Source organism: Cajanus cajan, chromosome 6 (genome assembly GCF_000230855.2).
Source record: "Cajanus cajan strain Asha chromosome 6, NIPB_CcT2T_4, whole genome shotgun sequence".
NCBI lineage: Eukaryota > Viridiplantae > Streptophyta > Magnoliopsida > Fabales > Fabaceae > Cajanus > Cajanus cajan.
The window spans coordinates 24159443-24224535 of NC_138522.1; the positions used below are offsets into that span (position 1 = coordinate 24159443).

Sequence of the window (65093 nt, forward strand, 5' to 3'; positions counted from 1 at the left end):
GGTTGTGCTGCTTCTTTCCTGTGCTTTTACTTTCTTTCTAAACTACATCGTAGTTTTGAATACAACCATCAACTCGGCACTTACACAGGCAATCTGTGGTAATTTAAAGGTTAGTGATTATTTTTTTTATCTATTGAAAATATTACAAAGAGGTGACGAGGATCAAACTTAGCTATTTCAACTCCATCTTTTTAACTACTAGATTAACTCTATGCTTATAAATAAAAAATAAAAATAAAAAAAAATAAATAAAACTAGATTTACTCTAGTGTTTTTATTATTATTATTATTATTATTTCTAGAAAAGGAGTTTTTTTCATAACTTGTTGATATGTCTCTTTACCCATTATTATATTTGCCATTCCTTGATTATCAAAACTACCTAAATATTTTGCTGACAGCACTAACCGTTAGCTTAAACCTTTTGTTTTCGTAACATAGTGGGGTCAACTTGTTCTGTACGTGATGTAACCTTATGTGTACCAATTAAGAGCAATTAAGAGCGTGTTTGCTTCCATGTTTTGAACACAATTTTTTACGTTGAATCAGAAATTAATAACTGTAGCTTTCACGTTTTCTAAGATGAATTACGTGATTTTCATGTTTTTAACGTGTTTTCAAGCACACACTTAGCTGTAAAAAATGAATTTTAAATGACTCTCATCCTAACTCTCACTTCTTAATACTGTTATTATTATTACTTAAAATTACAAAATTTTAATTAGTTTTATTATCAAATCAGGAAAGATTTATTAAATCAAATATGAAATTCACAAAATTTATAATCTTCAATAAATTTCTACTAATAAGAGTGTTATATTGTCCAAGCTTATGTTGCATTTGGTAGATGTTTGACAATTAATTTGTTGCTTCTCAAGATTCCATAAATATTAAGTTTCATGATCTTTATGTCTGATCCAGGATGTTTTAACAAGTGGTCTTGGTTGGTTATTATTCGGAGGACTTCCATTTGATTTGGTAAAGACAAATTCCTTTGTAATTTCTTGATTGCTGGTGTCCCATTTCACTGTGTTCATTAAACCTATTTCTTATGCTTTGTTCACAGTTCAATATTCTTGGACAAATACTTGGCTTCATTGGGTCCTGTTTGTATGCCTATTGTAAACTCCAAGGAATATGAGGATGAGTGGATAGATGACCTTTCATTCAAGAGACATCAAGAAACGACAAGCATAATACAGTCTCTCTACAAGTTTTTTTAGTTTTTAATAGTCAAAAGAGAAAGATAAATATCAGATTATATTAAAAAATTACAGCAAAAAATGTGTTTTGTTAGATAAGTATACCTGGGGAATGATAATAGAAATTATAAAGATGTGAAAGTGAGTCCAACACGATGGATTAATTTGATTACTACAATTCTGGGTCAAACACGATTAGAAAAAAAAAAGGAAAAAAAAAAGTCAATTTTTGACTAAATTTTAATCCAGCTCACTTAATTCTTCAATCATGAGTTCAAGCAAAAGTAAGCCGAGTTAGTTAGTTTAATCCACTATAATTATAAAAAAAATTATGTATGATATTTTCTTTAATTGTCATTTAAAATTTTGATTGATATTTTTTTCTTATTTTTCTTTGAATAAATGATAAATTTGATTTCTTGATAAAAAGTTGTACCTTTTATTTTTTATTTATTAAAAAAAGAAACATGCATTAATTTTTTTTAATGTTTTTTAAAAATATCTAGTAAACCAACTCACCTAACTCATCAATTTGTGGTGTGATGAGCTAGGTTGGAAATGTCTTGGCTCACCATAAGGTGAATCAGATTGTGTTGGTCCATTTCAAACATTAAAGTGAACTAGATTAACTCAGTTTGACACTTCTAAAAAATTAGTTCATGAAATGTATTTAATATAAATTAAAAGTTAAGTAACAGTTTAATCACTATGTTCAAGTTTTGGATATATGTAATTATATTTAAAATTTAAGAGAAATATTCCAGTTTATTTCATGAAAGATATCTCTATTCTATTTAAAATATCAAAAAGTGTTGTTTAATGATATTATACATAAGAAAAAAAAAGTCAAATCAATTAAATCTATATTTTTATATTTAAAACTATAATATTCATAATCTGTAACTATAATAAAAATAATAATAATTTTTTTTTTACATATTTTCAAATCACTCTTAATTTTTTAAGAGGATTCCTTCAGTGCCCCTTCAGTGCCTCGCAAAGCTTCCTAGCAGAATGCTACATGCACAAAGCCTTCGAGCACCGTGAAGGTGTAGGAGGAAGGGGCAACGCAAGAAAGGAGCATGCAGCAGTATATATAAAATGATGGCGTCGAGGGAAAAACCAAATTTTGAAGAGGCTTTGATGAGGGAATTGAAGAGAGAAGAATCTGGGTGGGTGTGGGAGCAGAAGAGTTGGCAAGTGTAAGCGATGGAATCGACGGCGCAGGATAGTGTGAGGAGCTTGGTGAGGAGAGTGCAGCTATGGTGGGAGCCTGTGAAGATGAGGTAAGCGTGAGCTTGGCAATTGAATTCGCAATTCGACCCGTGGAGCGATGCGCTGCGACCCGACAAGAAAGATCCAAGAGCTAAAGTTGAAAGAGGCATGATGACATGTTTGGTCAAAAATTCAAATGACATGTTTATTCTTTCTTTTTCCTACTTTTCAAGACCGTTCAAAAATTATCCTTAAAACTACAACTATCTTAAAACACCTTAAATTGTTAACCACACATTTTTATTTTATTTTTATTTTTTTAAAAATACACATAATGTCTTTTTAACACTAATAAAACATAAGGACAATTTCATTAAAAAAAAACTCACATGAATTTCTTTACTATATTTTTAATAATATTTTACACTTTCTTATAATATCATATCATTCTAACTTTGAAAAGTTAAATCAATTTTTTTTCTCTAGTTAAGAAATTTACTAAATAGATAACATTTATATATTTGACTTAGAATTTGTATGTTGACAATCACACACCAAATGTTTGATGTCTAAATAAGATAATACTTGGTTATGACATATGAGAGTTATACATATACACATAGATCATCTAAATAAACTTGTTAAAAAGGAACTAGTAAGAAGACTTCCTAAACTCATGTTCTATAAGGATAATTTATGTGATTATTGTCAAAAGGATAAGTATGTAAAGGCTAGTTTCAAAAGAAAAAATGTTATTTCAATTTTAAGACCTTTACAACTCATTCACATGGACTTGTTTGGTCTTCCTAGAACCATGAGCATAGGTGTAATTACTATGGTTTGGTAATAGTAGATGATTACTCTATATTTACTTGGGTTATTTTTTTAGCTATAAAATGTGATGCTTATAATGCTTTTAAGAAATTTGTCAAGATTGTTCAAAATGAAAAGAATTCTAACATTGTATCCATTAGGAGTGACCATGGTGGTGAATTCTAAAATGATTTATTCCAAAAGTTTTGTGAAAAACATGGCATAGATCACAATTTTTCTACTCCAAGAACCCCTCAACAAGATGGGGTTGTTGAAAGGAAAATATATCTCTAGAAGAGTTAGCAAGAACTATGTTAAAGGAAAATGATTTTCCAAAATACTTTTGGATTGATGCAATAAATATTGCATGTCATGTATTGAATAAGATATTAATTAGGCCTATTTTAAAGAAAACTCCTTATGAACTTTATAAAGGAAGAAAGCCTAATATATCTTACTTCAAGGTGTTTGGATGCAAATGCTTTGTTTTAAACAATGGAAAAGAACAACTTGGGAAATTTGACTCAAAAGCTGATGAAGTTGTCTTTCTAGGTTACTCATTGCATAGTAAAGCATATAGAGTGTTTAACAAAAGAACTCTTGTTGTTGAAGAATCTGTGCATGGTGAAATTGATGAATCTAAGACCAATGTAGATAAGTATGTAAACATTGATGATATTGTAGAGTTGTTAGATAACACTTATATTGATAGTGAACCCATAGATAAGAAAAATAAGAGTAAACCTAGTAAAACCATATAGAAAGCTGGTGAAGATTTTCCTAAGGCGTGGAAAACTACCCAAGATTTATCATTGGACAATATTATTGGAGATATTGGAGAGGGTGTAACAACTAGACATTCCATTAGGAACATTTGCAATACAATGGCTTTTGTATCACAAATAGAACTAAAATCCATAAAAGAAGCTATTATAGATGAACATTGGATGGTTGTTATGTAAGAGGAACTAAATCAATTCAAGAGGAATGATGTTTGGGGTTTAGTCCCTTTTCCAAATAATCACCCTATACTAGGTACTAAGTGGGTTTTAAGAAATAAGCTTGATGAATCGGGAGTCATTATTAGAAACAAGGCTAAGCTAGTAGCTAAGGATTATAATCAAGAAGAAGGAATAAATCATGATGAGACTTATGCCCCTATAGTTAAGCAATAAGATTGTTGTTAGCCTATGCATCTATAATGAATTTCAAGCTATATCAAATGGATGTTAAGAGTGCTTTCTTAAATGGTTTTATACAAGAAGAAGTATATGTTCACCATCCCTCTAGTTTCATTGATTATAAATTCCCTAATCATGTATTCAAACTCAAAAAGGCACTTTATGGATTAAAGTAAACACCTAGGTCTTGGTATGCTAGGTTAAGCAAATTCTTACTTGATAATGGATATGTGAGAGGTAAAATAGATAATACTATTTTGTAAAAAGAATGAACAAATACATTATGTTGGTTCAAATCTATGTTGATGAAATAGTATTTGGAGCTACTAATCCCTCTTTATGTCAAGATTTTGCTAAGGCCATGCAAGGTGAGTTTGAATTGTCAATGATGGGGTGAGTTAACATTCTTTTTAGGACTACAAATTAAGCAACTCAAGAATGGGATCTTCATAAATTTATCAAAATATTGCAATGAATTATTGAAGAAGCTTGGTATGGAAAGTTGTAAAGAGGCTAGCACACCAATCTCAACTTCATGCTATCTTGATTTGGGTGAAAGAGGTCCTGCTATAGAAACTTCAAAGTATAGAGGTATTATTAGGCCTTTCTTATATCTTATAGCTAGTAGACTTGATATAATGTTTAGGGTATGCTTGTGTGCGAGATTTCAAGCAAATCCTAAAGAATTTCATATGATTGTCATCAAAAGAATTTTGAAATACTTGAGAGTAACTATTGATGTAGGATTGTGGTTTCCAAAAGGTGAAGTTAGGCGGAAAACACATAGAAGGGGGGGTTGAATATTTGTGAGTGTGAACAAGGGCATTTCTACCAGCTTTTCACAAGAAGACTTTCTTTTGTCCTATGCACTTTTAGATACCAGACGGTTACGCAGAATTTTCTTGACACAAGGTCACTTTGAAAGATTTCTCGTCTGCTGAAGGAAAATGGTTCATATAATAATAATGATTAAAGTTCTTGCACTTTCCTTTTCAAGATAGTTTCATTTGAGGATAAGCAGCAGATAAAGCTCTTCAGTGTGATATATATGTTAAGCAAAATTTGCGTCTTCATCTGAAAAATAGTTTTAGTGAAGAATAGACATTAGATGAAGGTTTCAACATGATTTGTCAATTAAGAAGATTTTGCGTCTGAAACATAAATAAAACAATGCAATCATTTTTATATTGGTTTGCTCAACTGAGCTACGTCCAGTTTCCTTCAACTAAAGGGTTCCACTAAATATGCAATTAAGTACATAAGTATTGTCGACCACTTCTAGCCCGTTGACTTCACTCATCAATGCTTGTATCTTCTTTTCAGCCTCTTTAGGCTAGCATCGAGTATTATCATCCACTCCTGGACCTGAGTATTCTCGACCACTCCTAGCCCGTTGGCTTCACTCACCAACGCTAGTATTCTTAAATCACTTCTGGTTCTCCAAGTATTCTCGACCACTCCTGGCCCGTCGGCTTCACTCACCAACACTAGTATATTCTTTTCAGCCACTTCTGGCTAGCAATGAGTATTATGGACCACCCAGGTCAGAAGAACTCCTGGTCCAAGTATTCTCGACCACTCCTAGCCCACCAACTTTACTCACTAGCGCTAGTATTCTTTAATCAGCCTCTTTAGGCTCATAGTGAGTATTCTTTAACAAGCCCCTCCAGGCTTTACAAGTATTCTTTTCCTAGTCTCTTCAGGCTTTACAATATCAGCTAGACAAGTTTGGTTTGAGTGTATGGGTTACTCTCATATAGAGGATACATAGGTTTCTACACTCACTAAGGTTTCACTACCTTAGTCTTACAGAGATTCTGAGTGTGTGGTTTACTCTTTACAAAGAGGATACATAAGATTACAACACTCACTAAGGTCTCATTCCTAAGATACACTTGGAGCACCTTAGACTACAAAGATGAATACAATGATACATTGTAGGTTTGACTATGAGGAATCGATCTCTGATTTATCTATTTTTCTTTTGGGCTTGATACTATTTCTGGTGCTTAATGTTTAGACCCCAGGGCAATGTCTATAGTCATTCTTTCGTTGCTCCTTGCCAACCTTTTTCGGGTTGCTTCATGACTAGTTTGATCCTTTCATTTAATGCACTTGATCTTGCATTAAATGTTGCTTCCTGTTTTTGGACATTGCGTGTATTCTTCTCTGTCCTGTTAGCAGTAGTGTTTGACTTTATCTAAGACCTAGGAATTGTTTTGTCTTTTTCTGGTCATGCAACAATATAGTCGTTGTCCTTATCAGAAAAAGTAATGCATTTTTTCTTACACATGCATGTTTTTGCTTTAGCATGCTTCTCTTCTTCTTTGTTTCTTCATTTAGATCACGCGTTTTACGTTGAGAGCTTTTGTGCGATCGTAGACGATGCCTTGGTTTGTCTCTTAAGACTTGATTCTTTAATCGCTTGCATAGCAGTCTTCGTCTTCGTCTATTGGTTCTGTGCATCTCAATCTTGACCTTCGTCTTAGTGTCTAAGTTTAATGCTTTGCCTGGTCAACAATGTGAATAGACAGACATTGTTTCCGTTTGGAGTGTCTTTCAGTTTATGTTGTCCTTCGTCTTTTGCATAGTTGACTTTCTTCTTATCTTTGTCTCATGCTTGGTTCATTTCTTCATGTTGCACTGGAGGTTGTTCTTGACACACACCCATCTGATATTGGACTCATAGTCGTCTGGTGCACATATTATACTTTGTCTCTTCAATTAGCTTGAATTGTCTGGTTCTCATGATGTGTCTTGCCTTAACTGTTCTTTTAACAGAGTTAACCATCTAGCTTCTTCTGATGTTCGAAACATCTTTTCTTGTTCCAGGTTTGGTATAGTTTTGGCTTTTCTTCTGATACTCCAATGTCTCTTTCTGTTATTAGTCCTCGTCTAGTGTTTGTTGAATGTTCTTCTGTCCGTGATCAGACCTCATTTTGATGCTTGACTAACCATCATCTGATTCTCTTGTTTAGTTTACACAGGCTTCGTGTATTTTTGCATTTAATGCATCTAAACTTGCATTAAATGTTTGCTTGGTGAATCTGCTTTTCACGGAGTCTTTTTGTACCGTTTGTTTGCTTCTATATCTGGCATTAATCATGACCTAGATATCTCTGTACTTTCTTGGTGTTGTAGCTACAAAGGCGTTGTCCTTTGCTAACTGGTAGATGTACTTGCTCTGACACATGCAACTTTGATTTGTGGATAAGCGCTAGTCCTATTTTTCTCTTCTCTCTTCTTCTATTTTGATGACTTCATGTGTTATTCTAAGAGTGTGGATGCTAGGTAGTTCTTCTCGTTGTGACTTCAGACGCAATCAGTCTTCTTGGTTTTCGTCTGTGTATTTGAGTCTCCATCTGGTAAGATGTCATCATCCATAGTATTGTATCATCTGAGGCTTCATTATTTTCTTTCTTGTGCTAAGCTTGATACCGTTTGATCTCCTTATCTGACGTCTTGTTAGCTTTTGCCCTTCATCTTGGTTGCTCGTGTCTTGTTGTTTATTTTCGTCTGTGTTTATGGGTGTCTTCTTCTGATCTTCATTTGATCAGCCTTTATCTAGTGCTTAGCTCATATCTCTTGGTTCTAATGTGGACAGTAATACATGCATATTCTGTATTCTTCAACTTGCCTGGACTTATATCTGAAACACTAACACACTTGTTAGAAATAACAACATGTATTATATTTGTCTCATTCAAAACCTTGCTGGGAATTGCTTTCGTCCTCGTCTAACTTAACAAAAGGTGTATCTCTAAGTCTAGTTGGATATTCTGATTTTGATTATGCAAGGTGTATAATAGATAGAAAGAGTATTAGTGGTACTTGTCGTCTTGTAGGGAGTGCTTTAGTTTCATGGCATAGTAAAAAGCAAGCTTATGTTGCTTTAATTACAGTTGAGGATGAATATATTGCTGGTGGAAGTTGTTGTGCTCAACTTCTATTGATGAAACAACAATTAGTAGATTATGGTGTTATGTTAGATAACATCCCGTTTAGATGTGACAATACTAGTGCCATATATCTCACTATGAATCCTATCTTGCATTCTAGAACCAAGCACATAGAAATAAGACATCACTTTCTCAAAGATCATGTTCAAAAAGGGGATTGTGTAGTTGAGTTCATAGAGACAAATAAGCAACTAGCTGATATATTCCTTAAACCATTACCTATAGATAGATTCAATTATCTTAGAAATGAACTAGGAATTTTGAGTGAATCATGATGGGTTCCTTCTCCATGAAATGACGTAGAGATGAAGGAGAGGAAGCCTTGCCCTTGATCTAGGTTCAACAAGGAAGACAAAGGTAGGTACTTGGTGAAGGAAAGGAAATTGATGTGAGAAGGGAGGTGTTTGGGCGGAAGCTATTTAGGAGATGGTGTTTGGTGATTTAGGTTGGCTCACTCCAAGGTAGGTGGAGGCCACTCTAGGTATCACTCTCCAAGGGTGGAGAATGAAGGTAGGCTAGCCGAATTTAGCTAGGGACTAAGGATAGGGACTTGAGGCATAAGAATGCTCACTCAAATTCATATACATCCAAAGTATTTACAAGTGGTGGGGTGTTGGGTATTTATAGGAGGGGAGGCATCTAGGGTTGCATTTGGAGTAGGCAAATGCATTCCAAATGAAATGCAAATGAACCCTAGATGCAACTTGGTGGCCAAGGATGGAATCTTTGGGTTTAGATTGGCTATATCTAGGTGCATGATAAGACCATGCAACCTTTGCCCTCCACTTGGGCCTAAGCCTTTCTAACACCAAAAATAGACCCAATAAGCACCAAAAATGTGTCACCCTCTAATTAACACCCTAGCCCAAAATTAAAAACCCTAATAATCTAGAGCACCCCATAATACAAGGGTAAAATGGGAAATATAAAAGAAAATAAATTCTAAGTCCTAAACACCCCAAAATACAAGGGTAAAATTGGAAATACAAGTAAAATAAATTGTATGACTAAAATACCCCAAAATACAAGGGTAAAATAGGAAATTAAAGACAAGGGCAAAATAGGAATAAAGAAATAAATGCTATAAAACCTAGGAGCTAAGGTCCAAAAATGGCCTTACTATCCCATTCCTCTTGCCTCCTTTAGTATATCACCTCTTGGTCTTCTCGACCTTAGTGTTATTCCATCATTCCCTCCCTCTTGAAAAGGATTTGACCTCAAATCAAGAGGTTCTTTATGGTGGACGTCATGACCAACAAAAACATAAAAGTAAGCATGAGAGGTAATAGTATATGATATAGATGGAAAGTGCATCCTAAGAGGAGTGCCACTAAAAATGCTAAAAAGATTTTCTAAACTAAAAAGACTAGACTCCCTAATGCTAAGGATAGGATCCTCCCCATGATGAAGTCTAGGTGTATAACTAAAAACTAAAAAGGTAAAAAGACTAAAACTATAGCACACTAATGCATTAGTCCTAAAAACTAGAACATCTTGCCTAAAGTACCCTATGTGGTAACCTAGGCATTTCCTAGAGAACAAAGGAAATACAACTAGAAAATTTCCTAAGCAATTTTGGATTATATTATTTGTTGGATAGTTATGAAAAGAATTTGTCACAAGGAACCTTGAAGGTTCATATGTTATATCCAACAAATAATATATTCCATAAATTGGGTGCATTATTGACACAACTAAGGTAGGAAAAGTCCTACACAAAGGAAGGCTATCTACCTTGGGCACCACCAAGGAAGTAGCACAAGAAGTGGAACTAAGTGAAGTCCATTTCTTCTTCACTAAATCTTGAAGTTGAGATTCTTTTTCTTTAAAAAGGGTTTGTTTTTGAATCTCCACTTCATGACTAGTGGCAACATGGGAGAAAGAGTTGAGGTCTTGATGAATAAAGAAAGTTTCTTTTAAATCATTTTCAATGGGAAAGTGACTCTCTTTAAGCATAAGCCCTTTGGAGGAAACATTATCCTCCTTACTCTTCTCTAAGAGTGTTTGTTGTTTTTCATTTTCTAACCACTCTTGAACTTTTTCTATGCTTTTCTTCATTTTTTCTTTCTTTTCTATTTTCTTTTCTTTTTCTTTTCTTCTAAGTTCTTCCTCTTTTTTTGTATTTTTTTTTAGGTACTCCTTGAGTTGCCTAAGTTCATCCCTAACACTATACCTAGTACTACAAGAATTATGACCATGTGCACTAAAATGATCACTCATCTTTGATCAAGAAAAAGGTTTTCACAAATTGTTTTCAAAGGGGTTAGAAAAGTTTTCACAAAGAGTGAGTGATAAAAAATGGTTTTCACAAAAGGTTTTCAAAGTGCAAGATAGGTAGGAAAAGGCCTAAGTGTACAAAGTGAACTTTCAAGGGGAGGTGGACTACAAAGAATCACTTAATAACCAAGCCCTATCAAGTAAAAATCACTAAGCCTTTTCTACTTTTCTTACAAAACAATTTGGCACAACAATAAAGTGTGTGTGTGCACGTTACCCCTAGTAGGCAAATAGCAAGCCTTCTAAACGAATTTGAAGACAAAGATAAAAGCCTAAACAATTATACTACCAAAAGCTCTAAAACATGCAAAAGGAAAGCACTTAAAACATGTTCTAGTCGAGGTCCTAGGTGAAGGTTTTCAAATCACCTTCAACTACACGAACTAAAACCAAGTTGAAGAGGTTTAGAAATGGCCAAATTACAAACCAAAAGAATGAAACCAAGGCCAAAAACAAAGAGGTCGAAAATAGAAAATTTCAAGCAAAAATTATGCAAAACAAGAATTTAAGTCTTCAAACTCCTCCACTTGGGTTCCTTCACAATGAGCAAACTTGTTAGACCTCTCCAAGTGTTTGTTCACTCCTTTTGATGTTGTGTAAATCCCTCCAAAGGCTAGGCTTGGATTCGGTTCACCCCTCCAAAGGTGTGAAAATTGACTAGAGTGGGTTTTGACCTACAATGAAATTAAAACCAACCCAAAGCAAGAGTCCAAGAAATAAAAACTGAAAAGCACAATTAAGAAAGGCTAAACTCAAAGAGAATTTAAGATGACAAAACAAAAGAGGCCAAGAAAGACAAGCAAAAAAAAAAAATTAAGACTCAATCAAAGAAAGGAAGCACACAAAGAATAATCCTAGAAAGGCACTAGAATTAGGTTAGTGTTTAGTCCACTTGATTAAGTTCTTTTTGTGTTTCGGTCTAGCCAAAGGAAAGTCCCAAAATAAGGTCAAATTGTCATAAGTCCAACTCCCAAATGCATAGGTATTTGTCCAAGTCCACAAGTCTAGCAACAAGTCCTTTTTGGTCCAAGAAATTTTTTTTTTTTGTTCTAGTCTTTTTCTTTCTTTTCACGACAATGTTTTCTTTTATATGTCTTGGGTCCGAAATTTTTTTGTTAAATTAAGCCCAAATGTTGCTTAGGTTTTGCACTTGTGGTTGGTCAAAAATTAGGTTAAAAAAATTTAGGAGAAGAGAGGATGACAAGTGGCATTTCTTAGTGGTTCCTTAAGGAATCTTTTTTAGTGGAAAAGGTTTGTACTAGTTGGTACAAGTTGTTGGCACAATTTTTTTTTTCAGCCACCTCTTAGATTCTTTTAGGGTTCCTTTAAGCATACAAAATTAACCAAAACAAGTGGAATGCAAGGGAAAAAGTGAGCAGCAAGTTATATGCATGTGCAAGGAAGCATTTCACACATGGAAACTCAAAATTACAAGGAACATGCTAGGACTATTTAGCATGCATGAATGACCTCTAAAGAACTTCTAAATGTCACGCCCACTATCATGCAATATGGCATATTTTGTTCATGTGTTTCATGCAAAGTGTTTGGCACATACATGGAATTTATGTTGACAAAATATAGGAAACAAAAGAAATGACAAAACTTTAGGTGGATTCAAAAATCAAAAAGCATGTTCTTCATGTTCATATGAGACTCAAGAAAAATGAAAAGCATGGCAACCCTAAAAAAACATGGAAACCTAAAATGGCAAGGAAGGCTCACAAGGACAAGGTGTGAACCCTAAAGCTATTCGGCCACACAAAGAAGGCAAGGAGGAAGAAAATGACCGAAAGCAAAAAATAACAAAGAGAAGACTCAAAGAAGACACAAAAGTACTAGATGTTACCCTTGAAGAACCTTGGCTCTTGATACCACTTGATGGGTTCCTTCTCCATGAAATGACGTAGAGATGAAGGAGAGGAAGCCTTGCCCTTGATCTAGGTTCAACAAGGAAGACAAAGGTAGGTACTTGGTGAAGGAAAGGAAATTGATGTGAGAAGGGAGGTGTTTGGGCGGAAGCTATTTAGGAGATGGTGTTTGGTGATTTAGGTTGGCTCACTCCAAGGTAGGTGGAGGCCACTCTAGGTATCACTCTCCAAGGGTGGAGAATGAAGGTAGGCTAGCCGAATTTAGCTAGGGACTAAGGATAGGGACTTGAGGCATAAGAATGCTCACTCAAATTCATATACATCCAAAGTATTTACAAGTGGTGGGGTGTTGGGTATTTATAGGAGGGGAGGCATCTAGGGTTGCATTTGGAGTAGGCAAATGCATTCCAAATGAAATGCAAATGAACCCTAGATGCAACTTGGTGGCCAAGGATGGAATCTTTGGGTTTAGATTGGCTATATCTAGGTGCATGATAAGACCATGCAACCTTTGCCCTCCACTTGGGCCTAAGCCTTTCTAACACCAAAAATAGACCCAATAAGCACCAAAAATGTGTCACCCTCTAATTAACACCCTAGCCCAAAATTAAAAACCCTAATAATCTAGAGCACCCCATAATACAAGGGTAAAATGGGAAATATAAAAGAAAATAAATTCTAAGTCCTAAACACCCCAAAATACAAGGGTAAAATTGGAAATACAAGTAAAATAAATTGTATGACTAAAATACCCCAAAATACAAGGGTAAAATAGGAAATTAAAGACAAGGGCAAAATAGGAATAAAGAAATAAATGCTATAAAACCTAGGAGCTAAGGTCCAAAAATGGCCTTACTATCCCATTCCTCTTGCCTCCTTTAGTATATCACCTCTTGGTCTTCTCGACCTTAGTGTTATTCCATCAAATCATGTCTAAATTGAATGATGAACATGCTTATTTTAATCTATGATTGATGTATGTTATATGTGTGATTTGAATGAATGATTAAAGCATGTTTGATTGATTGAGTGTAAAACAGTACATGAAATTTTTTTTATGCATTTCTTACTAGAATAATTGATTATTTTAAGTTAGTAATTGATTATTCTTAGTGAGTGTACAAAAATAATTGATTAAAGGGCCAACTACGATTATTTGGGAGAATTTGGCAACTTTGTTTGAGGCTGTCTATGGAATAATCGATTATTTCATGAATAATCAATTATTTCAAGTAATAAGTGGGTTATGTCTTATGGAATAATTGATTATTTTAGAAAATAATTGACTATTCATAGTAGATTTGGTTTTTAGGTAGTTTTTGATGCAGATAATTGATTACTACCAATAATAATCAATTATTTCAAAGACTTTTCTTTTTCTCTAAATATTGAACATTAGAACATCATGCCAAACTCCCAACCACCATAACCCTTCATCAATGGCACCACCTTCTTCGTCCTTGGTTGCCAAAAGAGTTGTAACCCTTCAATAATCATTTCTTCTCTATAAAATCCATATTTCAATCATTCTCTTCAAACCCAAATACCTAAAGTTCTCACTTTTTCAAATTCTCTTCACCTTCTTCATCTTTGCACCAAATCTGAACCCATGGCCTCAACTTCTTCTAAGAGACCAAGGAAACTCAAAGTGAGGGGGAGCAAGAAGTTGGTTCCTTCATATAGACAAGCTATAGTGCAAAGTTGGTTTCCTTAAGAAGATCAATAGAAGAACTTCTTTGAGAGGTACTTCGGGAGGAGAATCATTTCTTTGAAGACTCTGAACCTAGATTGGTTTACTACTCAAGGGTTCACATTTCTTCCTTTTATGGAGCATTAGAGTTTGAAAAAAAAATTGGGTCTTGAAGGTCTGTACTACCCTAACCTCATACGAGTGTTCTTCTCATTGTCATATGTTCAAAATGTGGTCAATATTGTTGTTGTTAAGGGTACCAAGGTTACTCTTAATGCTTCAACTAATTAAGGCCATTGATTTAAAGGAAGCAAGGCAGAGAGCATTGGCTACCAATTTTGAGGAGTTTTTTGAAGTGGAGACTTATCAAGGTTGCTTGAGAAATCCTAAGGCAGCAAGTTACAGTAAGTTTCTAACTAGTGGAATGGAAACTAACTCTAGATTGATTTGTTTCATTATTTCCTGGATGCTTAAGTCAAGGTTGCACAAGCATGCTCAAATGTCTAGGAATGATTTGGTTTTGATATATGTTATTAAAAACCAAATTGAAATAGATTGGGTGGTTGTTTTAAATGACTGTATTATTAAGGTTAAGCGGAAAAAGGATGGACCTTTGCCTTATGCACTACTTCTATCAAAAGTATTTGAAGTTTGTGGAGTGGACTTGTCTAGGGAGAAAAAGATTGTTTTTCACCAATAAAACTAAATAGGAAAAGCTTCACTTCAACCCATGGGTATGCATATTCAAGAACGACAATGGGTCTTCAAGGGTGAAGAACAAGTTCCTAATCATGAGACTGATGAAGATGGAGTTGCTCAACACGACCAAGAGCAACCAGAAGCTATTAATCCTAAACCTAAACTCAAGTCATTTTCGCCTATTGAGCAAATGTTGATCAATAAGATGGATTTTATATTGGAAAGGAACATTATACATGAATCCGTGTTTAATGATATGTTGAACAAATTTGATTATTTTCACTTTGAAGTGGCACAAATCGAGCATCATCTAGGCATAGAGGATGATTCAGACTAATTGCTTAGTTCTTAGGATCCTCTAGTTACTTAGATTAGTTGTTGTCTTAGTAGTTTTAGTTTCATTTTAGTTTTTAATTAGTTTCTATTTTGAACAATATTAAGGTCTATAATATTTTAATTTCTGAAATATTTCATTGTTAAGGCATGCTTGATGTTAGTTTCATAATTCGTTAAGTTTAACTTTCTATATTAATTCATATCCTGGTTGCATATTTCTTATATAAAATTGCTAATATGAAGATGTATGGAAAATTTCGATTTCTGTTATATTGTATGTATGAATGGAAATCTATACATTACTTGTTATTTTTCTATTGCTTTAGATTTTTAGTGGTGTTTTTGATGATATCCAAAAGGGGAGAAAAGGTAGTTTGTTGTTGCCCAGGTTTTGTTTTAAGTTAAAAGTTTAAGAGTTAGAAATTTGAATGCACAATGATGAGTAAAGTTTAATACAATTTGAGTTGATTAAGACATAAGGAAAATATGAAGTATTACAATTTGAGTTGACCAAGACATAAGGAGAATATAAAGTATTGAAGCATTTGTCATCACCAAAAAGGGAAAGTTTGTTGGCCAAGCTCAAGATGAAGACTTTAGTTTTTGTATATGTTTTAATGATTACAAAAGAATGTCTCATCTTTTAAGAGAGTGCAAATTTTATTGATGTGTCTATATGCTTTGTTAGACATGTTTGCTTTGTGCATTATGAGTAACTTAGTCAAATATTTCTTGTTAGATGATATTTGATGGTGAAAATGTTTTTAAACTTGAAAAATCAAGAATTTAAGTTTGTCACTCAAAATAATTAATTATCCACTTGAAATAATGAATTATTTACAGTGTGTTTTCTCATTCTATGAAGCTCATTGTAATAATTGATTATCACTGTGTAATAATCGATCATCACTATGTAATAATTGATTTATTTAGACATAGAACTCTATAATAATTTATTATAGTGTTCTTGACTAGTTTATATTGATTATCCATGAAAATAATTAATTATTTCGGTAAGAGAATTCTATAAATATCAACTTTCAAACTTAAAACTAATGAATATGAAAAAGTTGTAACTTTGTGAAATCTCTTGTGAAAAGGGTCTCTGAAATTCTCTTTCTTCTCTATGAAAGAATACTTTGATCCATTATGGGAAATTTCAAGAAAGGGCTAAAGAATCATCATCATCCATCTAAGAGAGAAAAACTAAGCTACTCTAAATCTAATTCACCTTTTTAATTGATTCTATTCCAAAGTGAGTTCATTCTATAACTCTTTTTATCATTGTTCATGAGTAGGTTTCTCAAGATTGAAGGTTTTGTAGTGGGTGACTACAAGGGACATCTCTTGGGGTTCAAGAAATGAGTTTATCTTTAAGATTCTAGCAGTTTATTGCATGTGCATTTCTAATTGTAATACTCTTAATATAAAGATAGTGAAAAATATTAATTAGCTTGATTGGGGACTAGATGTAGGTCACAATGGTGGTGGTTGAACTAGTATAAATCCTTGTGTCATTTTTCTTTATCCCTATACACTTTGTTTGAGTTCTTGTCAACATTGATTGCATGTGTTAAACTTATTGCATTTGAGTCTTGCACATCATTTAGGATTCAACATACATTTTGTTCTTAGATTTAGAAATCAATCTCAACATTACTTCCTATACTATCTAAGTCAATAGATTTCTTTCGAAAGATTTTAGAAAATTTTTTGAAAATAAAAGATCCTAAAAATAATTTTTTTTAAATATCAAATTCAGCCCCCCTCTTGGTAATTCCATCTTTTCTAATACTTTTCCCAAGGAACAAAGATAAAGATAGACAAAGCAAGCCTTTGAGAGATGCTTAAGGATTTGCAAAGTCATCTTTAAGAAACACCTATAAAAAAATATTATGTTTCATAAAGAAGAGAGAGAACCATCATAAAAAACACATTGTAAAATTATATTCTTTCTTTCTATAAATAAGCTCTGTAAATATTTGGTTATATCATATATTCATAGTAAGACGGAACAACATTGTTATCTTATCTAACTTAACTTAGTGTTATTGCTTTGAGCTTGAAGATGGTTGATTGTAAAAGAATACTTGGTCGATTGAAGCCTGAAGAGGCTTTCTGTCCAAAGAATATTTGGTTGTTTGAAGCTTATGGAGGCTTTGTATTCAAAGAATACTTAGTTTTTTGAAGCTTAGAGAGGCTTTGTGTTCAAAGAATACTTGGATAGCTATTTGAAAAAGACAAGTCAAAAAATACTTAAATTGAAGCAAAAATGGTTTGTGAAATAAAGTTATACTAATTAATTTGATTCAAATTACAAATATATTTGTATTTTATAGTTCTATTATATTATAGTGGTCTAATGAATTCTATGTATATTGTAGAAATAGAAAATACTCTTTCAATCAAACACATATTTAAATTATTCCCAAATTTATTCGTATTTTGAAAAAATCAACAAGGAAATCCAAAATAATAGGAAATTGATTCATATTCTAACTAAATTCTTCGTAAAATTTCTATTATGAATTGACTCTTACCTATATGGAAAATTAAAGACCGTTGTGCCCACATTCCTACTTTTAAATGATATTCAGATTGTAAAAACAATCTGAAATCTAAAAACATTAGAATCGAAAGAATAAGAGTTATTTTTTTATTATTTCAGATTTCTTGGAAACAATACAAATTAAATAGATGAAACTAAAAAAAATGAATGCAATTCTATAAAATTCAAATAGTAGAAATTAAATTTATTTCTACTATCTGTATTACATTGATTGTAGTCCAACCATTTTTTTAGACTAAGGCCCTAAAATGAAAACCTTTTCCATTTTTTTATTAAATCATTGATTATATTGATAAAAATTAAGGAGTCATATTAACATTAAGAAGTAATATTTAAGCAAAATTAGTCACTTTTATTTACCTTTTTTACGTAAATTATAAGTAAAAAAAATTGTAGGAACTAGAATAAATAGTGTAGTAGCAATAAATGCAAGAATATTGACTTCCATAATCTCTATATATATTTTATTTCTCTTTGATTTTCACTAAAAAAAATTATGGATTTAATCCCATAGAATATAGATGATAAATCTTTCATCAATAAATTCAACAATGGTATAAATTTGATTTCGATGATATGATATTAAATCACCTCAATGTCACGAATAACAATAGGTGAAAAAGTCATTAAATGACTTATTAGTAGATTAATAGAACACTTTGGAATGGCATATACATCACAAATCTTGGATCAAGTAAAGACTTTGGGAATCCGTCAAGCTTCAACTACATCCATTTCATTAGGAATTGATAACCTTTTAACAATACCTTCTAAAGGGTGGCTAGTTTAAGATGCTGAACAACAAAGCTTAATTTAGGAAATACATCATCATTATGGGAATGTACATGCAGTAGAAAAATTATGTCAATCCATTGAGATATGGTATGCTACAAGTGAATATTTGCGACAAGAAATAAATCCTAATATTAGGATGATCGACCCCTTTAATCTAGTACATATATTATCTTTTTTGGGAGTTGAGGAAATGCATTTCAAGTACACCAATTAGTAGGCATGTGAGGATTAGTGTCGAACCCACAAGGACAAATGATTGATTTACCTATTCAAAGCAATTTACATGAAGGGTTATCTTTAACATAATAAATAATTTCTTACTATGGAGCCCGTAAAAGGGTTGTAGTTACTGTTGTATGAACATCAGATGCTAGATATCTTACATACTGACTTGTTGAAGTGGTTCAACACATTGTTATACATTGAATAGATTATGATACCTTTAGAGGAATTTCAGTGAATACCCAAAATGAGATGATGCCAGAAAGAACTTGGATACAAACATTAATTGGTCGTGTTTTAGCAGACGATATATGCAAAGGTTCGCGATGCATTGCCATTAGAAATCAAGATATTGGAATTGGACTTATCAATTGATTTAATCTTTTAAACACAACCAGTATCTATTAGAACCCTTTTACCTGTTGGAATAATTCTTGGATCTGCAAATTGTGTTATGGCTAAAGTCCTACTCATGACCACTTGGTGGAATTAGGAGAAGTTGTAGGTATTATTGTGGGTTAATCAATTGGAGAAACTGATACTCAACTAACATTAAGAACTTTTAATACTAACAAAGTATTTACTTGGGGTATTGGAAAACATATGTGAGCACCTTTGATGAGTCATTATTTTCCCTTATTTTCTTACCTTTCTGTACTTATTTTAATATCTGATTTGTGCTTAATTGTTGATATTCTGCATTGTTTTCTATTTGGGCTTTAATTGGACCGATAATTCATATTTTAACTAATTTGAATTTTATGAATCTAATTATTCCAAATTTTATTTTCAGGGCAGTTTAATAATTATTTGGGCTTGGAATTATTTTTTGGACTTCAAGACTAGTGGCAGTGTGAGGGTAAGAGTTAAGGTCTTTATGAATAAAGAGAATATTTTTCGTAGGTCTTCTAGTAATAAAGCAATTCTCCTTAGTCATAACTCCCTTAGAGGATATTTCTTCCTCTTTACTCTTCCCTACTTTCTCACTTTTTCTTTTGATTTTCATTTGTTTTTCTCATGCATTTAGAACACTTACACCTCTGTTTTGTCTCTGTTTTAATGTTTTAAAAATTGCAATAGGTTTCAGCCACACATAAGACTCAAGGAAAACCTAACAGGAATTAGTGTTTATGAATTTTTTTGACAAAACTTTTAACAAGACATAATAGAAACCTAACTCTAGGAAATTTGCTAAAACTAATAGCAAATTAAGAACTCAAACATGTAAAGCAAAAGCACATGTAGTAAGGTTCATATTTAATAAGCAAAAGACACAAGAATTTCGGACACAAACAACACAAAGAAAATTAGGTCAAACAAGCTAGTCTAGGAAGTTTCAACATGTAAAAGGACTACACATGACTTTCTAAGACAAAACAAGAGATTCAAAAACAAAATCTATGCTCAATGAATGTTGTCCAATCATGGACACATGTGAATGAATGGAGATACTCAACAAAACAACGCACAAGCAAAGAGAACCTAAAGCACAACACAATTGATTCACGGATGTCGCCACCGGCCCGAAACGGGCTTTCGGCATTCGCGAAGGATGGTTGGACTCTTTTATTGTTTTGAAAAGTATGGATTGCTAGAATGACTTATTCTCAAACTGAGACCTCGTCAAACGAGCAATTTTATTAAAAGGCTCACCAATCCATGTTAATCCCAAGCGGGACCCTCCATGGATTAGCGGTTTTCATAAAAAGGAAGGGTTCGTGGAGTCGCCACCAATGTTTTACTCAAAACATTGGAAAAAGGGATAAGGCAATTAATTTTATAAATCAACTTCGGCCATTACAACCAGAGTTGGGTAAGGGAGTCGGTTACGCGTGGGGAAGGTGTTAGCACCCCACAGCGCCCCTTTCGGGTTCCCTATGACAGATTATTTCTAAAAATAATAGTGCAAAATTACTAAATTACCCCTATTTATTCTAAGCAATTATAAATTAACTATCTACATGATGACAGTTTAATATGCACACAGAAAGCAGTAAAAGAAGGGATTTTTAGAAAAGAAACCTCTTGAAGCGTGCTTTTTATATATCAAGTAAAACTGGGAAGCTTTTTGGCGTTCCCTCGCTCTACAAGCCCGCTCACTCCTTCCTAAAAATAATTTTTGACTCTGGAAATCCGGAGGATTTCCCTTCGACTAAGTTCGAATCTCCAAGCTAAATGCTCGGAATTCCAGAACTTCGTCGGATCGACTCCCAGAGAGATTTCTAGGGCAGAACACTGCTCAAAAACCCCAGAATACTCAAGGAGGGAGTCAAAACTCAGTGGAAAAGTGTAGAATGACGTCCAATTGACGTCATATTTATAGGGATGAGGCGCAATACGGCCTCTGGGGGTCAATACGGTCCGTATTGAAGTTTTGAACTACAATACGGCCGTATTGAATTCAATACGGCCGTATTGAAGTTCAAAAAACCTCAATACGGCCGTATTGAAGTTCAGTGCAGCCGTATTGAAGTTCAGTGCAGCAGTATTGAATTCAATGCAGCCGTATTGAAGTTCAGTGCAGCCGTATTGAATTCAATGCAGCCGTATTGAAGTTCAGAAACTTCAATACGGCCGTATTGAGTTCAGTGCGGCCGTATTGTAGTTTAAAATGTTCAATACGGCCGTACTGAACTTCTGGGAGGCCGTATTGGGCTTCATTCCCTCCACTTTCTTATTTTTTGCTACTCTAAGACCTCTAAACCTACAGATTGTCGTCCTAGGGTCTTCCAGGGTCTTCCAGGAGTCCTTCCGGCTGACTTTCCTTTGATCTTCGAGAGTCTTCGAGTCTTATTTCCGACCCGGACAATTTTAGGGGTCTACAACGGATTAGGAAACAAGCAAGAACATGAATCAACTTACTTCTTATGTGACATATAGGATCTATCAAATTTTTTTAGAAAATTTAGATCCATTCAGCAAACACATATTTAGACATAGAAGAAGGAAGAGACAACACAGATTCATACAAAAAAAATTAGAACACCAAACCTCAAGAGCACTAGGCTCTAGATACCAAAAATGATGGAAGATACTTGGAGAAGGTTGATGTTCTTCAAGTAATCCATGCAAAGGAACATGAATACTCTTGAGGTAATTCTTCAAATCAACACTTGAAGCTCCATGAAGCAATCTCCAATGGAGGAGAAGCACCTAGGGAGGTTCGGTCACCTCTTAGGGAAGTGAAGAAGCTTGAGGAACCAAGCTTCTAGGAGAAGGAACCTTGAGGGAGAAGCTAGGAACTAGGTTCTCACGAATTTGACTCTTGAAAATGAGAGAGAATTCTGAATGATTTTTCTCATAAATGTCCAAAAGTGAATAAAAGAGAGGGATTTACAAATATATAGGGAGAGGTAGCTTCTAGGAGAAGCTAACCTTAACCATGGTTCACTAGGAACCATGGTAAGGTGTAGCTAACCTTCCATGGTTTATAAAACTTGTAGGAGAAGCTAACTTTGACCATGGTTCACTTAAGAACCATGGTAAGGTCAGCCTAACCTACCAAGGTTTAGAAACTTGGAAGGGAAGCTTCAAACCTTGAAGGAGGAACAAGTAATTTTCGGCCAAAACTAAAGGAGAAGGCTAGGCGGCCAAGGCTCCAAATTGCTCCATGATTTATTTTGAAATTCTTTGATTTGGTTTAGTTAAGTTCATCATATGATGATGAGACCTAGCTAAATCAAATTTATGAAAAATTAGGAGCAAAATGAGTTTAATATGCAAAATTTTGCCTAGGCCCAGTTCTGGCCCAATTACTAGTCACACCCTTAAGCATTGCTAAATGCCACCCCTTTTTCCCTACTGAAAAAAATATAAAATGAACGTATCATCAAAGGAGGTTAAATGCAGTTAAAATCTCCAAGTAACCCACCCTAAAAACAATATACAATCACTAATAAAAGCATGTAAAGTGCCTCACAAATACAAAGGCAAAAATAAGCATATACAAAGAGACTACTATATGTACAAACATATGAAAAGGTCTTTAAGATCATCCCATTCCTCTTGGTTCTTTTAAGATATCACCTCTTGGATTCCTTGGCCTTGGCCATAGTCTATCACCCCATCAGCATCTGCACCTGTGTCAGTGCCAGTACCAGTTCCATCATCTACACCTGAGCAAATTGATGAACCAGTTGGTGCCCAAAATTTTCATGCAGGTGGACCTTCTTCCAGCACCAATTCTGATTTGCAGCAACCTCCTATCCCTCTTCCATTTCCTCCTAAATTGATTCCAAGCAAAAAGATGGAAGAGGTGGATAAGGAGATATTGGAGACCTTCAGAAAAGTAGAGGTGAACATACCTCTACTAGATGCCATCAAGCAAATTCTGAGATATGCAAAATTCTTCAAGGAGCTGTGCACTCATAAGAGGAAAATGAAGGGCAAAGAGCGAATCAGCATGGGCAGAAATGTCTTAGCACTCATAAGTAAATCTGTTCCGCACATTCCTGAAAAATGTAAGGACCCAGGTACATTTTGTATACCTTGCATTATTGATAACAATAAATTTGAAAATGCCATGCTTGATTTGGGAGCTTCTATAAATGTCATGCCTCTTTCCATTTTTAAATCTTTGTCTCTTGGTCCTATGCAACCTACGGGTGTGGTGATACAGTTGGCAAATAGAAGTGTCACCCACCCTACAGGTTTTATTGAGGATGTCTTAGTTCGGGTCAGTGAACTGGTTTTTCCTGCTGATTTCTATGTGCTTGATATGGAGGAGGGATTCTCCCATGGTTCTGCCCCAATCATTTTAGGCAGACCATTTTTAAAAATAGCCCGAACTAAGATTGATGTGTATGCTGGTACATTGTCTATGGAATTTGGGGATATTGTTGTTCATTTCAATATTTTGGATGCCATGAAATTTCCTTCTGAAGATCATTCTGTTTTTCGTGCTGAATTGATTGATAATCTAGTTGATGAGCACATTCGTGATTTTGATTCTTCTCATGCTAAGAAGCATTCATTTTCATTTGATTTGTATAGTTGCCTTTCATGCATTGAGTCTGAGTCTGAATCTGAATATGAGTCTGAATGTGAAACTAATTATGAGGCATCTAAATTTGACACTTTGGGTGTTGTACCTCTTGCTCTTGATTTTATACAGTCATAATGCACTAACCATGTTGCAGGAAGTATAAAAGAATCTGACTTGCAGGTTGAGGTACAGGCTGCGGAACCCCTTCTCCCTTCTTTGGTTCCTTCTGGTGTTCAGCCAGCACCCCACACCAGAGTTGAAGCCTCTTCCAGAGAACCTCAAGTATGCTTACTTGGAGGATGATGAGAAGTTGCCAGTGATCATTTCCACCTCCCTTGATGCTGTTCAAGAGGAGAAATTGTTGCAGGTTCTGAAAAAGCATAAGAAAGCCATAGGTTGGACCCTAGCGGACATTCCTGGTATCAGTCCATCCACATGCATGCACAGGATATTACTGGAGGATGGATCTAAACCAGTGAGACAGCCCCAGAGGCGACTCAACCCTGTCATTTTGGATGTAGTGAAGAAGGAGGTAACCAAGCTTCTTCAAGTTGGGATCATTTATCCTATATCAGATAGTCAGTGGGTGAGCCCAGTCCAGGTGGTTCCCAAGAAGACAGGCCTCACTGTTATTAAGAATGAGAGGGATGAGCTCATACCCACCAGAGTCCAAAATAGTTGGAGGGTCTGTATTGACTACCAGAGGCTCAACCAAGCAACAAGGAATGATCATTTTCCTCTGCCCTTCATTGATCATATGCTTGAGCGTCTGGCAGGTAAATCTCATTATTGTTTTCTTGATGGGTTCTCTGGTTATTTTCAGATTCATATTGCTCCTGAGGATTAGGAAAAGACCACATTCACCTGCCCTTTTGGTACTTTTGCCTATAGAAGGATGCCTTTTGACCTATGCAATGCCCCTGGCACATTCCAGTGGTGCATGCTCAGTATTTTTAGTGATTTTCTTGAAAATTTCATAGAGGTGTTTATGGATGATTTTACTGGTTATGGATCCTCTTTTGATGAATGTTTGGATAGTTTGGATAGAGTTCTAAATAGATGCATTGAGACTAACGACTAACCTTGTTCTTAATTTTGAGAAATGTCATTTCATGGTTGAACAGGGTATAGTTTTAGGGCATATTATTTCTAGTAAGGGCATAGAAGTAGATCCTGCAAAAGTCTCTGTTATTTCACAGTTGCCTTACCCCTGTTGCGTGCGAGAGGTTCGATCTTTTCTTGGCCATCCAGGTTTCTACAGGCACTTTGACAAAGAATTCAGCAAAAAGGCCCTTCCGCTATCCAATCTGCTACAAAAAGATGTTGATTTTGTTTTTGATGAATGGTGTAAACAAGCTTTTGACTACCTCAAGGAAGAACTCACCACCACTCCAATCATTCAGGCACCTGATTGGACAGTCCCATTCGAGCTGATGTGTGATGCATCTAATTATGCATTGGGAGTTGTCCTGGCACAGAGAGTTGACAAGTTGCCAAGAGTGATATATTATGCTTCCAGGACTTTGGACGCTGCCCAAGCAAACTACACTACCACAGAGAAAGAGCTTCTTGTCATTGTTTTTGCTCTTGATAAATTTAGATCTTATTTTCTTGGTTCTCGTGTTATTGTCTATACTAACCATGCAGCTCTGAAGTACTTGTTGAAAAAGGCTGAGTCAAAGCCCAGATTGATCAGGTGGATGCTCTGGCTCCAGGAGTTTGATATGGATATCCGGGACAGGAGTGGAGCTCAAAATTTAGTGGCAGACCATCTTAGTAGAATTGAAAGAGCTAAGGATAGTGCTGACGTCTTGCCCATCCAGGATAACTTTCCTGATGAAAATCTATTGATTATTTCTTCTGTTTCTATTTCTTCTACCACCCCTTGGTTTGCAAACATTGTTAATTTTTTAGTTGCTTCTGTTTTTCCTCCCTTAGCATCACGAGCTCAAATTGATAAAATTAAGAGTGATGCTAAGCATTATATTTGGGATGACCCCTATTTGTGTAAGTTGTGCAGTGACCAGGTGATTAGGAGATGCATACCAGATCATGAGATTGATTCAGTCCTATAGTTTTATCACTCTTCTGCACCAGGTGGCCATCTAGGCATTCAGAGGGCAGCTCGCAAGGTGCTCTATTGTGGTTTCTACTAGCCCACCATCTTCAAAGATGCGTGGCAGATTTGTAGCACTTGTGAGCAGTGTCAGCGAGCAGGAGGATCCCTTACATGGAGACAGCAGATGCCTCAGCAGCCCATGATATTCTGTGAGGTGATTAATGTCTAGGGTATTGATTTCATGGGTCCCTTTCCCGTTTCTTTTGGTTTTTCCTATATTCTTTTAGATGTTGATTATGTTTCAAAATGGGTGGAAGCCAAACCCACCAGAACTAATGATGCTCGGGTTGTTGTGGATTTTGTTAGATCTCACCTATTCTGCAGGTTTAGAGTACCCAGAGCTATTATTAGTGATCAAGGCACCCATTTTTGTAACAGATCTATGCAGGCTTTGCTCAAGAAGTATGGGGTAGTGCACAAAATTTCTACACCCTACCACCTCCAAACCAATGGGCAAGCTGAAATTTCAAACAGGGAGATCAAGAGAATCTTAGAGAAGATTGTCCAGCCCAATAGAAAAGATTGGAGTAACAGGTTGGATGATGCTCTTTGGGCACATAGGACTGCCTACAAAGCACCCATAGGGATGTCTCCTTATCGGGTTGTCTTTGGCAAGGCATGTCATTTACCTGTTGAGATTGAGCATCGGGCCTACTGGGCTGTGAAGACCTGCAACTTCTCCATTGATCAGGCTGGTGAGGAAAGGAGGTTGCAACTAAATGAGCTTGATGAGATCCACTTAGAAGCCTACGAGAATTCAAAATTCTACAAGGAGAAAACCAAGAAGTTCCATGACAGCTTGATAGCTAGGAAGGACTTCGTGGTTGGCCAGAAAGTTCTCTTGTACAATTCTCGACTCGGATTCATGGGTGGTAAGTTACAATCAAAGTGGATTGGACCTTTTGTTGTTACTAATGTTTATCCTTATGGTACAATTGAGATCAAAAGTGAATCCACAGTTAAGAGCTTTAAAGTCAATGGGCACCGGCTGAAGCCATTCCTCAACAATCCATCTTTTTTGAATGCAGTGGTAGAGAAGATGTCTCTGCTTGACCCTGCTTCTCTCCCACCATGATTTAGGGAGTTTTCTTTCCCTCTCTCCTTCTTTACTTTTATTGCACATGTCCAATTCTGTTGATTGTTCTGATTGCTCTGATCTTCTATTTGTGCCACATTGGGACAATGTGTGATTTAAGTGTGGGGGGAACTGTTTTGGTTATATTCTTTTAGGGTTTAATTGTTATTTTGGGTCTAGGTTTTATGTTTAGTTGTTATGTACATTTTTGCATGTTTCTCTTTGATTTTTGGGTTTTGATAGTTTGTAGGCACTTGCTTCACTCGTGGATAGGAGTTTCTTGATATTATATGGTTTGAAATCCCTGTTTTTCTCTGCTTGGAAAGATGATTTTGAGGTTTGAGAGGTTGTTTTAATTGTGACAGATATACCCTGTGTGAGGATTTGAGCCACTCTCTGTTCTTTCTTGTGTGTTATGCCTCTTGATTGCTTGCACAGTTGCCTTGTCTTGACTCTGTTTGATACTTCTTGATTCACATGCATGTTTGGATATGATTAAGGCATTTTGATTCTCATAAGCCTCTAGCCAAATAAGCCTACCTTGAATTAACTCCTTTGATATAACCCCTACTGAGCCTATTTCCCCTTCTTTGTTTGAAGCTCATTACAAGCTTTAAGAGAAAAACCATTATTACCTTAACCTTAGGGAGTTTTGGAGCTTTGGAATTGTTTTGGGAATAAGTTTTTGAATAAGTGTGGGGGTGTGTGTATGTTTCATTGGATGATGTATATTGGCTAGTTGATTCCTTATGTTGTACAGTTTACTTCTCTGCATGTTATCTTATCTCATTTCAAATTTTCGTGTGTACTGTTCACGATGTACTGTTCATAAAAAACTCTTAAAAAAAAAACAAAAAAGAGAAGTTGTTTGAGGCCAGAGAAAGAGGATTAATTATCATAGAGGTCATGAGAGGTTTCTGGGTTTGTTTCTTGTGCGTATTCTTGACTTATTCCCCATTGCTCCTCTGGTTCCTCTGGTTTGTAGTTACTTATCCCATATATTATCCTCTACCCTGTCCTTGGACTCATTACAACCCTAAAAAGACCTTTTGATCCTTATGTGCATGTTTATTCGGTGTTGATTTTAGAGGCTTGTCAAGTCTATCTGTTGCTTGTTTTTCATGAGTGCTTTAAGAGTCTACAGTTGCCTAGACACTTGAGAGATACAGTGATACAGTGCATCTTGTGAGGTTCTGTTGCTTTTGATTCACCTCTTGAGCTGATTGATTTTCTTGCCATGTTTAGAAATGCTTGGATGATTTCCATGAGTATCTGGTTTCTCTGACTCTTTGTGTGTTGGATGTTGTCTACTCCTTTTCTTTTCCCAGGATTCATTGAGGATTGTGTAAATCTGTTTGTTTTCCTGTGTGTATTCTTGTTTCTGTTTCTTCATGTTGTGTCACTCTCTTTGCTGTCTTTGGAATTGTTCCTTGCTCTGCTTTTTGATTTTGCCCAGGAGTGCAAAAGGCTAAGTGTGGGGGAATTTGATGAGTCATTATTTTCCCTTATTTTTTTACCTTTCTGTACTTATTTTAATCTCTGATTTGTGCTTAATTGTTGATATTATGCACTGTTTTCTATTTGGGCTTTAATTGGACCGATAATTCATATTTTAACTAATTTGAATTTTATGAATCTAATTATTCTAAATTTTATTTTCAAGGCAGTTTAATAATTATTTGGGCTTGGAATTATTTTTTGGACTTCAAGTGGAGCTACCACGTCATCTGCCATGTCACCGCTGCACCATTTTCCACCTCAGCATTTAATTTCAATTTGTATTCTATTTTATTGTATTTTTCGGGTCAAACCTGACTTGGGGCCCATTTTTTACTCTTCTAGGTTTTATTTAGGATTTTAGGGCAGCCACTAGGGAGGAGTCTGATGTGACTACGTAGCTAGCTGCCTCTTTTTTTTTTTGTTTTTACGTTTTTCTCTTTAGAGCTACAGTTTACGTTTTGGCTTCTCTTCCTTCCCTTTGTTTTACGTTTTGCTTCCTTTTGAACTTCTGCTCTCCATTTTTCTTCACGTTTTGCTTCTTCTCCAGCCACGTTTTTGTTTTCTTTCTCTTCTCTGGTTGTAGAAACTGAACATTTACATTTGAAGAATACAGATTACTCATTTCTTGTTCTCCTTCCTTGCATTTTCGTTTCTGTTTTGGTTCTATTTTCGTTTTCATTTCTGTTGAATGGAAAGCTAAAACTCTTGGGGTTGGCTCCTTGAGCAGATTGCAATCTCTATTTAAGGTTTTATTCATATTTGTATCTGTGTTCTGCTTGGTTCTTCTGCGTTGAACCTCTGAAACGTTTTTGACACCTGTTCATGCTTAATGAATCAGGTTGCTCACAGGTTGCTTAATCTTGTGGGGAGGTTTGATGTTGTATACGTTTGCTTAATTCGTGTAGAGAAATCCTGAGTTAATCTTCGCTTAGTTGGTTCACTCGGATGGAACAAGGATTAAGTCATGAATAGAGAAATCTTTTGAGAACCAGGGATAAAAGAGTTGCAATCTGAACAGGGAACCAATCCGTTTTTTTTATTTGTTGTGCTACTTGCGTTTTATTGTGTTTTATTGTGCTATAAACAAACAAAACTGAACCAACCCCCCCCCCCCTTCGTGTTTAAGCCTTTGACAAAGAAAGACGGTCCTTGGGAGACGACCTAGGAGTCACTTCCTAGTACTACATTTAATTGCATTTATTTGACCGGATACGGCTTAAAAATTAAATTCAATGAGGATTTTTTTCATTGTACACATACATATCACAAGCATCTTGTTTTTCTATTATATAGACCTGTATGTAACTATTGAAAGTGGTGATATTACACATAATGTTACTATTCCATCAAAAAGTTTTCTAGTAGTTCAAAATAATCAATATGTAAAATTAGAACAAGTGATTGCCAAGATTTGTGCAAGAACATACAGTTTGAATTTAAAAGAAAAAGTTCAAAAACAAGTATGTTCTTGTTCTGATTTAAAAGGAGAAATGCATTGGAGTATCGATGTGTACCATGCATCTGAATTTAGATATAGTAATATCCATATTTTACCAAAAACATGTCATTTATGGATATTATCAAGAAAATCATACAGGTCCGGTTCAATCTCCTTTTCACTCCTAAAAGATCAGGATCAAATGAGCATCCATTTTCTTTCTACTAGAGAAAGAGATATTTATAACCTTTTATTACGTAATGATCAAGTAAGATATAAATTATTTTGTTTCAAGCCTTCTGATAAAAAAGAAAAAAGGATTCTAGATTATTCAATATTTAATCAAATCATATGTATAGATCATTGTAATTTTACACATCCTTCTATTTTATACGATACTACGTATTTATTAGCAAAGAGGCGGATAAATAGAGTCATTATTCCAATTTATTCAAGAACGGGACAAAGAACCAATGTTAGCTTCTGGTATCTTAATTGAAGTACCAATCAATGGTATTTTTTTGTAGAAATAGTATTCTTGTTTATTTCAACGATCCTCAATAACAAACAAAAAGCTCAAGAATTAATAAATATAGGACTATAAGAATTACTAAATATAGGACTATAGGTATAAATTCCATTTTAAATTCCTAAATACCAAATCAAAGTAGATCGCTTTTTTTTATTCCTAGGGAAGTGTATATTTTACCAGAATCTTCTTTCATAATGGTACAGAACAATAGTATCGATGAAGTAGGTACACCAATCACTTTTAATATAAGAAGTCAAGTAAGGGGATTGGTTCGAATGGAGAAGAAAAAAAAGATTGAATTAAAAATAATTTTCAGGGATATCTATTTTCCCGAAGAAATGGATAAAAGATCTATGCACAATGCCATCTTGATACCACCTCGAATGGTAAAAAAAAAATTAAAAGAATAAAAAAATGAAAAATGGGATCTATGTCTGATGAATCACAATTACAAAAAAAAAGTATTTTGTTTTAATTTGATCCGTTATTTTATATGAATTAATGACGGATGGTATCAATTTAGTAAAACTTTTTCCTTAAGATATGTTCCAAGAAAGAGATAATCTAGAACTTAAAGTTATAAATTATATTCTTTCCAGAAATGGAAAATCAATTTGGGAAATTTATGATACAAGTATTCAATTAGTTTGGACTTGTTTAGTCTTAAATTGGGATCAAGACAAAAAAATTTCTTCTTTAGAAAATGTGCATGCTTCTTTTGTTGAAGTAAGTACAATTGGTTTGGTTAGATATTTCTTAAGAATTGACTTAGTGAAATCACATATTTCATATATAAGAAAAAGGAATGATCTACCCGGTTCAAGATTTATCTCAAATAATAAGTCGGATCGGACCAACATCAATCAAATTTTTTCTATTGATTTGAAAGAAAAAAGTTCAACAGTCACTTAGCCAAAATGACGAAACTGATCGTATATTGTTGAATAGAAATGAGAAATGTCGATCTTTTATAATTTTGTCATCATTTAATTATTTTTTCAAATAAGATCATTCAATGATATAAAATATTACAATGGGATAAAAGAAGAAATTAATCAAATTCAAAGCAATCCTATAATTTCAATTCATAATTCATTAGGTCCTTTAAGAATAACCCTTCAAGTTGCAAATTTTAATTTTTACCATTTAATAACTCAATCAAATTTCGATAAATAAAACTTTGCAACTTGAAAAATTCAAGGAAACTTTTCAAGTATTAAAATATTATTTAATAGATGAAAATGATAAAATTTATAAACCTAATCTATGTAATAGCATCATTTTAAATTTATTCTATTTTGAATTGGCATTTTCTTCATCATAATTATTGTGAAAAAATGTTTCTAATAATTATTTTTGGACAATTTATTTGCAAAAATGTATGTATAGTTCAAACGAAAAATGCACTACACATAAAATCAGGTTAAATTCTGATTGTTCAAATGGATTCTGTTGGATAAGATTGGTCAACCCTTATTTGGCGACTCCATGAGCAACTGTTCATCGCCATTATGGAGAAATACTTTTTGAAGGTGATATATTAGTTACATTTATATGTGAAAAATCTAGATAAGTTGATATGACATAAAGTCTTCCAAAATTGGAACAGGTATTAAAAGTTAGTTCGATTGATTCAATATTGATGAACCTAGAGAAGAGAGTTGATACTTGGAACGAGCGTATAATAATAAATCTTGGTTTCCTTGGGAATTCTTGGTTGATGCTGAGCTAATTGTAGCACAAAGTTGTATTTCTTTGGTTAATAAAATTCACAAAGTTTATTGACCCCAAGGAGTTTACATCCAAAATAAACATATAGAAATTATTGTGTGTCAAATAACACAAAGTATTGGTTTCAGAAGATGGAATGACTAATGTTTTTTCACCTGGTGAACTAGTTAGATTGTTGCGAGCCGAACGAGTTGGGCTTTCCTTAGAAGAGGCGATTTGCTATAGAGTTCTATTATTGAAAATAACAAAAACATCGCTTAATAATCAACGTTTCATATCTGAAGCAAGTTTTCAAGAAACTGCTAGAATTTTAGCAAAAGTCGTTCTCGGAGGTCGCATAGATTAGTTGAAAGGTCTGAAATAGAAAGTTGTTTTTAGGAAGAATGATACTAGTTGGTACTAGGTTCAAAAGAATAATACATCATTCAAAGTCAATGCAATATAACAAGATTACCTTGGAAACAAAAATTGATAATTCATTCAAGCACAAAATGAAAGATATTTTGTCTCACCATAGAGAATTTATTTATTTCAAAGAATTTATGTGATAAGTTCGAATAATCTAGGATTTACTAATTCCTCAAAGAATGATTCCTAAGGATAGATTCATCTCTGGTCATATTTGTAATAAAATAAAAATAATGAAGAGAATAATCATATAAAATAGAAAAATGGCCTAATCATGTAGCAATGACCAATCTTTGCTAGAAGAAAATGTTCTTTTGACACACTTGTTTATTTTTATTTCAATATATCAAGTCTTTTTCATTCATTGCAAAATAAAAAAAAAATCGAAAGGAAAGAAAAATGTGGGGATAAATATAAATGGCAAAAAGATATTGGAATCCTAAAATGTCACCTTATATATCTACAAAACATATGGGTATTCATATTATAAATCTTATTATAATTGCTCGATTTTTATCAAAAACCTTGTGATTTAGTTTTTTATGCAAGAAGTGGGGGGAACAATTCTTAATTGTTGGTAAAAAAACCAGTTGATTCAATAGTGCGAATTGCAGTAAGAGCTCAATGTCATTATATTAATAATAAAAAAATTGGCTCGATGGTATGTTAACAAATCAATATACTACAAAAACACAACTTCAAAAGTTCAAGGACTTGAGAAGGCAACAAAAAACGAGAAGACTCAATTTTTTTTTCCAAAAGGGGATGTTGTTATATCGAAAAGATAATTACCTAATTTGGAAACATATCTTGGCGATATTAAATATGTGATGGGGTTACCAGATATTGTAATAATCGTCAATCAACAAGAAAAATATACAACTCTTCAAGAATGTACAACTTTGGAAATTCCAACAATTTGTATAATCAATACAAATTGTGATCTAGACCTAGATGATATTTCGATTCCAGTTAATGATGATGCTATAGTCTTAATTCGATTAATTCTTAACAAATTAGTATTTGCAATTTCTGAAGGCCATTATAGCTATATAAGAAATTCTTGATTAATAATAAAATAAATAAATTAATGGATTTGGTTGGAGGGATTCATAAATTTACGAAATTTGGTCACTATACTAGTAATAAATAGCATGAAATATATATATATATATGTATATATATATATATATATATATATATATATATATATATATATATATATATATATATATATATATATAAAGAACAAACAAAAATTGGAAGGGATTAGTTGTGGTATTCAAAATAAAAAATTTGACAAATCAAAAAAGGAAAAGAGATGTTTGAATAAAAAGAATTCCTCTTTAAGTTCTTATTTTTTAAAGGGCAGGACAATATGAATGTTTTATTATAATCTATCAACATATTCAAAAGATTATACCATATATTTGTTGTGGAAGTAGGTCAACATTTCTATTAGCAAATAGGGTGTTTCCAAGTACATTCCCGAGTACTTATTACTTATTGGATTGTAATTGCTTTCTTATTGGTCAAGGGCTCTTTTACCCAGTAAAATCATATAATTACCTCATGGGGAATTAGCTGCACCCACAAATAATATAACTGCTACCGTTGCCTTAGCTTTACTTACATTTGTTGCAAATTTCTATGTGGGTCTCTTAAAAAATGGATTAACTTGTTTTAGTAAATACATCCAACCAATTTCAATCCTTTTACCTATTAACATCTTAAAAGATTTCACAAAACCCTTATCACTTAGTTTTTGACTTTTTGACTTTTTGAAAATATAATAACTAGTGAATTAGTAGTTGTTGTTCTTGTTTCTTTAGTAACTTTCGTAGTTCCTTTACCTGTCATGTTCCTTGGATTATTTACAAGTGGTATTCAAACTCTAATTTCTGCAACTTTAGTTGTAGCTTATATAGGTGAATCCATGAAAGGCCACCATTGATTGGTTATTTTCTAAAAACTAGTCTTTTTCGTTTAGCTTGTCACACATCTACCATGGCTCAAGATAATCTACTTAGTAAACATCAATATATATAGATATTAGAAAAGAAATAAAAAATAAAAAATGAATAGTTATAATTATGTTTGATATGTATGTTTACGACATGTGATAAAAAAGATACTATATAAAACTAGAAGATATTCCCACCTCATTCGTATTTAATTCAATGATTAACCAAAATCGAATTCAAAAAAATTAAATTTAAATCACTCAAATTCCAATATTTCTATGCAAGAATAATGAAGTCTAACGAAATTTTTAGATTAATTGTATCCATATGGATAACTAAAAAATAAAAATAAAATAAAAAAAGGAAACAGGACTTATAAAAAAAAGATTAAAAAAAAAGAGATAGGGTAAAGGTGAGGAGGATCAAATTGGGTGTATATAATTTAATCATTATAAGATAACTCTTTCTTTGTTTTGGTTTAGGAGGTTTCAAAGAATGATTTTGAATTCAATTTCACCTAAAAAAAACAAATAATTGGTTTACTACATAGAAGAAACTCATATATATATATGTGATATTTTATATGAACTAGTTATATATGAACTAACTATATATCTGAAATAAACTAATATTTTATAACTAAAATTTCCTTGCTACTACTATAAATTTATATAGGGATTCAAAAAAAAAAAACAAATCATTTCCCTTTCATCTCTAATTTTGGATTAAATATTTAATGAATAAATAAATTCAATAATAAAAAATAAAGAATGGTTTCAGATGTAAGGTAAGATGCAAACAAAGGTTGTACAAATTCACAAAAAAAATTATGTAGGTATAGACCAAAAAAGAAATCTCGAAGTAATTCATCTAGTTAAATAACTATTATTCTTTTTGGAATTATTCTTAATTAACTTAATGGAATAAATCTTGGTAATTGAATAATTAATTCATAATTTATTGGTTGATTATATCATTAACTATTTTTTATTTTTTATTTAGGTTACAAGAAATTATCATGAATCTTATTATATTTGTTGCTTCCGTCATTGTTGTTGGGTTGGCCGTAAGGCTTGCATCTATTGGAACAACTTGATGAATTTAGTATATTTGAACGTAGTCTCGATGGTTGAGACAAATTAGTATAAAAATACCTTGTATTATTCTTTCTTATCTCTTCGTTTGCATTCCTACTTCGTTGTTTAAGAAAAAGTGGATTTTTTATTGACACTATTCAACCACCTTCTAGTGTCTATCTTTTCTCCATAGTTTGGTATCAAAGCTCAATCTTTAACAAGGTTAAGCATCTAATTGTGCTAAAGGAAATGATCCTGAAATGGGAAGCAATGAAAGATAGTACCTATATGAGGGAGCTTCTCTCACAAGGCCTCTAGCTTTTAATGGAGTAGACTACCCATATTGGAAGGACAAGATGGAAATGTTCATCAAGTTCACTTAATATCACCTTTGGAAGATCATCACAGAAGGTGATATTACAGTTATCAAGCTAGAAAATGAGTACACAGATAGCTTTGCTGAGTCACTATCAAAAGTAAACTAGATTTCTCCTAAAAATTTGAAATATAGAGAATAATCTAGGTCATTTTTCACAAAGATACAAGCACATTAAATTCGTATTTTATCATGCAATAAGGAAGGAGATTTTTAGTATTTGAAAAGTATTCAATCAACAAATAGAAAATTAGGAATCAAAAATTCAATCAAAAAAATATCGATTCAAGATTTCAATCTATACAATAAAATTTTCATAGTTCAATAAAAAAATCCAAATTCCCAATCAACCTAATTTGAAACAATCTTAATAAGAAACATAGATCTAGATCTAGATCTACAAATTTCATCAAAACATGAAACACAATCGCAACCTCACAATTTTAATAAAATTCAAGAACAGTGAATGATTGAATTAGGCGATTTAGGTTATTTAAGATCTAAATCTAAATTTAGATCTAAAATTAATCTTCAATCTCTATTCTAGATCTAAAATGAAATTCATAATCATGAAAAATGAAAGAAAAACCTAGAATAGAGAAGAAAAGAAACTGAGAATTCATTTGATAAAAAAATCGGGAACTCGAATTTTACCATAGTTCTTGAAACCTATAATCAATTAACGAATTAGCCACGCATTATAATCATGTTGCAACAATCCAATTCATGTAAGTAAGAGAGAAAATCCAAGAGAGATAGATAGAGAGAATTTTGAGAAACTTCTAGGAGAAACAACTCAATTTCTGAAAAATGAGGTACATGGTATCAAGTGTACATGTGTTACATTTATTTATATACTACACTAATGGGCTTAATTTGAGTAATTAAAGGCTCATCCCACTAAATCAACTAATTATATCACTAAACAAATCCTAACATTACAATCTAAAAAGAAAAAAGAAAATATTGTGTAGGGCTATAATTTTGCAATACATTTTTGGGTCACTTAACGTTTGAATTGGCCTTCGCTCCTAATAGAGAAATTGTAAAAAGTCTCTCTTATTTTTCCAAGGACACCAAGAACATCCAAATCCAATGTTGAGATCTCTAGATATGGCATGCACAAGAAACAATGTCAAAATAGAAAAAAAAAATAGAAAATTAACTAGAATTTACAACTAAGACCAAAATGACTCACTAGAACAAATCAAAGTTAATGTATCATAATATGATACTAATAAAAGTCAAATAAACAAAAAAATAATGCATAGAAAGATATACAAAAATTGGTCTATCATACACATAGGAATATTACAACATCTTGCAACTCAACACCAAAGCAAGATAATTTTGGCCTACTCTTTGTCCATAATACAATATAACAAATTCTATAGCTGCGAAAAATGCCAACGAATTGTGGGAAGCCATCATGGTAACACATGAAGGCACTGAAGATGTCAGATTCAGACGAATTACTATTCTTTAGAGACATTAAGAGTTATTCTCTATAAAGGAGAACAAAATCATTGATGAAATGTTTGGAAGACTTTATATAATTCTTAATGGATTAAAATCCCCTAGGGATTGAATTTTCTGATGTGGAAAATCCACAAGTGAATGGATTGTCGACAAGTAATAAAATATCATTCCACAGAGATCACATTTTGATTTGTATAATTATCGTTAATTAATCAAAATTAGAATAAAGATGAAATAATTGCAATTAATGTCAAAGATAGTGACAAGATTAGAGAAACTAATATAGTAAATAACATAATTTGATTTTGATATTAATTACAATATATTCTAGGATTAGGGCACATACAATGAGCCCTTATCTATCTAATCATCTCATTCAATATTTTACTAAAATCTTCTTGAAGGTGAATTAACCTAAGATATCATCTGTTCTCTTTCAAGATACAAAACAGTATCTAATTGAATTAATCTTTACTATCATAGTAACTATGTTTAATTAAATCCATTACGTTCTTTGTAAATCCAGTTAATCCTCGATGAATTAAATCTACTTTTGTAATTTAAAGCCTAATTTTTACGATTTTGATAATTAGGTTCACCTTTCAATTCTTTCCTAAATATCTAAAATTATGAAAAATAATTTTCAATGTTTCACATATATTAAATATTAAAAATTATATCAAGAGAAAAAAATTAAATAAACTACTAAATGATTCAATTAAATAATAAAAAAAGGCTCTCAATAGCTAAATCTAGATCCTAAAATAAAGGGGATTACTCACACATGTTCATGGTAGCTCTTCCTAAGAAAACAAAAGCATAAAAAATAAACCTAAGAGTTGAAAGAGGGAGATTCAAAATCCTCAAGTCTAGAAGGTAGAAAGTAGAGCAAAAAATATGACATCCATCAACTCATCTCCTATTTAAAGTGCTAAAACTAATCATAAGAGAGAAAGAAAAACAAAAATCAAAAATTACACAAAAGACCAAAGAAAACACAAAATTTGCACGAGCGTGCAACTGATATGCATGCTTGTGCGATTTACGGCTATATGGCATCAGAAAATAAATGGGCTCTCCAGTGAATGGCACAGGCATAAAATGTGTGGAACACCCGTGTGAGTTGTTGCCTTGTGCATGATACCTCTCTGTTTTGCTTTTGCATGGGTCCTTATGCTCCAATAATCATGTAATCCGGGAATTCTCCCTCTTTTTACTTCATATTTAAACATTTTTAACACTTGCATTCATAAAAACCACCTTGCGTAATAGGTTCAACAATTAAAGATAAACAATGCAACAAAGAGGATAAAATAATTATGTAAATAAATCAAGTAAAAATACTTCCTAAAAATCTATAAAATGCAATGCATGAAATAACCCCAAACTTAAAGATTTGCTTGTCCTTAAGCAATAGACCAAAGTTAAAGACTTTGATTACTTTTCATCTAAGAACAACATCTACTCAATGGTTTCTCAATTGATTTTAATCTATTCTAACTTTTATGACTTTTTTTTTGGATCTCCCTTGTACTAATTCTTTTTTATTAGGTCAAGTTATTCAAGTAATGGGTTAGAAATCTGATGTAGTGATTTTCTTACCCCACCTTACTATACAATTCTCTACAAAATATGCATTTACCTACCAATTCTATGGATTTTCTACTCAAATGCTTTGCATTTGTCACACAAGGTCTCAAAAGAGTGTATGTTTTAAGAGCAATGACCAAAACATTTCCTAGGAGTCTTATTTTTATGAGACCAAAAATTTTCAATAACATGTGACCTAAACCCTAGTAGTCTTAAATATATATATATATATATATATATATATATTATTTTCTCCTAAGACAAACATTTCTCCAATAACTAGGTGTAGTGAGTGTCACCAATGTTAGAAAAGATGGTTGATTCATGAGCATACGTGAAAACTATTATGGTCTTGTGTTGGTTGATGATTTCTCTATATTTACTTAGGTTGTATTCTTAGCCATAAAAAGTGATACTTTTGGTGCTTTTAAGAAGTTTATTAAAGTTGTTCAAAATGAGAAAAATACTAAGCTTGCTTCTATTTGGAGTAATTATAGAGAAGAATTCTAAAATGATTTATTCCAAACCTTTTGTGAAAAACATGACATTAACCATAATTTTTCCGCTCTAAGAACCTATCAACAAAATGAAGTTGTGGAGAGGAAAAATAGGTCTTTAAAAGAGTTGGCAAAAATAATGTTAAATGAAAATAACTTGCTAAAATAATTTTAGACTAATGCCATAAATACTGCATGCCATGTCTTGAGTAAGGCATTAATTAGGCCTATTTTGAAAAAGACTCCTTATAAACTTTATAAAGGGAGAAAGCCTAATATATTTTGCTTCAAAGTATTTGGATGTAAGAATTTTGTTTTAAACAATGGTAAAAAAAAATGGTAAATTTGATTCAAAAGTTGATAAGACAATCATTTTAAGCTATGTTTTGCATTGAAAGACTTTGAGTATTTAATAAAAGAACTCTTGTTGTTGAGGAATATGTGCATATTATGTTATGTTTGATAAAACTAATGGGAAGACTTTGCGGATACCCTTATGATGGGACGCAACCCATTTGAATGCCCCCTTGAACAAAGCACCTTAATATAACAACTTGATCCTTCCCAGGTGCTGCAAAATTAAATGTGTAATTAATACATAGGTTTACCTTAGTTGGTTTATTGTACATTGAGTTGAAAACACTCACGATTTATGTACGAGAGAGAGAGGATGTAGCCAAAGTTGAAAAGTAATGTATATGCAATCAAAGCCTCAAAACTTATCCAGTACTACTATGACAGAGTGAAGAATCCCCTATATTTTATAACTTCAACTCTTAGCGGCTCCATTGAGTCAGGTAGAACCTATCACAAGAAAATATATTCAAATATCATATTATTTATATGACAAAGCGGGCATAAGAGTAAACATATAGATTAGTTAAAATCTTACATGTCTGCATCTGTTCCCAAGGAACTCATTTATTTACCATAGCATTTTGTCCATACATCATAGGAGATATCTAGAAGCCCCATAACAACCATTTTTTTATATTTGTACTTATAGCCACTGTATTCATGCAAGAATTGCTCAAGAACCAACTCAATACGGCACCTCCTATTCTTGATAATTAATCAAACAACATTTCTAATTTTTGAAACAGGCCTCTGTTTATTGAGTTCAACAAACAGAGCACTCTATTTGGAAGCATCATGCGGACTCACGCCAACATGATCAACCGCTCGAGGTGCTACTCCTAGAACCAAAATGGCCATCAATCAAGAAACTCCGTGAAAGCCTTCTTCACACATTCCCTCACCTTCAACCACAGTCCCACAAAGAACACCACTATCGAAAACCTTCCACTCACAATCTTTCCTAGGCTCTCCAAATCCGCACCACTTCACAGCATAGTCTTGGCACCTTCCAAACTTGTCTTACTCAGAATCTAAAACCACAATTGCGCCTTCTTAGTTACCATGATGAAAAAGTCGTTCTCTTGCTTTGACCATTTGAAAGTCGTTTAATCAACTTATTCATGTTGAGTGTACCATTGAAAACAAGATTCCTTTCTTCATTCACGCCATTCCCTACTCAAATTGTTCCTAATCCCCCTAAACTTAAAGTAAAAATTAATTCAATTAATTAGAGACAATTGAAAATATAATAGTTTTAGTATTAAAATGTAAAATGATGACATGGCATAAATTCAACCGACCGGACCAAAACCCCCAAATATGATTGGGTATAGTAGAAATCCTCTATTAAATATTAATGAATAGAAATGGTGTCAATCAACTTTCAATAATTTTTCGTTTTAAACAAAGGATATTCCGGCTAAAAGTTAGAAACTAATTTACATACATATTAAAATCCATTTAAAGGATCTGATATCTTCAACAAATGTTATTTGACACACCTAGATCTTAAAATGAAATCTCTAACCACATGTGGACATAATTATCTATTAATTATAACACACCATGTCAGCCAAATAATTTCATTTTTCCCAAATATTCCACCTATATTGATTAAGCTTTGTGAGAGATAATAATAATCCCACATACACAACTAAATCTGCATCTGTACAAATGTAAATTGTATGGTTGTACGCAGTGAAAAGCAACTTAACTCATAAACTTGAGCCCACTCCTGAAAGCAATGCAAGTCTGCTACCTAGAGAAGTTCTATCACATAGCATATATCACTACACATCAATGGTGCACTGTTTTGAACCTATCAATTACAGAGACTATGTGCTATTTCATTGGATTAATGACAACTCAAGGGAATTTCAAATATAAATATTATCTATTCCCTGAACTGGGAAAGAATCCATGAAGAAAATAAGAAAGATAAAAGATCCCTTCCTCCCTGCCATGCCATGTTTCTTTTTAGGAAAAATTCTTTTTTTTCAGTCTATTTCTCAGACCTTTCAACTCTACTGAGATGAGCTTTCCTGTTGCTACCAGGGCATGAAAAAATTAGCCATCACCTTCGGCGTTGGAAAGGTTAAAACCATTGACAACAAATCAAGGGAAAATTATTGTACTACAATACCATACTACAACACCATTTACGAGCTGTGGGAACTAGGAAGATCTAATTTCTGGAGTGTCAATTTTAGAATATCTTAATAATAATAATAATAATAATATGCTACATTTTAATTAAGAATAACATAGAACAAACCCATTAAAGATCATACCCTCCATTTTCTTCATTTCCATTTCAGCTTTTCTTATCTGATGATTCTCCCATGGTTGCATCTTCACCTCTTCACGGTTGAACCTAAATAAAGTTTTATCACATGAATTTTGTCAACACTTAACAATTCACATTAAGGTCCATGAACCATCAAATATTTAAAACTCACCTGGCCTGGAATATTTTTCTAAACACGATTACAATTTACGGCCAGTGTTTAATAATGAAAATAAACTATAGTAATACTAGAAAAATTAAATTAGCAACAAAACAATCAATTTGTAACTTTCAAAAAACCTGTCACTAAAATTCAACGACCCCATGATTTATGAAGGAAAAACATTTTTATATTACTAAATTTGGCCATTAATTCATTAATTTTTAGTATATGATCATAAAATAAGCTCATTAGTTAATTAAGCACCTGGCGATATAATTAGCACATTCTGCCTCATCCCAAGGCATTGCTCGGCCTCTAGAGGACTCAAATTTCTAGATTGACCTTCAACCCTCTTGCAAGGGTGTGTTGATCCTCCTCCACACTCTCAGAAACTTGCAACCCATTTGAGTTCTTGAGTAGCAATTGGTGTCATCTCAGTCCCCGTGCTCTAAAACATATTGATTGGACTTGGATAGGGTATTCTGAAGCCTCATTGGATAACCAAATTGACTCATCACATTCAAACCTTTCACTAGTAGTAGTCATGAAACCATGGCAAGCATCATTTTCTTCCTCTTCCTTCTTGCTACTTGAGTAATAATCATTCTCCTTCTGTGGCAGAGAAAATATCAGACTCAAATCATCTGCATTTGAGTTTCTTGGCTTGCTTTTGGAGTGGCTTTTCTCTTATATGGGGCCAGAGGAAAATGCAAACTCCTCGGAAACAATCAAACAAACCCGCCTCCATAAGCCAGAGGATCGGTGGAAGGTTATCATGGTATCAGAAAACAATCATTTGCTTTGGAATAATCCTCAAGTTTCCTTCCCAGGTGGTTTAATACTCGATACACTTCTCCGGAATAAGAACTACTCCTATCATCAACAACAAACTTGTGAACAGTTTGATCAATCTCTATGAAACTCCAAGCAGAAACGGGTGGCACACCTCTCTCTTTCATCAATTTCCTCATCTCCAAAACACGCTCCCATTTTCCCACACTCGCATACACATTCGCCAGAAGAACGTACCTTCCACTATGCCCAGGCTCAAACTCCACCAAATACTCGCCAACCCTGTGTCCCAACTCAACATGACCGTGCAACAAACACCCCTTCAGCAAACACCCCCATATGGCTCCGTCCGCTTCCACTGGCATACTCTTAACAAACGCAAACGCCTCCTCGATTTCCCCACTCCGAGCCAAAACATCAACCACGCATCCATAGTGCTCAATCGACGCCACAATGCCGTATTCTTCACTCATATATCTAAACATCCTCATCGCACCACCACACAGGTCTCTGTGATTGCACGCAGTGAGAACCGCAATGAAAGTAACCGCATTGGGCCTGGGCCCAACCTTCTCCATCTCCGTAAACAGCCCAAGCGCCTCGCGGTTCCTGGCGTTAATAGCCAAGCCCAGTATCATAGCACTCCACGCAGCAACGTCTTTGGTTTTCATCTTACCGAATACCTCCTCGGCCGGTTGCACGCACCCGCATTTGGTGTAGAAATCGATCAACGCAGTTCCGAGGTGGAGTTCGTATTTCTCTACCCCGTGTTGCCGGTCCACGTAGGCATGAATCCACTTCCCTTCTCCAAACGCGCCGACGGCAGCACACGCGCTGAGAGCACTCACCAAGAGGGAGCCATTCGGCTTCACGAACGCCTTGAGGTCGCGGAAGAGCTGAATCGCCTCGCGGAAGAGGCCATTTTTGACGTAGCCAGACACCATTGCGCTAAACGACACGTCGTTGGCGTGGGGACTTTCGTCGAACACGCGGCGCGCGACGCGCGTGGCTCCGAGGCTGGAGTAGGCGCTGAGGAGGGAGGAGATGACGTGGAAGTGGGTGACGTGGCCGCGCCTGAGGATGTGGGAGTGGAGCTGGAGGAGGAAGGGGAGAGAGGGGGAGGCTTTGGGGAGGAGGGCGAAGGTGCGGGCGTTGGGGCGGACGGCGTCGTTTAGCATTTGGGGGAAGAGGGAGGCGGCGCGGTGGAGGTGGTGGCGGCGGGAGAAGGCGGTTATGATGGCGTTGTAGTCGAAGACGGTGGGGAGGGGGATGTGCGTGAAAATGGTGAGGGCGTAGCGGAGTTCGGCGTGGGCGCAGAAGGCTAGGAGTTTGCTTGCGACGAAGGCGAAGCGAGCGAGGCCGTGGGTGATGGCGTGGGCGTGGATTTGCTTCATTTCTCTCATGCTTGAGCATTGCTCCAGGAGATGAATGCATGGAGATGGAGTGTGTCTGTGTGTGTGAGGGATTGAGCTCATAGCAAAGAGCTGGCTCAGAGGGAGAGTAGCTCAGGTACCCGACAGAGACTCTGCTTTTGGGTATACAAAATTCCTACGGTAACCGATCATATTTGGGGTTTTTAATATTAAAAAAAATCTCAAATTTAACAAATTTATTTTTAATTTTTAAATTTATAATTAAATTTTTTAATCATATAATTCCAAAGAATTTGTCACTTTGTTAGAGATTTTGTCCAGTATTATTGTATAAAATTTATTTCTTATGATTAAAATTTGTTAAAAAATTTGTCAAATATCAATGTATAAAATATATTTACTAATATTTATGTTAATGAAAACATTATATTAAGTAAATTTGTGAGTTTTTTACTCAAATAATACTATATAAAAAAAAATTACCTAAATAACAATTGTGCAAATTTATTTTCCCAACTAGCACCAATTATTGTTCACGTTCGGAATGGGTCATTCTGAAATCAGAACAGGCCGTTCCGGATTAAAAAATAATACATGGAAAATAAATTAGAATGAGCCGTTCCAAAATCAAAATTAGTACATAAAAAGTGGAACCAGAACGGCTCGTTCTGCTTTTGGAACGGGTCGTTCTAACCTACAAATAATATTTTTTTTCGATTTTTATTTATTAAATACCAAAACTCAGAAACTAACATCAAATAATTAAATTTATTGAATATTAACATTATAAATATATCTAAATAAATTTATTAAAATTCAATACAACAATAAAGACCAATGGTGGCAGAAACTGATTATGTTGTTCTCTAATGTCCATTTTTGTTTTAATCCTGCTGGACTTTGGCCGACCCTTGAAAGTTCGCTTGAGTTCTGGATTTGGCCACAAAGTTGGACTAGTGTAAGTAGGCCAATAATCTTCATGTCGGAGCTCTCCAAATGAAATGTTTGACCCGCTAGAAGATTTACAGTAAGGCTAAATGAAATGTGGTATGATTGTGACAAGTTCCAGAAAAGTATACGAAGGACAGTTTGGAGAGCTCCAACATGAAGATTACATCCGAGAAAAGTTTGACTCGCTAGGAGATTTACAGTAAGGCTAAATGAAATGTGGTATGATTGCGGCAAGTTCCAGAAATGTATACGAAGGACAGTTTGGAGAGCTCCGACATGAAGATTACATCCGAGAAAAGTTTGACCCGCTGGGAGATTTATAGTAAAGCTAAATGAAATGTGGTATGATTGCGGCAAGTTCCAAAAAGGTATACGAAGGACAGTTTGGAGAGCTCCAACATGAAGAATACATCCGAGAAAAGTTTGGCCCACTAAGAGATTTACAGTAAGGCTAAATGAAATGTGGTATGATTGCGGCAAGTTCCAGAAAGGTATACGAAGGATAGTGATAGACCATGGGCCAAGGGCCTAGTCACTAGAGCTATGGCTAGAAGAATACAAGACAAGTTAGACCTCTTGAAGACTAGTGGGCTTCTCAAGCCCAAGGTACTCTTCATTTAGACTACTCTATCATGAAGAGAAGACCTAGTTCTAATTGTATATATTTTGTACATAGTACCTTTGGATAGGTCTAATTTTGCCTTTGTATTTGTGAGGCACTTTACTTGCTTTAAATTAGTGATTGTATATTGATTTTAGGGGGGTTACTTGGAGAGTTTAACTCCATTTAACCTCCCTTGTTGATACATTTTTTTTTCAGGGAAAAAGGGGTGACATTTATCAATGCTTGAGGGTATGACTAGTAATTAGACCAGAACTGGGCCTAGGCAAAATTTTGCATAGTAGACTCATTTTGCTCCTAATTTTTCATAGATTTGATTTAGCTAGGTCTCATCATCATATGATGAACCTAACTAAACCAAATCAAATATTTTGAAATAAATCAAGTGAGCATTTTTGAGTCTTGGCCGCCTAGCTCTTTACCTTGTTCTTGGCCGAATTTGAGTCTTCTCCTTCAAGCTTTGAAGCTTGCCTTCCAAGCTTCTAAACCTTGGGAGGTTAGGCTGACCTAGTCAAGGTTAGCTGCTCCTACAAATTTTAGAAACCATGGACGGTTAGGCTAAACCTTACCATGGTTCCTAGTGAACCATGGTTAAGGTTAGCTTACACTACAAGCTACCTCTCCCTATATATTCGTAAATCTGCCCTAATACTTCACTTTTGATGAATGAATTCAGAAATTCTACTAGAATTCTCTCTTCTCTTAAGTCCCTAAAACCGTGGAACTTCTCCTCTAGGTTTTTCTTCAAAGGTTTTCAACCTTTGAACTAGGTTCCTCAAGCTTCTTCAAGCTTCTTGAAGTGGCCGAACCATCCAAGTTGCTTCTCCACCATTGAAGGTTCTTCAAAGGTGTTTCAAGCTTCTAATCAATCAACCTCAAGGTGCAAAGGTCGAATGAAGGTGGAACTATGAAGATTCAACAACCGGTCTTCACCTAGTTCTGTCATTTTTGGTATCAAAGCTTTGGTGCTCTTGAGTTTTGTGTCTCTAACTTGTTCTACTTGAATCCGTGTTGTCTACTCTTCCTTTTCTATGTCTTAATGTGTGTTTGCTATATGGATCTAATTTTGTTCATATCTTGATGGATCCTATTTGTCACATAAGAAGTAATTGATTCATATTTTGCTTGTTTCCTATTCTTGTGAATCAATTCGGTCTGTGCTTTTAGGACTCTTGTTCTTGTGCGTTTTTTGATCTTTGCTTGAGTCTCTCCATTCCTTAACATATGTCCGTGATTGGACAACATTCATATTGCATTAGTTTTATTTTTGAATCATTTGTTTTGTCTTAGAAAGTCATGTGTAGTCCTTTGTATGTTGAAAACTCCTAGACTAGCTTGTTTGACCTAATTTTTGTGTTGTTTGAGAATCATTGTTTGGTGCATCATTTTTGTTATTAAAGCTAAACCTACTTACATGTGCTTTTGCTTTACATATTTGAGTTCATGATTTGCTATTAGTTCTAGCAAATTTCATAGAGTTAGGTTTCCTATATGTCTTGTTAAAAGTTTTGTAAAAAAAATTGTTAAACACTAATTCCTATTAGGTTTCTTTGAGTCTTGTGTGTGGCTGAAACTTATATCAATTTTTAAAGCATCAAAACAGAGACAAAATAGAGGTGTATGTGTTCTTATTGCATGAGAAAAACAAAAGAAAATAGTGCCTAAAATTTGACCTAAAAAAATACTACAAAATTGAGAAGCACTAGTTGATTGATGCATGTGAACACCTCTTGTTTTGTGAAAATATTTTGGCAGCAGTTTTATTAGTTAAAACCGAGACATAAACTTGATTAAAAGGCATTAGACTCCTGTGTTAACAAAGAAAAAGAAAGAACAAAATAATTCACAAAAGAAATCAAAAGAAAAGAACACAAGAAAAAGCCAAGAAGTGAAAATTTTAGTGAAATATTGCTCTCGGTTTTGGTAAAATTTTGTGTGCCTTGTCTTCAATTCTCTGTCCAGCCACATATACAATGTTTGAGTCTTATTTTACTTTATAATCTTAGTTTTTATTTTGTGATATATTCTAGTGCCATTGTTAGGTTTCCTTTTGTGTGCTAACTTTTCAAATTGTGCTTTAATTATTGCTTGTCTTTCTTGGATTTCTTTCTAGTCTTGTGTCATCTACTTCCACCAATTGGTGTAGCCATTTCTAAATTGTTCCTTTTCAGTTTTTGCTTTAAATTTCCAGCAACTTAAGGTGTGTTGAGTGCTTCTTGAAGGTGTGGAAGGCCAAGTTCAAAGGAAGTCAAAGTTTGAAGGCTTTTGGAGGAGATCTAGAGATTATTCTCCATTGGAATTTTGGCTTGGAGTTCTAAACACCTAGAAGTATCCAATATCAAGGCTACTTCTAAAAAGTGGAGTGATACACTTGAGAGGACAGCAACCTTGGTGGCTAGAATTGGAAGAAAAGAAGCAACAAATTTTCTTTAAAAAAAATTTTGTGAACCTTAGAGACTAATTTTAGTGACGAAAATTTTTGTCTCAAAACCAATTTTCCTTACAAAATCCATCTCTAAATTTGTCTCTAATTAGTGGCTAATTTTTTTTTCTTTGAAATTAAGTGCAGCCACTAATTTCATTTGATTGTGAATTTAAATTTCATTTGGTGTGAATTTACATTTCATTTGAGTGTGAATTTGCATTTCATTTGGTGTAAATTTGCATTTCATTTTCTTGTAACTTTTTAATTCTTCATTTTTGTACAAGGCCTTTATTAAGGAGTGTCTTGGAGTGCCTTTGGTGTATCTCCATCTCTCCTTAAGTGTTTCAAGTAGTAAATCCGTTTAGTACTTGTGAGAGGGTCCTTGAAAGTCTTTGATACTTTCCAAGCTCTCACCTAGGTTTAATTGCTTTCAATGCCTAGTTAATGTTTTCTTGTCTTTAAGTTTTCATGCAATTTATGTTTTCTTGCCATTTATGTTTTCAAGCATTTTATGTTTTCAAGCATTGATTAATTGTACACTTTAGGCACTTGTTTGTTATTTTTTCTTTGAAAAATATCTTTGTGAAAATTGTTTTGTGCAAGGAAAATGTACAAGGGGGTTTAGAGATTTTTACTTGAAGAGGCTTGGTTATTAAGTGGCTCTTTAGTAGCTCACCTCCCTCCAAAGTTCAATTTGTACTCTTAGACCTCCAAGTGCCAAGTCTAAGCACTTCCCAAAAATACTATTTTCTTAAAAACTATTTTTGTGTGAAAAATCTTTTTGTCTTAAAATGTCTCAAGATTCCTCCCACAGTGAAAGTGATGGCTCTCCAAAAAGTCTTTCATACATTACAAAAGAGCTCAAATCACTTAAACTATGGAAAAAGCAAGAGTCTCTTCAAAGAGAAAGAGATAAAATTGAAAGGGAAGGCCAACTTGCTTATCTTGAGGAAGAATTGAGAATTCTAAGGCAAGAAGAAGAAAAGTTGAAAGAAGATATGAAGAAACATAGGAAAAGGAGTAGGAGCTCACTTTCCCAATATACATCCCCTAATGAAAGCATGAATCAAGGGGATCACTACCAACCTCCACCTAGAAGGTCCATAAGGCCTAGGGAAGTTAAAGTTACCTCCCACAATTTTTTGGAAAAGATGATGTGGAGTCATATTTAGATTGGGAGATGAAAGTAGAGCAACTCTTTGCTTGCCATAAGGTAAGTGAAGAGAGGAAAGTCCCTCTAACTACCCTTAGCTTCCAAAGGCATGCCATGTATTGGTGGACAGCTCTAGAGAGAGAGAGACGCCTCCATAATGATCCTCCAATTCAATATTGGAATGATCTTAAAAGTGCAATGAGAAGGAGGCACATTCCCACCTACTATGGAAGGGAGCTTATGAATAAGTTCCAAAGGCTCCAACAAAGGGATATGTCTGTAGAACAGTACAGGCAACAAATGGAGCTTTTCATGATGAGGGCTTGCATAAGGGAAAAGGAAGCTACAACTGTAGCTAGATTCTTAAGTGGTCTTAATTTAGAGATAAGAGACCAAGTGGAGCTACTACCCTACAGGGACCTAAATGACTTGGTCCAACTTTGTGTAAGGGTAGAACAACAAAGAATGAGAAAATCTTCTTATAAAAGAGATAGCTCCCACTCTTCATCTCTAAAGAAAGACTCCAAGAGGGAGGGAAAACCTTTTGAGAAAAAGAAAAATTTTGAACCCTCCAAGAGTCTAGCTATAGAAAAAGACAAAGGAAAGGGAAAGGTCACTTCACACACTAGTTCTAGGACTAGTGATATAAAATGCTTTAAGTGTCTAGGGAGAGGCCACATTGCCTCCCAATGTCCCACAAAGAAAGTGATGATCATGAGGGGACATGACATTTATAGTAGCCAAGATGAGGCTACTACTTCCTCTAGTAATAGTGAGGAAGAAGCAAGTGATGAAGAGGAAAATGTGGAGTCTACTTTTCCCTATGATGGGGAGCTCTTAATGATTAGGAGACTCCTCAACAACCAACCTAGTGGTACCCTATCACAAAGGGAGAACATTTTTCATACTAGATGCAAAGTTTCAAACAATGCATGTTCTCTCATTGTTGATAGTGGCTCATGGTGCAACTATTGTAGCACTAGGCTGGTTGAAAAGTTGGATTTAACTACAAGTCCTCATCCTAAACCTTATCAACTCCATTGGCTTAATGAGGATGGTGACCTAGTAGTTGACCAACAAGTAAAGGTCAAGCTTTCCATTGAGAATTATGAAGATGAAGTGTTATGTGATGTAGTACCAATGGAAGCTTGTCATATCTTATTAGGAAGGCCATGGTAATTTGATAAGAAAACCATGCATAATGGCCTTACTAACGAGATCACCTTTACTCATAGAGAAAAGAAATTTGTGCTTCATCCGCTTTCTCCTCAACAGGTAGCTGAGGATCAAGTACAAATGAAACTCAAAAGAAAGAGTGAGAAAAGGTTTAAAAAAAAAGAAGTAAAGAGAGAAAAAAAAAGTCCATGAAACTTAAGGATAGAGGGGAATCTAGGGAGAAAAGAGTTCCCTCCCTAGAGGTTGTTGCTCAAGAGAATGAAATTTCTAAACAAACCCTCTTGATTCAACAACCCTCTTATATCCTTCTGTGAAAAGGAACTCTCACTTGCACTGCCACATCTAGTGGACATGAGACTTTACCTAAGGGGGTAAAAATTCTTTTAAAGGAATTTGATGATCTATTTCCTCCCGAGGGTCCAATGAGCCTTCCTCCTTTAAGAGGAATAGAGCATCAAATTGATTTGGTGCCTGGGGCTAGCCTACCCAATAGGCCTGCCTATAGGACCAACCCCCAAGAGACTAAAGAAATAGAGTCTCAAGTCCAAGAGTTGTTGGAGAAGGGCTGGGTTCGAAAGAGCTTAAGTCCTTGTGTTGTACCTGTGTTGTTGGTCCCTAAAAAGGATGGGAAGTGGAGAATGTGTTGTGATAGTAGGGCCATCAACAACATAACTGTTAAATATAGACATCCCATCCCTAGGCTTGATGACATGCTAGATGAGCTTCATGAAGCCATCATATTTTCTAAGGTTGATCTTAAAAGCAGATATAATCAAATTAGAATCAAAGAAGGAGATGAATGGAAAACCGCTTTCAAGACCAAGTTTGGATTATATGAGTGGCTAGTGATGCCCTTTGGGCTCACTAATGCTCCTAGTACATTCATGCGTCTCATGAATCATGTCCTTAGGGATTGTATAGGTAAATTTGTTGTAGTTTACTTTGATGACATTCTTATATATAGTAGGTGCCTAAGTGATCATTTAGGACACTTAAGGCAAGTCTTTCATATACTTAGGAAAAAACCAACTCTTTGGAAACCTAGAAAAATGTACCTTTTGTGTAGTTAGTGTCATATTCTTAGGTTTTATTATTAATAAAAAAGGGGTTCATGTGGACCCCGAGAAAATCAAGGCCATCCAAGAGTGGCCTACTCCTAAAAGTGTTGGAGATATTAGGAGCTTCTATGGTTTGGCAAGCTTCTATAGAAGGTTTGTTCCTAATTTCTCCACACTTGCCTCCCCATTGAATGAGTTGGTGAAGAAAAATGTAGAATTCAATTGGGGAGAGAAACAAGAGAAAACCTTTCTAACCTTAAAGAATAAGCTTACCCATGCACCACTTCTAGCTCTACCTGATTTTTCAAGAACTCTTGAGCTAGAATGTGATGCCTCTAGAGTTGGCATAGGGGCGGTTTTGTTACAGGGTGGGCACCCAATTGTTTATTTTAGTGAAAAACTCAAAGGTGCCTCCCTTAACTACCCTACCTATGACAAAAAGCTTTATGCTTTGGTTAGGGCCCTTCAAACTTGGGAACACTATCTTATTCCCAAGGAATTTGTCATTCATAGTGACCATGAGTCACTTAAGTACTTGAGGGGACAAGGAAAATTAAATAAAAGACATGCTAAATGGGTAGAGTTCTTGGAACAATTCCCATATGTGATCAATTACAAGAAAGGGAAAAATAATGTTGTGGCTGATGCCCTTTCTAGGAGACACACTTTGCTAGTCTCCCTTGGGTCTCAAATCTTGGGATTTGATCACATTAAGGAACTGTATTCCAATGATCTTGAGTTTAATGAATACTATACCCGATGCTTGGCAAAGCCTCAAGGAGGTTTGTATATTTCTGTGGGGTACTTGTATAAAGAAGGAAGAATTTGTATATACCAAGGATCTATTAGAAAACTCCTTGTTAAAGAAAGTCATGAGGGTGGTCTCATGGGGCATTTTGGAGTTGAAAAGACTCTAAGCTTTTTAAAAGAAAATTTCTTTTGGCCCCATATGAGAAGGGATGTTGAGAGGTTTTGCTCTAGATGTATAGCTTGTTTACAAGCAAAGTCTAAAGTAATGCCTCATGGCTCCTATACACCCTTGCCAGTTGCTAACTCTCCATGGGTTGATATCAGTATGGATTTTATTTTGGGCTTGCCCAAGACCCAGAGAGGCATGGATTCTATTTTTGTGATAGTGGACAAATTTAGCAAAATGACCCATTTTATACCCTGTCACAAAATAGATGATGCAAGCAACATAGCAAGACTCTTCTTCAAGGAAGTGGTTAGATTTCATGGTCTTCCCAAAACCATTGTTTTAGATAGGGACACTAAGTTCCTTAGCCATTTTTGGAAAACTCTATGGAGTAGGCTAGGAACTAAACTACTTTTCTCAACTACTTGTCATCCCCAAACTGATGGGCAAACAGAAATAGTTAATAGACACATATCTACAATGTTAAGGGCAGTCCTTAAGGGTAACCATAAGTCTTGGGATGAGTACTTGTCCCATATTGAATTTTCTTATAATAGGATAGTCCATAAGACTACCAAAATCTCACCTTTTGAGGTTGTTTATGGTTTTAACCCTCTCACTCCTTTAGACCTAATACCCCTACCAGATTCTTCTCATTATTTTCATAAAGAAGGGGTATCCAGGGCTGAATTTGTGAAGAAATTACATGAGAAGGTTAAAACTAATATACAACAACAAAATGAGAGAACTACTTTAGAAAGAAGCAAAGGAAAGAAAAACCTCATCTTTGAGGAAAGAGATTGGGTTTGGCTTCATTTGAGGAAGGAAAGATTCCCTTCTCAAAGGAAGTCTAAACTCAATCAAATAGGAGATGGTCCTTTTCAGGTCCTCCAAAGAATCAATGATAATGCCTACAGGTTAGATCTTCCTAGTGATTATGGAGTAAGTAACACTTTTAATATTAGTGATCTTATTCCCTTTGCAGGTTATAATGAGGAAGATGAACCTACAGATTTGAGGACAAATCCTTCTCAAGAGGGAGGGGATGATAGACTATGGGCCAATGGCCCAGTCACTAGAGCTATGGCTAGAAGAATACAAGAAGAGTTAGACCTCTTGAAGACTAGTGGGCTTCTCAAGCCCAAGGTACTCTTCATTTGGACAACTCTATCATGAAGAGAAGGCCTAGTTCTAATTGTATATATTTTGTACATAGTTCCTTTGTATAGGTTTAATTTTGCCTTTATATTTGTGAGGCACTTTACTTGCTTTTAATTAGTGATTGTATATTGATTTTAGGGTGGGTTACTTGGAGAGTTTAACTCCATTTAACCTCCCTTTTTGATACACTCTTTTTCTATTTTTTCAGTAGGGAAAAAAGGGTGACATTTAGCAATGCCTGAGGGTGTGACTAGTAATTGGACCAGAACTGGGCCTAGGCAAAATTTTGCATATTAGACTCATTTTGTTCCTAATTTTTCATAGATTTGATTTAGCTAGGTCTCATCATCATATGATGAACCTAACTAAACCAAATCAAATATTTTGAAATAAATCAAGTGATCATTTTTGAGTCTTGGCCGCCTAGCTCTTTACCTTGTTCTTGGCCGAATTTGAGTCTTCTCCTTCAAGCTTTGAAGCTTGCCTTCCAAGCTTCTAAACCTTGGGAGGTTAGGCTGAGCTTACCATGGTTCTTAAGTGAACCATGGTCAAGGTTAGCTTCTCCTACAAGTTTTAGAAACCATGGGTTGGGCTAAACCTTACCATGGTTCCTAGTGAACCATGGTTAAGATTAGCTTACACTACAAGCTACCTCTCCCTATATATTTGTAAATCTGACCTAATACTTCACTTTTGATGAATGAATTCAGAAATTCTACTATAATTCTCTTTTCTCTTAAGTCCCTACAACCGTGGAGCTTCTCCTCTAGGTTTTTCTTCAAAGGTTTTCAACCTTTGAACTAGGTTCCTCAAGCTTCTTCAAGCTTCTTGAAGTGGCCGAACCATCCAAGTTGCTTCTCCACCATTGAAGGTTCTTCAAAGGTGTTTCAAGCTTTTAATCAATCAACCTCAAGGTGCAAAGGTCGAATGAAGGTGGAACTATGAAGATTCAACAACCGGTCTTCACCTAGTTCTATCAGACAGTTTGGAGAGCTTCGACATGAAGATTACATCCGAGAAAAGTTTGACCCGCTGGGAGATTTACAGTAAGGCTAAATAAAATACGGTATGATTACGGCAAGTTCCAGAAAGGTATACGAAGGACAATTTGGAGAGCTCCGACATAAAGATTACATCCGAGAAAAGTTTGACCCGCTAGGAGATTTACAGTAAGGCTAAATGAAATGTGGTATGATTGAGCAAGTTCTAGAAAGGTATACGAAGGATAGTTTGGAGAGCTTCGACATGAAGATTACATCCGAGAAAAGTTTGACCCGCTAGGAGATTTACAGTAAGGCTAAATGAAATGTGGTATGATTGCGGCAAGTTCCAAAAAGGTACATGAAGGACAGTTTGGAGAGCTCCAACATGAAGATTATTGGCCTACTTACACTGGTCCAACTTTGTGGCCAAATCCAGAACTCAAGCGAACTTTCAAGGGTCGGCCAAAGTCTAGCAGGATTAAAACAGAGATGGACATTAGAGAACAACATAATCAGTTTCTGTCACCATTGATCTTTATTATTGTATTGAATTTTAATAAATTTATTTAGATATATTTAAATGTTAATATTCAATAAATTTAATTATTTGATGTTAGTTTCTGACTTTTGGTATTTGATAAGTAAAAATTGAAAAAAAAATTTATTTGTAGGTCAGAGCGGCCCGTTCTAAAAGCAGAACGGGCCGTTCTGGTTCCACTTTTTATGTGCTAATTTTAATTTTGGAACGGCCCGTTCTGATTTCAGAACGGCCTCTTCCGAAACGTGAACAATAAATGGTGCTAGTTGGAAAAATAAATTTGCACAGTTGCTATTTAGGTAAATTTTTTTAAAATAGAATTATTTGAGTAAAAAAATCTAAATTTGTCACTTTCAAATGTATTATTGGTGTCTTGAAGGTTTAAGACAAGATTTTTCAAAATTATATGGACTAAAAATAATAATTTTAAATTTGAAAAATCGAAATTAAATTTACCTTAAATTTGATAGACTAAAAATATATTTAAATGTAATATTAGTTTTGAGATATATGATCATTTAAATTATTATATTTTTAATTTAGTTATTAATTAATTAAATACTTTTTCTTTTTTAATTCAATCTTTAATTAATTAAATTAATTTTAACTTTTAAATTTAGGAACATTGTATATAATTTTAGCGAAAATAGCATGAACAAAGAAAGGGATCTTGATTTTGATGGTACACTAAGTATGAATAAGTTGATTGGAAGACTATCAAATGGTTGAAGCAAGAGAATGACTTTTCTATCATTTTAACTAAGAAAGCGCATTTGTGGAATTGTGGGTTTAGGCAATGAAACGTGAAGAAGGCTTTCACGAAGTTTCTTGATAGGTGGTCATTTTAGTGCTAGGAGAAGTGCCTCAAGTAGTTGAGCCAACAACCCAAATTCGCAAAATGTTGTCAAACAGAGTGTTCTATTTATGGAATTCAATAAGCACATGTCTATTTTGGAACTAGAGTTGTTGTTGTTTGATTAATTCTTAAGAATAGAAGGTGTAACACCGAGTTGGTTCTTGAGCAATTCTTGCATTAATATGGTGACAATAAGTACTATGGAGAAAAGAGAGATAAAAAAGGAGTTGAATAGTATTAATCTAAAACTTACATTTTTATAATGGTTTGTCTAGATCATCAAAATTACATCCAATTCTTGATCCTGGTAGAACAAGTTAAACTATTTATACAAAGATACAAGTATTTTTTTTCAAGCCACTTCTGCCTCAAACCTAATTATTATTTGACTTGTCTCTTCAAATTAGAGGTGTTCAAAAAAATCAAAAGAACCGAACTGAATTTAAAACCAGATTGAACCATTTTACGAAAACTAGAACCAATTGTAAAAATAATGAACTAGATATATATTTTTAAATATAATTTTAAAGATCGAACCTGTTTTTTAAGAGGGCTGGTTCACTTAAAAAAGATTCAGTTTATACTGTCAAGGAGATATAATAACTTCGCAATCGATCTCGTCTTGCACGATCGCACCTCCACGTCATACTCATTCTCAATTCGACAATTCTTGTCTATATGTTTAGTAAAGATACCAGGATTTTAAAAAAATTCTTTTGGGCAAAATTTTTAGCAAAGAATCTAGAAACTAAGAAAGCCTCCATTTCGTGCAAAAAAAATTTGTAGTGTACGATAGTTTTGCAATTGTATTACAAATTTAGTGAACACTAAACAGGAACTACCAATTAGTTGAACTACAATATTGCACTTGTACTATATTATGATAGTTTTGCAATTGGATTTTTTGTAGCAAAAAAAATATAGGTTTTGAAATCGATTTAATATAAGAAAAGTCAATAAACTAGTTTCTGATGTTTTCATAGAAGAAAAAATACAGGAAAATTAATTTTTTGAAACAGGTGCATTTCTTAAAATCGGTTAAAATCAATTTATTTCTTAAAATTAGTTTTAAAAACTGGTTTGGTTTTGAAACTGGTTTTAAACCGATTATAAACATGTTTATTAAAACAATTCAATTTTAAACCGATTTATTAAAGTGGTTCAAATGGTTTATAAACTGGTTCAATTTAATAAAATGGTGTGGTTTGGTTCAATGTGGTTTTTTGGAAAAACCAAACCTTGCACACCCCTACTTCAAATAGTTACTTAAGTATTCTTTCAACACAAAGTCTTTTCAAACTTTAACAACCAAGTATTCTTTGTTAAGTCAGACGAAGAAACTCCCAACAAGGTTTTGATTGAGACAAATATAATGCACATTGTTATCTCTAACAAGTGTGTTAGTGTTTCAAAAAAACATAACGAATCCGACCATATACAAGTTAACTAGACGAAAGGAGGAGTCAATGCATTGATGATAAATGCTTAGAGAAAGGACAAGGCTTGAGCTACATATAGACTACCAGACGTAGACGCAAGTTGTCACGCAACCACCTAAGGAGTCAAGTTTCAAAGGACAATTTGAATATCGTCCACACTCACAGGAGAACACACAAAGTTATCAAAGTTGTGAGAAGAGAAGAAGAGCAAACTTAAACGTCAAATCATGAGTGTGTCAGAAAAAGACACCCGCTTTTCAGAAAAAAGACAAAGTCCCTACATCTACATGATCAGAAAAGGACAAGAAGCTCCTAGGTCTTAGTGAAAGTCAAAAACTGCAAATTTAGGAAGATATACAATGTCCATGAACAGGAAGCAACATTTAATGCATGATCAAATGCATTAAATGAGAAGATTAAACTAGTCTCGAACGAATATATCAGCTTCAACGGACATATGCAACAGGCAAGTTCTACAAGACTATATATATGACATAACCTCAAACCTGGAAATGCTGGCGTTGCCCTGGGCTATGACTTGATCATAAGAATGGTTAAAGAGAGATCAAGCCCAAGAAATAGAGAAATCAGAGACGAGGCACCTAGAGTCAAATGTACCTTAGTGTATTTCTCTCTGTAAACTAAGGAGTTCCAAACGTGTACATCTTAGGAACAAAATCTTAGTGAGTGTACCAATTTATGTATCCTCTCTATGAGAGTAAACCAAACACTCAATCGTTGTAAAGACTAAGGTTGCATACCTTAGTGAGTGTAAAAACATATGTATCCTCTCCTTGAGAGTAACCCATACACTCAAACCAAACCTGCCTAGTTGATAATTGTAAAGCCTGAAAAGGCTAGGTAAAGAATAATTGTAAAGCCTGGAGGGGCTTGTCAAAGAATACTCACTACGAGCCTGAAGAGGCTGATTAAAGAATATTAGCGCTGGTGAGTGAAGCTGGAGGACCAGGAGTGGTCGAGAATACTTGGACCAGGAGTGGTTCTGATCTAGACGGTCCATAATACTCATTACTAGGCAGAAGTGGTTGATAAGAATATACTAGCATTGGTGAGTGAAGCTGGCAGGCCAGGAGTGGTCGAGAATACTTGGGGAACCATAAGTGGTTTAAGAATACTAGAGCTGGTGAGTGAAGCTAACCAACCAGGAGTGGTTGAGAATACTCGTGACCAGGAGTGGCCGTGACCGGGATGGTCTAGAATAATCAAGGCCTGGAGAGGTCGAGAATACTTGGACCAGGAGTGGTTCTGACCTGGGTGGTCCATAATACTCATTGTTAGCCTGAAGAGGCTGATAAGAAGATACTAGCGTTGATGAGTGAAGTCAACGGGCCAGAAGTGGTCGACAATACTTTTGTACTTCATTTCATATCTAGTGGAACCCTTCAGTTGTAGGAAACTGGACGTAGCTCAGTTGAGCGAACCAGTATAAAAATGATTACACTGTTTTATTTATATTTTAGATGCAAACTTTTCTTAATTGACAAATCATGTTAAAAACTTCGTCTACTGTCTATTCTTCATTAAAATCATTTTTCAGACGAAGACGCAAATTTTGATTAACAAACATATTATACTGAAAAGTTTTATCTACTGCTTATCCTTAAATAAAACTATCTTGAAAAGGAAAATGCAAGAACTTTAATTATTATTATAAACCATTTTTCCTCAACAGACGATAAATCTTTCAGATGTAATGACCTTGTGTTAAGCAAATTCTGCACAACCGTCTGACATCTAAAAGTACATTGGACGAAGAAAATTACTCTTGCGAAGATTTTAAAAATACCTTTGTTCACACACACATATTCAACCCCCTTCTATGTGTTTTTCTGCTAACTTCATTCTTTTACCGTCAAGTCTCTCCAGACTCAAAGCATATAACACTAAGTTACAGTTGGGCAAAAACTAACAATGTTATTTTTCATTTTACTTTCAAAATGTGATACAATCGATACAATACAAAGCTATTTTATAGAAAGAAAGAATATGATCAATAGTTGGTTCGGTTCTCTCTCTCTCTTTCTGAATCATCATGCTTTCTTATATAGGTGCTTTAATCATGGAGCATGTATAAATTATATAAAGTACCACTTACCATTGTAAATATCGAATCGAAATTTCTCCTGCAAAGCATAGAAACGCAATTAACGAGATTGAGAGTCAATCCCATTACCCAATGTGATACCCTTTACCTTACATACCATAATAATAATAATAATAATAATAATAATAATAATAATAATAATAATAATAAATTGAATAACAACACTTGTCATTAATAAAAATAATGTTCAACATAGAGAATATCTCATCTTTTCATAAACTAAAACAACAAAACTAACTGAAATTATATTGAAATAATGATTGTCCCAAAATGTAACAAGTAGAATTAAACTCCTAACTAAGCATTGATGTCACATTTTATCAGAGCATAATATTTCAATAAAGACTAAGCTTTATCACCAAAATCTTTAACATCATATTGAAAATCACCTGCAACAAAACCAAAACAAATGGATAAAACAAAGGGGAGTGAGAAATATTTTACTTTATCTCATGACGTAGGTTGTAGTTGGATAGCCAAACAGAAACAAGAGATAAAGCATAAGCGTAGTACTAAAACATTCATGTTACAATTATTCGTAACATAATAAGCGAATACAATAGATCATCATGTACGTTATACAATGGATACAAACTACATTTAATCATGCATGTAGCGTCGGTAAAAAACAATCACGTGGTGCATTGTCTCGAGAAACACATATAGTAGCCTTGGATTACATGTCAAGTCACACCCTCAACATACTCTCACTAGGAGAACATATTATTAGGGTCTAGTTAGGACAAAAGAGTTGCACAAGTTCTACCCCGTGCACACAATGAGAAAGACTTAGGTTTTCCAAACTCGGTTATCCCCAAGGACTAATCTTTAAGCTTTTACATAAGGGGATTTTCCCTTACATTGTATTTCATATCATACCCTTAAAAATATTTATGCATATGATACATTGATGCTTTGCAATTTTTCTTATGCTTTTGTCTTAAGTTTTAACTAAATAAAAGTAGATCCATGCATCGTATAACGTAGTTACCATAGGAAATGCTTTTAAATTTAGTTTTTCTTTTATGCTCATTACATTCTATTTTTCTTTATTATTTTCATATATTAGGTGAAGATATCATTCCTTATCAAATATTAATGACGAAAGACAAGAAAAAAAAGAGAAAAAGACAAGTCATAAAAGAATCACAATCGTGATTGGAGGGTCATGCTCGTGATTGCTTCAAAAGAAAGTAGAAGAAATAGGATAGAAAAGGTCACGACCGTCACTCACCAATCACACCCATGACCAACTCAACAAAGTGAATGGGTCATGGCCATGACCCACCAGTCACATCTGTGACCAACTCAACAAACCAAATAGATCATGACCATGACCCATCAATCATGCCTGTGACACGATCCAACTACTACACATTATCTTTTAGAATATCTTTTTTTTTAATCTTATTATTAGAACTTTGTTTTGGATCTATCAATTCTCTTGATTCATGCTAGAGGTTCCCACTAAGCATAACACACCTCTTTTATCAAGAAAACTTAGCTCATATCTCACTTAATTGTTTAGAATTCATAAAAATCCAAGTCTCTCTAAGTTATGAAAATGAAAAATTTTATATAGAGTTTTTTTTTCTAAAATAACCAATTATTTTGATGAATAATTAATTATTTTGTTCTTTGCAAATCTTAAAACTTACGAAAAACAATTTAATCAATTATTTTTAGAATAATCGAGTATTCTAGAAGCTACTTCTAAAATAATTGATTATTTAGTCAGATAATCGATTATTACAGTAATTGTTTCTCAAGTTACTAAAAAATAAAGCAAATAATCGATTATTTCAAAAGATAATCATTTATTTTGAATAAAAACTCAATACTTCAATTTTTCATTCCAGATCTTTTCTAAATCATCAACCATAAACTTAAATGAAGAATAATAAACTAAGCAATGATTTAGCACCTAAGTACAAAACTAAACAAGCACAAAGCAAAACACACGAGACAAATTTACAAGTTGCACTCTTAATAACAAGAGGCTTATACAAATACATTTGTAATCATCAAAATATAAGAATTTCATCTTGATGTTGATCAACAATAATAACTTTATTGATTAGATAAAAAGTGACAATTTGATAAAAACACATTTAATGCTCGCATTTAATATACAATAGACAATTGTCTCTACAAGGAAGAAAGATAGAGACAAAAGAAGTAGCTTTATAAGAGATACTTAAGGATTTGCAATGATCATCTTCATAAAGTGTCTATATAAAAAAGTTTGAAGAATAAAAAATAAGAGAGAGAACAACCATTGTAAAAATTATTCATTCATTCTTTTTGTAAAATTTCTTGTACTAATAAGAGAGAGAACAACCATTGTAAAAATTATTCATTTATTCTTTTTGTAAAATTTCTTTTACTTAATTTGATTGTATCTCGTCTTGAAAGTAAGATGAAACGATAAGTGATTTCCTAACTTTAACTTTGTGTTATTGCTTGAAGCTTGAAGAGGTTTTGTTGTAAATAATACTTGGTTGTTAAAGCTTGGAGAAACTTCATTGTTCAAAGAATACTTGGGTAGTTACTTGAAAAAACAAGTCAAAAAAATACTTAAGTTAAGCCATAAGTGGATTGTGAAAGAATACTTGTATATTTATAAAAGATAGTGACACTTGATCAAGAATTGAATGTAGTTTCGATAATTAAGATAAATCAGTACAAAAATATGTGTGTTATTTAGCCTTAACCCAATCCAATATTAGTGAGATCTTAGAGGGTCATGAGGAAGAGACACATATCCTTTTACTACTATGGTAGGAACTTATGGGTAGGCTCCAAAGACTCCATAAAAAATATGAATGTGGAAGAGTTTAGACAAAAGATGGAGTTGTACACAATAAGGACGAGTATAAAGAAAGAAGAAAAAAACACCATTTATAGGTTCTTAAGTGGTTTGAGCCTTAAGATAAAAGATAAGGTAAAAAATCCTGGTCCTACAGGGACCTTGATGATTTAATCCAACTATGCATAAACGTTGAGCAATAATTGTTGAGGAAAACATCTTCTAAGAGGGATTCCTTATTATTATCTTTGCATCATTAAAAGGACCATAGGAAAGATGAATACTCTTCAAAGAGTTACTCCAAAAGTGAACCATCAAGAAAGAAAAATGAGAAAAGCCAACCACTAGTACAGAATATACATTTTACGTCGGTCATTTTAGGGGGTTTTACGTCGGAAAAAGCTACGACGTAGAAGCGGGAGACGTAAATTTATGTTGGGGTGCGAAAACCGACGTAAATTTACGTTGGACATTACAAGGTCCGACGTAAAAAGTTGTAAAAAATTAAAATAAAAAAAAAAAAAGAAAAACGACTGCAAGCAGAACGGGCCATTCTGGTTGGAGAACGACCCGTTCTCCAACCAGAACGGCCCGTTCTGCAACCTGGACTTGGCCACTTCCTTCCCCAACTTCAAAAACTCAGAATGCAATGCAAAACGAAGAACGAGTTACCTCAGCAGAAGACGCTATATGGATGAACAAGTATTTGGGCGAAAGAACCCACTGCCCCAAGACATGAAAAAATCCATTTTTTTCAGTGAGAAAACATTGTCAAGTGAAGAAAACGAAGAAAAGGGGAAATGGGTACCTTGTTGTACAAAATGACGCCGGAAGAGAGCAAGATGTAGACATAAGTGAGGAAGAGAGCAAGATGTAGACATAAGTGAGGAGGAGGTGGACGGATTGCACAACGCGTGGGAGAGTTTGGGTTTAAATTTTTGATTTCTCGATTGGATTATTTACGTCGGCCCTAGTAGGGTCCGACGTAAATAATTTCACTAAAATTACGAACCATGCCACCGTGTTTTTATTACGTCGGATGTGTGTTTGTCCGACGTAAAATGGGTGACATAGTATCCTATTTTTCCACTAGTGAACCTCTAAAAGAAAAGGATATCCCTAACACTAGTTATAGGACTAATGGTATCAAGTGTTTTAAATGTATAAGGAAAAGTCATATCTTCTTTCAATGCCCTATCAAAAAGACCATGATCATGTAAGAACTTGCAAGAATGAAAAATGAAACTATAAGAGAGAAAAATAAGACTTATTGTAAGATTATATTTTTGATTTTGATTGTGCATGTGATCAAATATTACAATTATGAAGGTGAGTCATCTGATTTCAAAATATATTCAAGCAAGTATTTGATTGTCTTCTTTAGTTGATCATGTAAGAACTTGCAAGAATGAAAAATGAAACTATAAGAGAGAAAAATGAGACTTATTGTAAGATTATATTTTTAATTTTGATTGTGCATGTGATCAAATATTACAATTATGAAAGTGAGTTATCCGATTTCAAAATATATTCAAGCAAGTATTTGATTGTCTTCTTTAGTTGATCATTTTTGATTTAATCAACTATACTTCTCTCGATTCATTATTCAAATTTTACTACTTTAATTTTTTGTCTACCTCCTTATGATTTTGAATTCAATGAAGTGAACGAAATTCTATAGTTAATTTTGTTTCCTTCTACACTTAAATTTTCTTATACTCTTACTCTTTTTAAGTTGAAAACTAATAACTTCCAATTGGGTGTATTTCTGGTATAAGTGGTGTATAGATAAAAGTTTACTTGGGAATTAGCTTCCTCCTTAAGTAAAAATGTACAATTCTTGATTGGATATTTATTTATGTAGTAAAAAATTCAAATCTGTCATAGTCATAATAATGTATAAAAAAATCAAATTTAAAACCATCTTATCACATCCATTCTTAATAATGTCATATGCATAAAAAAATTCAAATAAAAGGATGACTAATAAATGTAGACACCCAATTTCGTCCGGGGGCATACAAACAAGGACATGAACCTCTGTTATGAAGGGAAGGAGCTCCCGAAGCATGCCAACAAGAAGACAGGACCTTAAAGGGCCCAAAAGCACAAGTTGAGTTTTTTATTGGCCCGGAACGGACCGTTCCAAAATCAGAACGGACCGTTCCAAGGTCCAGAATGGGCCATTCTAGATTTGGAACGGGCCGTTCCAAGTCATTTAAAGGGGCAAAAAAACCCAAATTGGAACGGGCTGTTCCAAAATCGGAACGGACCGTTCCAAGCTCATCCAAAAAGGGTTAAAAGGTTAACT

At 34.2% G+C, this 65093-nt stretch overlaps 2 protein-coding genes and 3 pseudogenes across 3 annotated transcripts in view; 3 read left to right on the forward strand and 2 right to left on the reverse strand.

Annotated features, from left to right (window-relative positions):
* LOC109814962 (UDP-N-acetylglucosamine transporter UGNT1) overlaps positions 1 to 1381 on the forward strand; it is an 11942-nt gene extending 10561 nt beyond the window's left edge. For both annotated transcript variants that reach the window (XM_020379504.3, XM_029274679.2), the window contains exons 11-13: positions 2 to 109; positions 922 to 978; positions 1067 to 1381. In XM_020379504.3, coding sequence (XP_020235093.1) covers positions 2 to 109; positions 922 to 978; positions 1067 to 1141 — 240 coding nt within the window. In that variant the 3' untranslated portion in view covers positions 1142 to 1381. The remainder of the gene's footprint in view (position 1; positions 110 to 921; positions 979 to 1066) is intronic.
* Positions 1382 to 33033: 31652 nt separating this feature from the next.
* On the forward strand, positions 33034 to 33683 carry LOC145958620 (small ribosomal subunit protein uS2c pseudogene; annotated as a pseudogene).
* Positions 33684 to 33994: 311 nt separating this feature from the next.
* LOC145958852 (ATP synthase subunit a, chloroplastic pseudogene) lies at positions 33995 to 36215 on the forward strand (annotated as a pseudogene).
* A 5530-nt stretch (positions 36216 to 41745) lies between these two features.
* LOC145949294 (uncharacterized) lies at positions 41746 to 43153 on the reverse strand (annotated as a pseudogene).
* Positions 43058 to 44615, reverse strand: LOC109814961 (pentatricopeptide repeat-containing protein At5g66520). The gene has a single exon (XM_020379503.2). It carries the CDS (start codon positions 44598 to 44600, stop codon positions 43179 to 43181), a length of 1422 nt encoding a protein of 473 aa, XP_020235092.2. The 5' UTR covers positions 44601 to 44615; the 3' UTR covers positions 43058 to 43178.
* Positions 44616 to 65093: the final 20478 nt, after the last annotated feature.

What these genes read in the sequence shown, in the direction of transcription:
- LOC109814961 (XM_020379503.2), bottom strand. Translation starts at nt 44,600, where the DNA reads ATGAGAGAAATGAAGCAAATCCACGCCCACGCCATCACCCACGGCCTC.